The sequence below is a fragment of the Notolabrus celidotus genome, chromosome 20, assembly GCF_009762535.1.
Source record: "Notolabrus celidotus isolate fNotCel1 chromosome 20, fNotCel1.pri, whole genome shotgun sequence".
NCBI lineage: Eukaryota > Metazoa > Chordata > Actinopteri > Labriformes > Labridae > Notolabrus > Notolabrus celidotus.
Window position 1 is genome coordinate 5,451,621 of NC_048291.1, and position 72,089 is coordinate 5,523,709.

The following is a 72,089-nucleotide window of genomic DNA, read 5'->3' on the forward strand; positions in this document are numbered from 1 at the left end:
CGACAAGTGTCCAAAAGGTTGTGGTTCTCAAGGGGGGAAATGCAAAAAAACTCTGAAAAACAAGGAAACAGTGGATAGCAAGCCTTTGTTTATGGTCCGGAGAAGCGGAGTCGGATCATGCCCGTGTGGGGTGACCACTTTGTCCAGGGTGAGTTAAAGTAATGTATGTATTAGGGGTGAGCCTGACTAAGGATTTGCTTAGTCGAATCTAATTCATCAGATTTTGCCCATAGTCGACGAATAGTCGAATGTTTGTTGTTTTTCCTTATTGACCCAAAGTCTGCATGATGGTGACCGAATGACAATATTACATATAACCCTTTACAATTAAGAGACTTGTAGCTTAAAGTAAAAGGGACAACAGAATATCATGAGCAGAAAACTTAGATTTTTTAAATCTATATTGCAAAAACAACAAGGTGATGGAGAGAAAACTCAAATAAGGCCACCATCCGTTAAACATGGAACAACGTACCATTATAGAGTAAGGAATCAGGAGATATTTAAACAGTGTTCACACAGCAGAGAGCAGCACTGCGGAGGGTAGTTTGTCCAACTTAAGGCTACACATTTGTATAATGTTCAAAATCAAACCTGAACCAGCTAAAAGGTTTTTAAATCTCTTAACAGAACCTTTTAAAACAGTCTTTCATCGCGTCTTTGTCCGCTTGAGTCTTTTCAAATTGTACGCGAAGAAAACCATCGTGTTCACGGGCAGAAGTGCGCTCCTTGCTTTGTTGACTGTAAATCCTGTCTTTGAGAATATCCTCTCTGATGGTGTGGAGGTGGATGGGATGCTGTGGATTGTTTTTGAGGCTTCAGACAGCTTTGGGCATCCCTCCTCGTTCTTTTGGCCCCGTACAGTTTTTGTGTGGTCCGGTAATCTTTGATCTCACAGCCCTCTTCATGAAGCTGCTCCTCATCTTCATCACTATTTTTAGGATCATCTGAAGTTTTATTTTCTGACATTTTGAGCTACCATGAATGTAGAAAGATTTAAAGACCAGCTGAGGTACGTCTGCTCCACAGGTCCCGCTAAATGGTGCACCTTTAATTACCAGGGGAGATTTAATTACCACTTAAAGGAGATTTAACACTTCAAGAGCTGTTCTCAGAATTACATTAAATAAGTCTATATTTATATAAAAATAGGCTAAATGAGACACTATTTTTTACGATAAACAGGAAAATAATGTAAAATTAGACTTTGAGCACCCCCATGGTTTGAATGGAATGATCCACATTCCATATGCAAATATTCAACTATGAGATTGGCAGTCGACTAAGGCTCGTTAGAACGAATCGTCGAATATTCGACTATTTGGGGTCCCCCCTTGTATGTATGCTGTATATACGTCTATGTTTAAGTAAACTCCCGTTGACTGGAGTGTTTAGAGCGGTTAACCTGCGGTAAGTAAACTAACGTTAGTGTTGATAGCATCGTGGCGAGGAGGGCAATTCATATGGAAATTAATTTAAAAACACTCACCCTGGAGAAAACCTAACGACAGTTGTTGTTGAGCCCCTTGATACCCAGGTCGTGGACCCAACCACTCAAGAAAACTGTGAGCCTGGAGGCTTTTGTACGCCTTCATCTGCTCGGTGGTGTAAAATGAAGTCTGGAGGACGAGGTAGTTAGGGATGTCAACTGCTAATAAAGCTGGGGTCATTTAAAAAATGAAAAGTCCTCATTAGAGGAGGATCTCTTCCAACATAACCCAGAATTTTTTCAGTATCGCTGTCTTATTACGGTGTCTAGAGCAACACAGGACGGGCTTTCCTCGGTTGCGTACATTCTGAAATGTTCTTCCTGACCCCTGTTTGAATTCCACACGTCACTGGCATGACGTTATTGCAAACAACCTATTCTTCCCTGTAATCATGTCTGTATGATAAACAGCAACATGTATCAGCTGTAGATTAACATAACACGCTCTGAATCGCTGTGGAAAAGTAAACAGAGATCGTAGCTGGGTCAGAAACAGGCGACCGCACTGCCCTCAAGTGTTTCGGCGGAGAATTGCTGCGCGACAAAAACACATCGACGCATAAGTATGTGGTGCTCATGTCCCCGTCAGACCCTGCTGCGTAGGGGCGACGCAGAAGTGTAAATCAGCCTTTAGCCTTAAGAATGTAAAGAGCTGAATGGTAAACTTACTCTTGTTTGTGATAACTAATTTTCTAGATTTAGTACAGAGAATCTTGGACACAGAATTTAAAAAGATATGAAGAGTGAAGCCATTCATTTACGAGAATAAAGTCAGTTTATTCTCATAGGTTCGTTAATTTAATCTAGTTATAATCTAGTATAGCTGTAAATTTACATGTACTTAAATGTACTGTCAACCAGGATGGGATTAAAGGTGACATATCACGCTTTTTCATCAATATATATTGGTCTAAGAGGTCCCCAAAACATGTCTTTAAAGTTTATGCTCAAAAAAACCCAATTTGAAATCAGATTGATTGATTGGCATGCCTGAAAAATCCTCTTCTTCAGCCCTCCTCAGAACAATCTGTTTTCCCTCTGACCACGCCCCCTCAGGAAGTGGATGGCCCTCGGCTCTCCGGCACGTTGATCTAATGTTTACATGTTGGCTGAATATACACGGTTGCTCACAGATCGCTTTACTTCAACCCTCTGAATCTGATCCAGAATCTGATCCTGACAGAGAGGCGCCTGCAGCAGGACCTTTCTGAAGGATTGGTCCCAGATTTAGTGTTTCTTGTTGTTTTATTTATCAGTATGTCGACGTGTGTCTTGGTACACAGCTACGAACATGTAGCTATGTGGCAATGCTAACTAGCGCTAGCACTTATCCATGATAAGTAAAAATCATCCACTAGATCTTCAAATCTGCAGACGTGGGGAGTAAAACCGACCTTTGCCAGAAAGGCAGCAGGACCTTTCTGAACGATTGGTCACAGATTTAGTGTTTCTTGTTGTTTTATTTGTGAGTATGTAGACGTGTCTTGGTACACAGCTACAGCTACAGCTACGACATGTAGCTGTGTAGCTATGCTAACTAGCGCTAGCACTTTTCCATGGAAAATAGATCTTCAAATCTGCAGACGTGGGGAGTAAAACCGACCTTTGTGTTTATTAAGACAGCCTACAACTAGTATGCCTCCCTCCTAAGCTCCTTGTTAGCACACACGTGTGCAGGGAATGAAAAACGGAGGAGGGATTGAGTTGTATTTTATACAGTCTATGGGCTGAACAAGCTCTGAGCTCTGACTCCGTTACAGACCGGATATTGTTGTGACGTAACAAAAACACGGAAGTCTGAAACGGCTCGTTTCACACACATTTACAGAAAGGTGGAAAAATCAAAACAGGGGCAGAATGGATTTTTTTCATTCTCGGGGGGTTTGTAGACATGCCAGGGAGACATATTTCAGGTAGAGAACCATTAAAAAGTCAATTTTGCATGATATGTCACCTTTAAGTCCATTATTAGGCATTGATTTTGTTTTTAAATGCCTTTTTTGTCCCTTTCAGCATACCGTACTTATATCCTGCTAGTGCTGTGATAGAAATTACCACCACTGTATTGACGGCACATTTCCCTTTACAAAAAGTAAGTTTGAGCTACGAGCTAAGCACACAGGTGCAGATGATTAGACTGGTGTGCAGGTAGCCACATCACAAAAACTGGCAGAGCTCGGTTTTGGAGAATGTGAAAAGGTCTCTGAGGGGATCCTTTCTACAGATGACGTTTGTTTGTCCACAGGCAGGTAATCACCCCTTCAATAACAGAGCTCTATAGGCTTTCACTCCCGTCTCTGTTTGCTGTGAAGCGAAAATGAAATGAAAGATTCATCACAAAGCTGAGGATGGCTGAAGAAGTGCGTAATCATTCACACGTTCTGCCACTGGACTCTCACCAACAGGCTCAACACAGCTGATAACTGATCAGACGTGTAGTGTTTATAAGACTCTTAATACTAGTTCACATTCAGCGTCATAAATAGGGCATGGACCGGACTGAACCACCTTAAAAGTGCTATATGTAGTATTTAGTGTTAAAATACTACACATAGCATGGCTTGAAATATGCAGGGAATCATGTCTTTTCCATTAAAGAGTCCACAAGTCATAAATCTGGGTCTTTTTCTCACATTTCTATTGATTTATTCCACGGATGCTTCCATCGTCCCTTCTCCTCAAGTTAAAAATCTTCAAACAAAGTAAGGGCTGCTGTGCTTTCATGCTTTTGGTGCTACAACCAGTTCAGACCTAAAGGAGCAGTTCACCTTATCGCGACTCCTGTGGCCACGCCCCCTCATCCTCATTACACGATCCTCCCCTCCCCCCGTGGAAGCCTCAGCACTGCTCCTCCCCGAGTGAGTCTGTGTTCTCCCCCAGGTCTATGGAGGCGGACGTGGATCTCTTTCCCCGTCCTGGACCCGGACCGGGACCTGTTCCTGGTCCTGGCCCCGGGCCACCGACGACAAGCCCGCCTCTGCTTCCTCCATGGCCGGGGTAGACCTCCACGGTGCTGGAGATGGACTGGAGGGAGCGGTCCCGGAAGTAGTGGAAGGCCTCCTGGTCCAGGTAGTTCTGCTCCTCGCGCAGGCCTTGCTCGAACAGCTTTCGTTTGTGTCTGAACTCGATCACCGTCTTGGTGTAGGAGTTGAGGGTGGTGACGGAGGCAGCCATGCAGCAGGTGAAGGAACCCCAGGCCATACTGGTTGGAGAGAGAGAGGGAGAAACAGAAGAGTTGGTGGAATCAAAATGTTGAATGCTTTGAGTATTTTAGAGCTGCTGTAAGTATTGTGTAATTAGGCGGGGCATGGCTAACTGGACTGACAGGTGGCCGCATTGTAACTTTTTTTTGCTGGGAGGCAAAGCTTGGGCCTCATCTCCACCCCTTTGCCAGTTTCTAGTTCAGCCATAGTGGTTGGAATCAGCATTTCCAATATGGCGACCACCATTTTTGGGCTTCATAACGCTAACTCTTCAGAAAGCAATGAGTCATGTTCCTGCAACTATAGGTGCTTTTCAACAGCAGGAACTTTCCCCAGGAACTAGGGACTTTATGAGCAACTCGTAGCCTAAATTTAGTTGATCTACCCCTTGAAAAGTCCTTGCTTTGGGGTACTTTCCAAAGGTCCAGGAACTTTGGGGGGAAAGGACCTCCTTTGTTGAATTTGACCACAGTCTTTTTATCTCACCCGCCATCCACAATAACATCTCACACATCTGTGATTCACTTGGTTTAATACCTCCTGAACATTCATCACTTTGAGCCTGATCGTGTGAATCCGTCTGTCAGCCCCCGGTGTTACAGTCTGAAGAGTGACCCTGTAAGCTGGAGACCTTCAGCTGAATGTGTCAGTGTTTGTGGCGCTTACAACAGCTGTTGAAACACAGCAGGACTCCTTGGGAGTGCATTTCTATTAAGATGTCCAACATCCTCATCAGATAAGTATTTCATTATCTTCTAAAGATGTTTGTGAGGGATACATCTGGCTGAAAGTCTACAGTTAACAGGGTCACTCTTTAAACTGGAACACCGGTCGATCTCTGCCATGGTTTTCAAAATCTGTCTTCTTGCTTTAAGTAGAGCGTTTCAGGCATTTAAAATCTGCTTTGTCACTAGAGTTAGTCTCCTTCCAAGCAGTGAAATATAGCACCATCAAAACCAGCACAAGATTAATCTCCTTTAGTCTAACTGGCCTGTCTGTTGCCTTCTATGGTTGATTCTCCACATGTCACAGACCTGACTTGTGTAATCTTCACAAGACTTGAGGCCACAGTGGAAACACAGACAACTGACCACAGCAACCATTCAGTTCCTTGAAGAGAGGTTCCCAGAACTAAAAGCTATGTCTTTATGTCCTTGTTTTATTCAGTGCCTGGTACAAATCAGCACTTAGATTTATAACAGAGCCAATCAGGATCAGGATCAGGGGTTAGCTAGTTTGACAGCAACAAGATTTCTACAAGGAAAATGAATAAACAATCAGAAGATCATGAGCATTGTATCAGTTGTTGAGTCTCCAGAAAGACTCAGTAACTCGAGGCTGGATCAGGAAGCTCAAAAAGAGACCTTACACTGGAGCTTCAATAACAGGCAGCACGCCAAAGATACTTCAGACACCAGAAATAGAGCAGTAAAAGCTCTAAGGGGATAAAAAGAGGTCAGTTTGTTGACATGTATGACTAAGAATGAAGGGAAAACAGGCTGAATCATCGTATCTGTGGAAAGAGTTTCGCCGAATACCCAAAATGCAAGTTCTTGGAAAGTGCACTGGAGGATATTTGCTTGAATTCATGGGATCCCAAAATCACAACTTCCAAGTACAGTCTCACAGAGCCACCAGCCTGGCTGCAAGCCTAAGCTGGTCTGCACACTTCTGCATTATCTAACAGGTGCTTGTGTTCTCTATTATCCTGTTTATGGCTGTATATCAAACCAAACTCGTCTTGTAGTTGGTGAGATATCCTCCTCTGGACCAAAGTGTCGGCTGGTTAACAGATACAGTAACCCTCATGGTTGTCCTAACAGGTCAGAAACACAGAGAGCTACTCAGAGACGGAGATGTGATGGGGCAGCGGGGAGAAACGAGACAGTTATTGAACAAAAACCACTCAGAGAAACATCTGTGGTGATTCATTGCATACTCTGAGGTCGACAGCCTCTGGCCTTCTTCCAGCTAATGTTGCGGGCACGTAAGTGATGTGCCGCTAATTGAGAGAGTGTCTCAGCTCTGAAGGGAATAGGTGTGATATTAGGGAGTTAATAGGGGAGCTGACAGTCCCTTTGAGCGGAGTCAGACACCGCTCGCCAAGAATGATGTCAAACGGGGAGAAATAGATGGGCAGGGAAAGTCAAATGAGCAGATATTTTTCATTAAACAACACACTGCTTCAGTCCAACATTTGATGTGTCTTCTTTCAAAGTATTGAACTTATTAGTTGCTTTAGTTTTAACCCTTCGTCTAGACGTTTACCTTTGTCATATGTTTTGACATTTCTGAGACCAAACACCGAACCCTTCATCTAAAATGAACACGCAGTTTAAATGATAATCTAAGACGATTATCTGAGCGTATATTTTCCTTCTGCATGTTCACAAGCTCATTCCTCTGTTACCCCCTGCCTCTCACATGTAAACAAACCACTGCAGATGAAGTGCAGCTGTTTGGTTTGCAGGAGGTTTCCCCCCGAGGTTGATCTCTGTGTAGTTCAAGTTCAAAAGCTTTCCAGAGTTGTAATTTCTGTGTTTACTCAGAGATAAGCATTTGAAATGCTCTATGAAAAATTAAAGTATACTCTGGAAGCTTCAGGGAGACTTGCACAGTTTGCCCTTAAACATGTTTACCCTCACTTCTGAAATCAAAAGGTGGTGAGAGGAAAATTATTCTAACCAGGGATAGCAGGACTCGGCCCTCCTTTCCTCATACAATAAAGATGAAAAACTTTTCATTAAATGATTAAAAACAGATTGTTTACAGTTTGGTAGTAGCTACTAGAAAAACACAACATCTTCCATTCTTTATTCCCTTCCAGAGTGTAAATGAGGGACAGGTGTCATGGCACGCCGCCTCGCTCTGCTGATCATTTGGGCTTAATTAATTCAGCCCAGACGCCGTTGACCTTGGACCAACGACACAACAAAATAATGAAGGCTAAAGCATCGATATGAGACACAGCAAGTTAGTAAAGAAGACTGACATTCACTGCTTAGGATGAGCAAGAAAGACGAGGAAAGGTCTCTGGAGTGTCTGCTGAGACAGTGAGATCTTCTAAATCCCTTCTTAAAACATACTTTTATCACTGAGCCTTCCCGGATTTTATCTGAATTTTATTTGACTTTATTTTAACCATCTTAAGAAATATATTTTAAAAGAATTGTATTCCTTTAGAGTTCTTTTAGGGGGATTTTATGTCTTTTAAAATATGTATTTTATTTATTTTTCTTGACGTGTGTTTTTAAGATCTGCCTGTTTTATTTTGCTGCCCATGTAAAGCACTTTGTACCCTGGTTTTGAAAGGTGCTCTACAAATAGAACTATTATTATTATTATTATTATTATTATTATTATTATTATTAGTGTTGTAGTGTCATTGGGTCTCATTCACTAATAAATGCGTAGAAATGTTCTTACTCTGCGCATAAAATAAGTGCTTACGCAAAATTAACGTCGGATTCATGACACGTGCGTACCAGCCAATTTTGTTCTCACCACCGTGCGTCTATTAGTGAATCAGAATCACTCTAAATTGACAGGCGCGTGCACACAACCTGCAATCAGCATACTACCACGCCCTTATTCATCCATATAAGGACATCTGCTCAGTGCATCAAGACGCTGAATTCCACTTCGGCAGAGAGAGAGGTGATTGTTGTTGAGGTTGAGACTTTTCAGAAGCGTGTCAGCACGAGTCACCATGACAGAAAATGAAGCCTGGGTTTCTTACTGAGGCTGTTAATGCTGTGTCTCCTGAGGTTCGCACCATGGCTCAGGTTAAGAAAAAAAAGGTTTGATATTAAAGTGGACGCAAAAAAAAAAGACTAGCAGAACAGAAAAGAAGGAAGGACACTGGAGGAGGACCAAGCGGCAACCTCCGGTCTCAAACGATGAAGCCAATGCGGAAGTGTTATAAACTGCAATACATCGAAAATCCCCTTGAGGCTGCCTGCAGAAACACCGGACACCACATAGACATGAGTGGGAAAAAGACGACATTTGCAGCATTAATAAACATGTTTACAGCCTGGTTCAAAAAACAGCTTGGCCCTACGAAGCTAATCTCTCTAATGGCACACACTGTACAGGAGGTGATTTTTTTCTAACGTTACGGTTCAGAAGATATTAAGATTATGAGTTTTGCCCAAATAAGGACGTGACTGACGTGACTCCCGGTCGGGAACACACAGCCATTGGCTAAGAGACTCACACTACGTCACACTCTGCCTTGTTGAGTTCCGCATTACCAATATGGCTGCTGCCGTCAATTTGCTTCAAAACAGCTCCCAGGAACAGATGGGTGACGTCACGGATACTACGTCCATATTTTATACAGTCTATGAGGAGGACAAGGACCACCTGATCTGACAGCTCAGGATTAAAGACAACATTTTAGCATAAACAGGATAGAGACTTAAGCTAAATATAATGTAAAATATGCTCACCAACTAGTCATCCGTTTCTTAGGGCAGGGGTTCCCAAAGTGGGGGTCGAGAACCCCTACGGGGTCGCGAGAAACAAATGGGGGGGTCGTGAGATGTCTTCCAGAATGTTTGTTTTTAAAGTTGTCTAAAATAGGACATTTCACCCATTATAATAAAAATATATTTTTCTTTTACTGAAAGTAGTTTAAATATGTCATGAATTTTGTTAAAAGAGTATGTGTTCACATTTTCTGAGACAGTCGGTCCTCATCATTTGTGCGTACGCATGGTCTGAGGAAGTTCTAATTTTGTTTGCAGTGTAAGAACAAATTCAAGTAAGAATATATTGATGAGTCCCAGATTTGTGCTTCAAACGTGCGTACACACAGTTTAAGCATGTATTCGTGCGTACGTACTGTTAGTGAATGAGGCCCAATGTGTTGTGCTGTAACTTGTTGTTTCCCAAGCTGAAACCTCCAGCCGTGAGAATTGAAGCCAATGCGGAAGTGATAAAAACTGCAGTTCATCGAGGATCTGCTTGAGGCTGACTCCGGAAGTACCGGAAACCCCATAAACACAAATTCAAAAGAGCCGATCTTTACAGCAGAAATAAACATGTTTACAGCCTGGTACAAAAGATGAGTGTAGTCTGGCTAGCTCATTTCTTGATCGTTACACACTATACGGGGGTGAATTTTTTCATAACCCGGCAATTACGAAGATATTAAGATTACAAGTTTTCCATTATTAGAGGCACAGCTGACTTGACTGACAGCCGGAAATACTGTAGCTGTTGGCGAGGAGGCTCAAAGCCCGCCTCTTTACGTCACAATCGCTCTACAGCAGTTATGTTGAGTTCAACATTCCCAATATGGCTGCTGCCAATGATTTGCCTCAAAACAGCTCTTCAGAAACAGATGTTGACGTCACGGATACTACGTCTATATTTTATACAGTCTATGGTCATAATCTCACTACACTAAACTATTTAGGGCCTGATTTGCTACCAAGCGGCAACCTCCGGTCTAAAAATATGAGTCAATGCGGAAGTGTTAAAAGCTGCAGTTCATCCAGGATCAGCTTGAAGCTGGCTCCGGAAGTACCGGAAGTCACATACACATGAATGGGAAAAAGACGATCTTTGCAGCATTAATAAACATGTTTTCAGCCTGGTACAAAAGATGAGTGTAGTCTGAATAGCTCATTTCTCCATGTCCTCTCACTGTGAGGGGGGTGAATTTTTATCTAATTCGGCAATTTTGAAGATATTGAGATTACTAGTCTTCCAATGAGAGGCACAGCTGCCTGTGGGAACACTGCAGCTGTTGGCTAGGAGGCTCAAAGCCCGCCTCTTTACGTCACACTGGCTCGACAGCAGCAATATGGCTACCGCAGCCGATTGGCTTCAAAACAGCGTTCAGAAACAGATGGGTGACGTAACAGATACTACGTCCATATTTTTTACAGTCTATGATTGCTACCTGCAATGACTGATGATTCGTCCAAATAATCTTCTAGTATGTGGTGTCAATACGACTATTTTACAGAACTACCATTGTGGAAGTGTTCTCTTACAGTTGTAAATCGGGTTAAGATCAAAAAGTCGTCTAGTGTATGGCCAGTTCAAGACCAAAGTTCAAAATCCAACCCTCTTCTATCCCCTACTCGGTCTCAGCAGATGTGTGTCTAACATGAGTCTGGTCCTGCTGGAGGTTTCTGCCTGTTAAGGGAAGTTTGTCCTTGCCACTGTAACTTGCTAAATGCTGCAAAGATGAGAGTAGACTGAGTCCTGTCTGTAAGATGGGACTGGATCTGATCCTGTCTTGATGTTGTGTCTTTGTTAATAATAGAACATGGAGTACGGTCTAGACCTGCTCTGGTTGGAAGGAGTCTTCGGATAGCAGCTGTTGTGATTTGGTGCTTTATAAATAAAGATTGATTAATTGAATGATTAGAAGCTTTTTAAAACTTTTAAAGTACTCCCTTTCTCTGCTTTAATTTTTCTGGACTCAGTTCCCAGAGAGAGCTTTAAACAGAGCAGGTGAGTGGGTGTAGTGCTCATTCATGGCCCCCTGGAATGGACCACACTCACTCTTGTTATACACCCTGAAGGAGATAGTAGAGGTTAAGTATTCCTGCTGAATTTATACCACTTTAATGATCCTGAATTTCTCCCACATGGTTTTAAACGAGAAGCCTTCGCTTGACTTATTGACTGACGGAATCTCCTTTTAGAAAGAATGAGGAGAGCTTGTGTTACACAAGTTTTGCACAAACTTTCACACAGAGAAGAGATTTAAAGTGTTGATATTTCAGTGTGAATGACTCTCACTCTCACTGTGTTATACAGAGATGTAGTCCCTGAAGACATGCTCCATATTTGTTGTGCATATTACAGATCACAGCAGGATTTGGTCTCTTTGTTAAACTGGTGAACTTTGTTTTGGCGTATCAAATACAGTTGTTGAGATAATGCAGCTTTTTGGATTCCAGACTGTTCCCTTCAGCTTGTGTCTCTCTGGTCTCCCTCCCCCCTCTGCCTGCTGCACACCTGAATCCTGTTTGTGCTCAGAGAGGAGCAGGAGGTTCAGAGGCTGTCTCTGGCACCCACACCTTGAGGAGCATGTGGAGAGGAGGGTTTTGTTTGTTTCCTCCTTACCTTTCTTTACACAACATTATTTAGGTTGTTGGGTTTTGTTATTGGAGTTTGGGCTGGAAACCACCAGAGGTCTTGTTAACGGCCTAGTTATGTTTTCAGCTGGTTTCGGGGATGATGTTTGGAGCGTCGCTCTTCCGTAGTTGGCCCATCGCCTTGCCATTTATTGCTCACTTTAAGCAAGTCTATGATCCATTTTGTTCTTTGATTTTGAACATTTTGGGGTTCTTATATCTTTAAATAAAGGTTTGAAATTCACATCTAGGAAGGACTCCCTCTGTCAAATGTTTCAGTCTACACATTTGAGCCTAAGTTTGTTCCGGAGGCCATTACATAACCATTTTCCACGAGGCAGTGTCAGGGTTGGTTCAGAGCTGGTGCTCAATTGAGAACCAGTTTTTTGTGTTTCGACTGTGAGAGAACTGGCGCCCGGTCAGGAAAGCAGGTTCAGGAGCAGAACCAACTCCTTGCTGGTCTAGAACCGCAAACTACATATGTCAGGGGCGAGGGGTCTTCACCATATACAGTACAAATATTAGAAAAAGGGTAAGACGGAGCGTTGTCGTCAGATTTTTTTAAAGAACTTTCAAAATAAAATGGGAGTTCGGGTTTATCTGTCTCCCTGTGATAAAAATAAAGTTGCAGCTTTGTGAAGAAAATTGAGGATGTGACGCATTTTAAGATGCATGGAAATAAATGCAGAGTTTTGGTCATGACTGAGGAGAAGAGGAGAAGGATTGTTGAATTTTAAATACATCATTTTTTCAACAAATTTCAAAAAATCCAATCTGTGACAAAAAATTTGTGACCAGGTCCAATTCGTGACATCCGTTATCCTGCGTTGTTTCTTTATTCTTTCATGTAATCTTAAAATAACGCTCTCCTTTGAACCCATCACATATCCCTAATGACCAAACAACATTTGGATTTTTCAAAAATCACACAAGACCTCAGAAATGTCAGTCAATTTTTTTTAGCAGCTGATTGTCATTAGCAGACAGGCTGCTGCTGAAACCAGGGATGAACTTCACTTTGTGCCAACCACTCTGTTAAGTGCCCTGAGACTCTGAACGCATACACATCAACAATGTTTGACCACTGGACAAATGCCATCCGCAGGGGGAAAATAATGTGATTAAACCAGAGACCGACACCTACTGGTCTGTCATTACAAAGTTTTCTGGAAAAAGTCCAATACCTTGGACCGATACGTGTGATTTATTAAGTTGTCTAGACACTGTTCATCTCTGAGATTCACTGTCCTTGATCCACAAATGAGCTACATGAACTCAGACAGCAGCTGCAGCAGCAGCGCGGCTTTACCTTCGAGCACAGAGCAGAGGAGGTCAAGGTGCATCTTGTCTGGCTAATTATCTCAGAAACAACAGCCCTGTCGCTCCCTGTGTACCTCAGCATATTCTGTGGAGTGAAAAGACTCTGCCATGAAAAATTCACCCAGAAACATAATTCACTAAGAAAGACAGTGGGCTTATTGTCTGCTGGCTTAACTTTGCTTCTGTCATTTACAAATTAGCTGATCTAAATTATCGTCCTGAGTTTGTGTGTGTGTGTGTGTGTGTGTGTGTGTGTGTGTGTGTGTGTGTAGACTTACCAGAAGGACCAGCCATAGTCCCAGCTGTGGGGTCTCCAGTCTTCAGGCCCCAGACTGACTGTAATCTGGAACACCTGTGTGTACATCATGTGGGCCACCATACCTAAAAGACCTGAAACACACATACATGTTTTTATTAACAAGTGAGGACTATTGTTGTCATTTCATGCAGTTTAACCATAGACTGTATAAATAATGGACGTAGTATCCGTGATGTCACCCATCTGTTTCTGAAGCACTGTTTTGAAGCAAATCATCAGCGGCGGCCATATTGGAAATGTTGAACTCAACATAACTGCTGTAAAGTGAGTGTGATGTAAAGAGGCGGGCTTTGAGCCTCCTAGCCAACAGCTACAGTTTTCCCGCCTGTCAATCAAGTCAGCTGGGCCTCTCATTGGACGACTCGTAATCTCAATATTTTTGAAATTGCAGCGTTATGAAAAAAATTCACCCCCTGTACAGTGTGTGCCGATCGAGAAATGAGGTATCCAGACTACACTTGTTTTTTGTACCAGGCTGTAAACATGTTTATTTCTGCCGTAAAGATCATCTTCTTTGAATTGGTGTGTATGTGGTTTCCGTTACTTCCAGAGCCAGCCTCAAGTGGATCCTTGATGAACTGCAGTTTTTAACACTTCCACATCTGCTTCAATTCTCTCTTACGTCTATTTTTTATTCAGCTGATGACAACCACTCCTGCTGCCACCATGATGGAAAATACACCACTGCACTTTGGAACAGTGCAATTTAACTCAAGAACTCCCAAATGGCTCAGTTGACAAGTCCTAAGTAGAGTGCACTTTATGTCAAGCAGAATTAAAATATCATGAAGCACTTTGAGTTTGAGCTACCACCTACGAGCTAAGCATGCAGGTGCAGCCAATCGGACTGATATCAAAATCCAGCAAAGCACTATTTTGAAGTGTGCAAATCACCACAGACCTTTGGAAGAAACTAGACAGAAGAAGTTAACAACTTGCTCAGTTGGTACGTCATGTGCGCAAGGGATAGAAAGAGAGATTGTCCACTGGTATCATCAGGTATAATCTTCATGTGGGAAACGCTAGCAGTGCATCCATGTCTGCAAAATCAGTATCAGCTGCCGACATGTTTATGAACCCGCAATTTGACCCTAGACCTCAAATATCACCGAGAAGCAGCATTTTGAGAACTGTTGACTCTCTCTGTTTTGATTCTTGCATTTTTACCTTCAACTTGGGAACTTCTTTGACGTTCAATTCAGTTCAGTCAGATGCACTTTTGTAGTAGCAAGTAGTAAGGCACTAAAATAGCATTGTGTCCTCTGCAGTGTGTTGTCTGCTTGTACCTAACAAGCTCAAGATGATCTGCCATGATACTTACCATTAACTAAACAAATGTAAATCAAATCACTTCTACGATGCAGCTCACCATAAAAATGAGCTATAACTCAGAGCTCATGTAACTATTATAATTACTCATTATGCAGAACCAATTGATTTAACTAGCCAGTTAAAAGATACTAGATCAATTGGAGATAGGGATGTAATCACTCATAAAGGTACAGTAAATCAAAAGGCCATATTGTTCCTGAGCCAATGAGAGAGGAATGACATTAATGTAGAGGCTATACATCACAGCACCGCCATCAACAGCTGACAACACTGTTAATGTGTGTGTGTCACGTGGACCGTGTGAAGGGTTATAGCCACGTGTGCACGTTTATAATCAGCCTCACCTCGCTTGCAAATAAAACTCAGCTGCTCCAGATTTACAGTTTACCATAAAGGAGCCACATTTCTCCTCCAGCTCGACAGCCTGACAACAGAGGTTTCTAGGAATTGTGTTTCTGTGTGTGCAAGTTAATGTGGACCTTTTTTTTTACTGACATTGTGAGGACAAAACAATGTGTTTTCACAGGCACAGTGTTTGGACTCACTCTCCTTCTGGGGACGAAATGCCATGAAGTTTATTATTACGTTTTAAGATGGAGACCGAGGTTAGCTTTCAGTTTAGGTCAGGGGTTAGAGCAATCTTGGAACGTATCGTTAGATGATAATAAATGCCAGTAGCAGGCTTCTCTGTTTATCTGATGTACCAAGCCGTAAGTGATCCATGACTTTCTTTCTTGTGAGCTGCATAGTTTACAGTCTAGTTAGAAACTTGAAGAGCAAGGTTTTTCAATTATTCCTTATGTCTAAAAAGAAAACATTATAATTTCTTGGTTGGTTACATCCCCCAAAATAACGCCTGTACTTTTGTGCCTGGTGAGTCTCAGTTTCACTATAAATAGTACGGTACACAGAGGCTTCACTCTTGCTTCCCTAAAACAAACTGATTGTCTTGCTTGTGAAATACATCAACTTGTGATGCACCTGGACACATCATCAGTGATGTAACCTGGGGTCATTGGGTGTTTCGGGTCTTTCAACAATCAGACACCCTCAACCAGGCGACCCAGCCGGGGTTGATCAAGCCCCGGCTTGTGTCCAGGTAGCTCTACCCCACCCACAGGTCTCCTCTCCTGATCCACAGCCACCTTGAGGCAACTTCTGCTGCCTCTGTGGCCGACTGGATGGCCCTTCGCCTACTGCTCCCTGTGATGCCGAGCATATTGTAGGCCCTGCATAGGGACTGGCCCACAAACCCTCTGCATCCCACCTCAATGGGCTCGCACCTTGCTCGCCACCCGTTGCTTCGGCATTGTTCCACCAGCTCGGTGTACTTTGCCCTCTTCCTCTCAATGACCTCCTCAATGCGGTCCTCCCAGGACACGGTGAGTTCCAAGAGAATGACCTGCTTGGAGGTTTCCAAGATCAGCACTATGTCTGGCCTTAGCGATGTTCTGGCTACAGTTTCTGGGAACTTCAATTGCTTCCCCAGGTCAACTTTCAGCTCCCAATCCTGCGCCGTTGCGAGCAGGCCAGAGGAGGTGGTCCTGGCAGCTGATTTAGGCTTCTCCCCAGCAATTTACTCACAATTAACAGGTCTTAATTTTGCTGAAATAACATCACAATGCACATTTGCAATCTTTGAGAAGAAGATAACTTCTACAGTTCTTGTCTGTTGAATTGAGGTTGCATTTTAAAATGTGTGATGCATTCAGGAAGTCTGTAAATGTAACTACTGGGTGGCTTGTGCAACTCAGCATCAAGCTGATTGTTGTTTGGGGTATAACAAACATTGAGCTGCACTTTCATACATATATCTTTTTACAGAGATAGATAAATCGGCTTTAGATTACCACCAATTGGATCCAGGATGTCATTATAAGATTGTGTTCTGATTGCTTTGGTCGTCCATACAAACTGTTTTTCCTGCGTACAGTGAAGCCTGACAAAAACCTGTAAACATACGTGTAAATGGAAAAGCTTTAACCCCTCTTTTACTGTATTTATCTTTAATTTCACCAGCTACCATGGATTGTTAAAATATTTTGAAAGAAGGAACAGACAGGCTGTAAGCTTTAAAATTCTTTATCACAATCCCTGCTAATTTAACATCTCTTACTGTGCCTTTAAGTGCTCTTTTATCTATTCACTTGAATCATTTTATTTTGCTTTTCTTTAAGTATCTGTCTTTATCATTTCACATCTCATCAACTTTTATGGACAGAATATCTAGGCGCAGCCAAGTGGCGGAGGGTTTCCGGTTCGGTGGCCTTGGGATTCCGTCTCTGCTCTTTGCAGATGATGTGGTTCTATTGGCTTCATTGAACGGTGACCTCCAGCTCGCACTGGGACAGTTTGCAGCTGAGTGTGAAGCAGCGGGGATGGGGATCAGCACCTCCAAGTCTGAGGCCATGGTGCTCAGTCGGAAAAGGGTGGCTTGCCCTCTCCGGGTCGGAGGGGAGTCTTTGCCCCAGGCGGAGGAGTTTAAGTATCTTGGGGTCTTGTTCACGAGTGAGGGGAAAAGGGAGCGGGAGATTGACAGACGGATCGGGGCGGCGTCTGCGGTGATGCCGGCGCTGTACCGGTCTGTCGTGGTGAAGAGAGAGCTGAGCCAGAAGGCAAAGCTCTCAATTTACCGGTCAATCTACGTTCTGACCCTCCGCTTTTGGTCACGAGCTGTGGGTAGTGACCGAAAGAACAAGATCGCGAATACAAGCGGCCGAAATGAGCTTTCTCCGCAGGGTGGCTGGGCTCAGCCTTAGAGAGAGGGTCAGGAGCTCAGACATCCGGGAGAGGCTCAAAGTAGAGCCGCTGCTCCTCCGGATCGAGAGGAGCCAGATGAGGTGGTTCGGGCATCTGGTTAGGATGCCTCCCGAACGTCTCCCTGGGGAGGTGTTTCGGGCATGTCCGACTGGGAGGAGGCCACGGGGAAGGCCCAGGACACGCTGGCGAGACTATGTCTTTCAGCTGGCCTGAGAGCGCCTCGGTATCCTCCCAGAAGAGCTGGTGGAAGTGGCCAGGGAGAGGAGTGTCTGGGCTTCCCTGCTGAGGCTGCTGCCCCCGCGACCCGGACAAGCGGAAGAAGATGGATGGATGGATCTCATCAACTGTTAAAATGATACTGCCTTACTCTCGTATCATGCCATTTCTGCAGAAATGTCTCTGTCTTGATCTGTAAATGTCCTCAAGTTCAATCAAAGAAAATGAAAAGAGAAAAAAAGCCTGCTGAAATATGACTTGTCAATATTACCCAGACAAATAATGGAAATTGTAACTCTTAAAAATTCAAGACCCAGAAGTATTGACTCTACATCTTAATGTTAGATCTTTAAAAATAGGGTTAGGATGAAATCCCAGGAAATTATTGCGAAATTATGTAACATCAAAGAGTTTGTGTTACAAAGATTCATATTTTAAGTTTATGCCAACGATAGAAAATACTATAAAACTCTTAAAAGTACAAGTGATCACTTTTGGTCCCATCCTTAAAACTTATTATCAGGTTAACCTTTAAAAATTGTTTTTAATTGCAGTGCATTTGACAGCTAATCTGAGAGAGGGGAATTGAAAAGTTAATTTCGCTACAGAATTTTAGGAAAAACTTAATCTTTCAGTTTATCACAGATTATTTTCACTGGACAGGAAGGTGAGCACAAATTATAAACTCATGTAATGAAAATATGCAGCAAAAATTGAGTAAAAAGTACAATATTTGCATTAGAAATAAGAAGTTTAAAAAAGGGAATATTCGGGTGCATCTACCACATAACTGTTTACGAGTCCAGTGCTCAAATAAATGTTGTTACTTACTTTTTACTCCAGTTAAGAACTCAGATCAGATCAAATCAATCACTTGTGCTGCGATGGGTAAAATGTGCTTTTAACAGAACCACTGGTCTGATGGGAACATCCTTAGAGAGGCTCCAGGGGGATGCTAGCCGGGTGCAGCATATGTGTGTGTGCGGGGTGACGCAGTGCCAACATCTTGTGTAAGAGGTTTAACGTGAGTTAGGATAAAAATCCCTGGCATCCAACCAGGCGAAGGCTTCCAGGGGATAACCTTGGACCCCGGAGAACCTCTCTCAAATCTGCATCAGTCTCTCTCCACCTCATGTTATTCTAAAACCCTTTCAGAATATGTAATTATAAATTTTATCCATTGCACCAGATCTCACGGAGATTACACGATTTCTTCCTCCACAGAAAAAAAATATCTACATGAGCTTCCTGACGCAGCAGGGCACACAGTAAGACTGTCTTTCAAAACTTCACCTACTTCCACAGGGGCGGAAGAAGTATTCAGATCACTAACTGAGTGAATAAATGTATTTCCAGAGAGAGGTAGAAGTCTGAATATGACTGAGAGGAAAGGTTTTGGTTGTCCGCCAACTTACCGGATAGCACAGTAAAGACGGCGGCGAAGGCGTTTAGTTTGAGACCGTCGATGACGTTGCTGGAGTGGAAAAGCTCGAGACACATCAGACTGAAGCCGACCACCAAGAGCAGAATGTAGAGCACTTCAGACACCACGGACAACCACAAGACACCTGTGAACACAACACAATATACACCTTAGACTGTACAAAAAGCTCCACAAAGAGAAGCAAAAACATCTGAATAGCTGCAGAACAGGTAATAAAGTAGGGCTATTCCATATCAGTCCCTCCAGGATTTCGCAGGATTTTTGTGTGATTGTTGCGGCCCAAATAGCCTGAATTTGCGACAGCTTTTTGAAAAAATTGCGGTGAAAGTTGCGATTTTTTTTTTCTTTTTTCCCCCAATAACATCTCAGGGGCAAGTAAATATGCTAAATTACAGATGTTTTTAGAAAACATTCTCGATGTGGCCACTGTGACTGTGTTTTGATTCTCTTTATTCACAGAAAAATGCTATGAAAGGTCTGTATTGCACATTTACGACGGTCCCTGAATGCACCTCGCAGTGACAGAGGCACTTGACAGACAGTTCATGCACTCTGAAATGAATCTGCATCTTTGTTGACCAGGAGTTGATCAAAACTTACTAAGTGTGTCTGATGTTTCACCAAACTGGATTAAATCAAGCTGTAGACGCGGAGCTTTTTACGGTGATGGCGGCAACAACGTCAAACCTCAAATATTAAACAGACGTCCCCCGGTTGTGTCTTTGTCACGCACACCGGGGGGTAAAAATCATCAATGAAGATGAGACAGATGCATGGAGGTGAGGAGAGCTGGTTCATGAAGTACACCTGCTGCAGGTAGAGACCAAGCGAACACTGTGCCCCTCAATCTATAAATAACAACGTTGTCATGGTCACTTGTCCTGCCTGCCGTCCCCTCTTTTCACCCGTTCTCTGTGCGTGTTTTGTTGTTGAAAAGTGCCGATCAAGTGAGGACTTATGTTTATGTTCCTAGGAAGTGAAATTGATGACAAAACTGATGACGTACAGGGGCTGAGATTAAGGTAATTGGTCAAAGTTGCGAGAAAGTTGCGGTGATTGTATAAAATTGCAAGGCCGCGAAAAAATCGCGCTGATTGGTTGAATTTGCGTTGATAGTTGCAATCGCGAAATCGCAACTTCCTGGAGGGACTGCCACATAAACAGATGGAACATGGGTTAAACTTTAAATTTAAAAACACACATCAGATAAAATGTTTTACAACCCAGATTCCAAAAGTTGCTGTGTAAAATATTGATAAAAACCAAATATGATGGCTTGTAAATATATAAACCCTATATTGAATTGAAAACAGTGCCATTCTTTTGTGTTTTGTATCATCTACAGTACATAACATCATGAAAAGAGTCAGACAATCAGGAGAAATCGCTACATTAAAGGAACAAAGCTGAAAACCAGTCCTGGATGGCCACTATATTTGGGAAACATCTGAACAGGATCATGAATTAAATCAACAAAGTAACAGATTTGTTCCCTTTCCTCTCATTCTCACTGAACCACAGTGTTCAGTTTTATGGTTGGGTTTAAAATGAACACGTTACCATCCATCTTTGTGAAGGAGACTTGGTCATTCAAAGACAGACAAAGACTGGGAGTGGTGCCAAAAGAGGATATCTATTGAACTGAATACAGGAGGACTTTGCTCTGTGTTGCTTTCTTTGACTTTCACACGGATACAGAAGTTTGCAAAAAGAAACGTAACAATGTGTTTCAAGAACTTGTGGTCATTGGAGGTCAGGGTTAGCTTGTTGAATATTAAAAGCTTTGGAAATCTGCTGAAGGTGAAATCTGTCTGTGCTGTGTTGAATGTGACCTAAAGGGAGGCACAAAGTTCAAATGGAAAGAGGGTCAATCAAGAAGCAAATACGAGAATTTGACCAGGCACTCAATGGCGCCTATTGAATGAAAGCATAAATATTAAAACACATTGGGTGTCATATTTGAAAAGTTAGATCGTGAAACAAGTGGCTTAATTGGGCCATGGTTCAGGATCAGGGCTCGTATGCACTCCAGCCATTACACAAACGGGCCCATTAGTCTTAACGAACCATTATGAAAAAGCCCATTTGGCCGTAGCGTTAGCCGCATGCACGACTGCAAATAATCGGCCAATTATCTAATTGCGTCATGAAGGCGAGGCTGGTGCAAAACCTCATATGTCCATGGAACCTCCTGGAAAACCCCTATCCAACAAATTTGAATTGCGCATGCCCACTACGCTTAAACAACAACAAACATGGCGAGCGGTGCCGGTGTGACTGAGAGAAGATCAAGAACAAACTAAGTTTCAGCAGAAGAAGAAATGGACATTTTATGGCAAGAATATAGAATGAACAAACAGCTGTTATCAGCAAGTCAATCGTCAAAGATAACAAACAAGGAGAAAGGGAAAGTTTGGCTTCAGATCTTGAACCGGGTAAATGTGTGCAGTGTTTCTGAGCAAACAAGCACCGCCACTATTGTGGTACAGGTGGAGGACCACCTGTCCCCCCCATTGAAGGATGAGGACTTGTGAACGGAGTCGTTTGGTAAAGATTCACCTCACAGTATTACTGGTAGGTTACCTAAAAATGATGTTGCATCCCCTAAATCTAAATTTGCTGTATATTTCAACATCGTCATACTTTATCAAAGGATTTGTTTGATCCCTTAATATCCGATGTCTTCCGATGTTTCGTCTTAAACGGTAACGCATAAGCACGATGTCCGCTGTCCTTTAAACAGCCTAACAGGTGCGGTAATGCTGCCGTTAGCACCTGTAACGGTGGGGTCTACCACCATTAAATGTAATGCAGTCCCTCCAGGAAGTTGCGATATCGCGATCGCAACTATCAACGCAAATTCAACCAATCAGCGCGATTTTTTCGCGGCCCTGCAATTTTTTACAATCAGCGCAACTTTCCCGCAAATTTGAACAATTACCTTAATCTCAGCCCCTGCACGTCATCGGTTTTGTCATCAATTTGACTTCCTTGGAACATAAACACAAGTCCTCCCTTGATCGGCACTTTTCAACAACAAAACACGCACAGAGAACGGGTGAAAAGGGAGGACAGCAGGCAGGACAAGTGACCATGACAACGTTATTATTTATAGATTGAGAGGCTCAGTGTTAGCTTGGTCTCTACCTGCAGCAGGTGTGCTTTATGAACCAGCTCTCCTCACCTCCATGCATCTGTCTCATCTTCATTGATGATTTTTACCCCCGGTGTGCGTGACAAAGACACAACCGGGGGACGTCTGTTTACTATTTGATGTTTGACGTTGTTGCCGTGGTTACCGTAAAAAGCTCTGCATCTACAGCTCGATTTAATCCAGTTTGGTGAAACATCAGACACATTTAGTAAGTTTTGATCAACTCCTAGTCATCAAAGATGCAGATTAATTTCAGAGTGCCGTGAACTGACTGTGCATCAGTCGCTGCGAGGTGCATTCAGGGACCGTCGTAAATGTGCAATACAGTCCTTTCATGGCATTTTTCTGTGAATCAAGAGAATCAAAATACAGTCAGTGGTCACATCAAGAATGTTTTCTAAAAACAACTGTAATTTAGCATATTTACTTGCCCCTGAGATGTTATTGGGGGAAAAAAGCAAAAAAAAATAATCTCAACTTTCACCGCAATATTTTTCAAAAAGCTGTCGCAAATTCAGGCTTTTTGGGCCGCAACAATCACAAAAAAATCCTGCGAAATCCTGGAGGGACTGGTAATGCTTTGTTTGGGCGTTAACCTGGCTCATGCATACTGCTAATCCATTTTTTTTTAGTACAAATGGCCAATTTCATCACCAATGGCTGGACGTGCATACGGGCCCTGGACATTAAACATCTGAGGTATGAGGCTTGTGGAAATTGTACATGGCTTCTATCGTACAGAGATGACCCTCAAACATATCATGCTCTCAATAAGAAACAAAATATCAATAAAATAACACCATAAAGGTTAAAGCACTTTATTGGAAGCGTCTGTGTATCTGTGGCTGATTTGACAGACCGGTGGATCCATTGCTTCCATAGCTTAACCTGAATTTGGTTGGAGTCAGCATTTCCAATATGGAAACTAATGCTTCAAGCTAGAGCTCACCCCTGCTTTGACACATTGCCCACAACCAGCTCGCCCCTCCTCCCTTGGTCACTTGTTGTTTTATATTTAGGAGTCTTTTCCAGTTGGTGTTTGCAAAATCTTCTTGCCTGTGACATATTTGCTTCACAAGGACTTATCTTTAATAGAATATCAGTGTGAACCTCCGCCCCGGGTCCTTTCCTTCACAGAGAAAGATGTGATATTAGATTTTCATCTTTGTTGGATTTTTCTGCCTCCAGGCGACACCAAAGGCGGGGACATTGAATTACTCCTCCATTTGTCAGTCTTCATTCCTTCATCTGGTGTTTGGTAACCTGATAAATCGTTGGAGAATGATGACACATATTTCTCAACAGGCGGGTCAAGACACTTTGAGCTCAAAATAAAGTGAAATATTTGTTTCCAACAGGCCCACAGGAGTAGGGTGGGGTGTGTTTGACATCAGCACCTGCATGTCTGACACACTGGTAGGCTCTTTACTGTGTTGGTGGAGCCCTCTGGTCACACAGGGCTGTACACTGAGAGGGAATAAAATCCCATCATAGCAGAGAGAGACATTATGCAGGAGGATGAACAAGTTTTACAACTCTACTGTGCTTCTTCACGCTCTGGAAATTTGAACATTTTTAAAGCAGACGCGAGTTGTCATCCTGCAACTGAAAACGGCCCTCGGGATCCACTTTCACTTCCAGACTTTTCTCTCCAATGCTTCCTACATTTGTTATATCTGAAAGGCAGAGGCTCCTCTTGAATCATCGAGGCTCACAACACCAGCATTAAACAGGATTATCTCCTCTGCTCCGCTCTGCTGCGGATGTAGATGAGTTGGAAGAACAAACTCCAGGCTGAGTTTTCAATTTAAACATCAGCGTTTGGAGGGGAACAACACGTTCCCAACACAGCCACAACTGGATGTTAATTTAAGGTTAAGCTTTTTGGCGGAATACAGAGTGGTGGAGTACAAAGTGGCGGAACACAAAGTAATGGAACACAATGGAACAGAACACAAAGTGGTTGATCACAGAGTGATGGAGGATTACAGAGTGGGGGAACACAGATGAGTGGAACACAAAGTAGCAGAACGTAATGTAGTGGAAGTGAGTAGTGGAACACAGAGTAGTGGAATACAGAGTGGAGGATTACAGAGTGATGGAACACAGAGTGGAGGAACACAGAGTGGGGGAACACAGATTTGAGGAACACAGACTGGAGGAACGCAGAGTGGAGGATTACAGAGAGTGGCGGAAAACAAAGTGGCCGGACACAAAGTAGTAGAACTGAGTAGTGGAACACAGAGTGGAGGATTACAGAGTGGTGTAACACAGAGTGGCGGAACTCAGATGAGTGGAACACAAAGTAGCTGAACACAACGTAGTGAAAGTGAGTAGTGGAACACAGAGTGGAGGATTACAGAGTGGGGGAACACAGCTGAGTGGAACACAAAGTAGCAGAACACAACGTAGTGGAAGTGAGTAATGGAACACAGAGTAGTGGAACACAGAGTGAAGGATTACAGAGTGATGGAACACAGAGTGGAGGAACACAGAGTGGAGGAACACAACGTAGTAGAACTGAGTAGTGGAACACAGAGTGGAGGATTACAGAGTGGTGGAGCACAGAGTGGCGGAACACAGATGAGTGGAACAGAAAGTAGCTGAACACAACATAGTGAAAGTGAGTAGTGGAACACAGAGTGGAGGATTACAGAGTGGAGGATAACAGAGTGGTGGATTACAGAGTGGTGGAACAAAGAGTGGCGGAACACAGATGAGTGGAACACAAAGTAGCAGATCATAACATGGTTGAAGTTAGTGGTGGAACACAGAGTGGCGGAACTCAGATGAGTGGAACACAAAGTAGCAGAACACAACGTAGTGAAAGTGAGTAGTGGAACACAGAGTGGGGGAACACAGCTGAGTGGAACACAAAGTAGCAGAACACAACGTAGTGGAAGTGAGTAGTGGAACACAGAGTAGTGGAACACAGAGTGAAGGATTACAGAGTGATGGAACACAGAGTGGAGGAACACAGAGTGGAGGAACACAGAGTGGAGGAACACAACGTAGTAGAACTGAGTTGTGGAGCACAGAGTGGCGGAACACAGATGAGTGGAACAGAAAGTAGCTGAACACAACATAGTGAAAGTGAGTAGTGGAACACAGAGTGGAGGATTACAGAGTGGAGGATAACAGAGTGGTGGATTACAGAGTGGTGGAACAAAGAGTGGCGGAACACAGATGAGTGGAACACAAAGTAGCAGAACATAACATGGTTGAAGTGAGTGGTGGAACACAGAGTGGCGGAACTCAGATGAGTGGAACACAAAGTAGCTGAACACAACGTAGTGAAAGTGAGTAGTGGAACACAGAGTGGAGGATTACAGAGTGAAGGATTACAGAGTGGAGGATAACAGAGTGGTGGATTAAAGAGTGGTGGAACACAGATTGGAGGATTACAGAGTGGTGGAACATAGAGTAGCGGAACACAGATGAGTGGAACACAAAGTATCAGAACACAGTTTGAGTAGTGGAACTCAGAGTGGAGAATTTCAGAGTGGCAGAATACAGAGAGATGGAACTTTAAGTGGCGGAACACAAAGTAGTTCCGCCACAGTGGCAGAATATAGAGTTGAGGAACACTAAATACTGTCACACTTCTAAATAAGACAAAGTATCAAATGAACAACCCCAACAAATTAAAGAGACACAAAATTATTTTATCAGAAGTATAGAGTACTTTCATCACATTAAGTTTTCTGACACAATTTGTGTGAATACAAATAGATTGTGGTATTTTTTAAATGATAAACAAAGATGGAGGAATTTTAAGGCCCAGGATAGAAACACACTGAAACATATCAGAGTGCAAGAAGGAATGAGTAAAAAAACTCTAGAGGCATGAGCGATCAAAACAGCCATAACCACTTTACGGTGTTGAGGTGTAAAAATAAATGTGACGGCTGCTCATATCAGGCCACTAGAAGGAGAAACTACAAACCTGCAGAGTTTCAGCAGCTCAGACACTCAGCAGTGTATGTGATGTTGTTTTCTTTTTGCCATGCTTGCCGCATTTAGTTCAACATTTTGGTTCAAACTCAAATATCTCCACAACTTTGCCTTGAGGCTGATTCATGCTTTCTACCCAGGGCAATTTTATTACTTAGTAATCTCCTCACTTTTCAAGGTCATGTCAACACACAATGTAAGCATTCTAAATCACTAAACTCAGATGACATACATGTTTGATAGACATCCTTGTTACCAAATATCACTAAAATGGAAGAGTTACATGAAAGATATTAAGACAAGATATTTTTGGGACACTTCCTGTATTGATAGGACAGTGAACAGAGAGCAAATGGTCAAGGGTCTGAGTTGAACCCATGACAGATGCCTTGAGGAATACAGCCTCAGTGTATCGAGCATACGCTTTAACCGCTGAGCTAAAACGGCGCCCCTTCAGGACTTGTTATGATTTCTAATAAACATGCTAGTCGCTCTGATACACAAACTTCATTCCCTCTCCTCGTCAGCTGCAGATTTAAGGGTTAAAAATGCCTGTAAGGGAAACTCACAATGCAACAATATTGATCAAATTTGTTGTTATTTTGTGTTATGAATATGTATTAGTAGAAGGAGCAGTCTTATACTTCATTAGCATGAGGATGTGTGGGTAAGGATTCAACCTGCAGCACTGATAACAGGAAGGAAGGAGCGCATCGAACCTCATCTCACATAATTACATCTTTAATTACTCTGAGTTGGTGTGGGTCTGTGTGTGTATGTGTTTGGTGTGTGTGTGTGTGTTTTATAAGTGGGTCAGTGGTGCGTGCTGTCAACACTTATACATTAAACATTTTTCATCTTTCAATTTCGTTCAGAACATTTCATGTCAAGAGCGGAGATTTAATAAGATTTGGACCCACAGGGGAAAGCTTGATGACAAGAATATTGATGGATTGATTTAGTGCTGGATTTAAGATGAACGAGGATTACGGCCTGGTAGTCGTACGCCTCCACCACAGTCTTGTTTCAGTTAACAACCATCAGTGCTCCCCACAGAATTAGAAGAAGGGATATATCTGGATATAGAAAGTACACGATTCAAGAGGAGAGCAACACCTACAGCACATTCTGTCCCTCTGTGTTTAACTGCAAGGCATTAGACCGTCAGGGGACGCTCCTAACGACTGCAGAATTAACAAATCCACTAATTGATTGTAGTTGACATCTTTGAACTGATAAGAAAAACCTTGAGATGATCCAAAGTAGTCAAGAAAACAATCTGAATTGAGCACACAGATAAACATGAGATCACACAGTCGTAAACAATGTCAAATTATTAAGATAGCAGAGCTAGCACCACCAACCTTTGGTCCTTCTTGCAGGTTAACATACACGTCTCCATTTTCTAGAACAACATCCTGACAAACCACACCGTGCTACAATTTGCCATCTTTCATCTGTGCTTGTTTACATCAGGGTAGTAGAGCTTTTTAGCAATATGGCAGTTGCCAGTAACCGGAGCTGCAGCCCAGGCTATTGGCAGGTGGCTGCGCTTGACACAACATATGACCGTCATTTTGGGTCTACAATAATACAAATGTTAGTAATTTGTGTTTGTGTGGCAGTCACGTTAATCAGCAGCAGGACTAGGTGCTGCTAATAGAGTCTGTCTTGATCTTTATGTCGGTGTTTCTGTGATGTGTTGTGGCGTGTATGTTTACATTTTACAGCCATGCTCAGTCTCTGGAAATACGTGTGTGGTAGTGTGAGATTCAGAAATGGAGAAAATCGCTGAAACTGTCGCTCATGTTTTCTTCTTCTTCTGTTACTGAAAGCTGGGGTCAGTAGTCTCGGAAAACTAGCATGAATTTGAATGTAGCATGTCTTCAGAACTCCGTCTAACCCCTCCCCCCTTCCCCTCGAACCTCCTCCAAAACGACGCCCCGCTCTAATGCACGAGCGCCACTGATTCATGACCATATGATCGTGACTGATTAAAAACCGGTCCTCACAATAACATTATCATAGTGAAAGTTAAAAACACAAACAAACATGGCTGCTGTTAGCACTTACAACTGTCATGATAGCATTATCCAGTTGTACTGGTGACACGATATCAGGAGAAAAGTTATAACACATATATAATACTGTAACAACTCTACTGTTAAACATGTTCAGTGTAGATGTTCTTAATTCCTACAGTGTTGACAGTCAGTGAAGGCATCAGGAGAGGTGTAGAGTGTGTGAGCGGGAGAGAGGAGAGGACAAGAGGAGAAGTTCTTCATTCATTCAAACATTGATTGTTGCTTTGTTGGTTGGCGTGATCACGGCCGACAGTGACCGGTTATTAAAGATCAACGTGTTCACAAATCGGCTTGTCGTCCCTACAGCGTCCAGACGGACACTACAGTACATCTACATTTCTGTGGGACTTACTAAATGTCATTAATTCTTTTGCTTGTCAGAGCCCCCGTGGTGAGAGCTTTGATCCGGACTACAGTCCTGAGCAAAGCACCTCATCGGGTCAGAGGGGACAGGCCCGAGGTGGAGCGAGAGGGGCAGTAAATAGAGTCAGGGGAAGCAGAGGCAGGGGACGGGGACTTGGAGTGCACGCCGGGGAAATGTACGCGCAGGAGGCGGGCAGAACGGCAGGACGGGATTTGATTGGTTTAAAATTTTGGGACCCAAAAACAGTGATTGGCACATTTGCTCTTCATACAACATGTGAAAATACCAACAATAAAAAAACATTCTCTGTCAGTGGCTCACAGGAATAAAACCAGATCGTAAGAAACATTATAACTTAATAAGATAAGATAAGATAATCCTTTATTCATTCATGGAGTTAGAGCAGCAAATAAAAAGGTGTACAGTACAATAATTTCAACAAGAATATATATAGGAAAGAAATGTTCAACAAAGACGACAGATTGGCCATAATGAGGTGATCTGAAATGTTGCAACTAATCATTTTTGTCAGTACCTGTTGATATTTTGAATAGCTTGAAGATGAAGAAGTTATTTTGTTATGAGAGCGGTCTTTTAAAGATGCTTCTTTAGATGATCTTCTTTGGTTCTCCTGATAAATTCATGACAGTCTAGTTATTTTTCATTTCTAGTTTTCTAAATAAACTGAGTTTAGTTTGAATCTAAACCTTTGGCATTTTCAGATCAGAAAGAAAGCTTTAAACTAACAAAAAGTTCAATCAGTGATGTTTGAAATGCTTTGAAATCGTTCAAAGTTAGTTTGGAGGCTTTTTCTCAAGGTTTTGTGCTTCTGCAGGTGGATTAAGGACAACAGTTGTTGGTTCTTTGTGTGATTTCTTTCAACAAAGTTTTTTTTTGTTTCAGTTTTCATTAAGGACAAACTTGGATCTCACAAAGGAGCAGTTGTGTGTTATAAAAACACAGCAGTGAGCATGTAGGACTCAAAGGAAGGCAGATTTACATATCTTATCCTTGTATGAGAAGCAAGGTCGCTCAGCTCAGTACATCATATCATCCACCACTGCTCCTTGCAGCATCATGCTCTTCTTCCAGATGGCATTAACAGATGAAACCATCTGAGAACTTCCATTATTAACTACCTGCTCTGCATGAAACAGCGAATTAGAGGCTACGCCCGCATGCACCAAAATATTCCCTTTCTTCTGGACGTTAAAATATTCTTTTTATGAGCCCCAGGATATAAACACCATGCACTATTAGAAATAACCTGCTCTCATCTGCAGTACCAAGGAATGTGGAAGAGAGCGCTGAGATATTCGCTCATTAACAAGCACCTGATACGTGTTCTCCACAAGGGATCACATTAAAAACACCCTGAGAGGAAATAAAAGGCAGAAAACACATTTTTTAAAGTTAATTCAGATTCACACCGCTGCTGTTTTCCTCTAACGTCATGCTCATGGTGGGAGCTCAACTGCTGTTACAATGTCATACTGCTTTGTTCGGTATTGGTAATGCTGAACTCAACCAAACTTAGTGTGAGGTAAAGAGGCGGAGTTGAGCCTCCTATCTAACAGCTATGTGTTCCCGCCTGTCAGTGAAGTCAGTCATGTCCTTATTTGGGCAAAAATTAATAATCTTAATATCTTCTGAACTGTCACATTAGAAAAAAATTCACCCCTCGTTCAGTAGGGAAATTAGCGACGTAGACTGAAGCCGTTTTTTTAACCCGGCTGTAAACATGTTTATTTATGCTGTAAAGATCGTCTTCTTTGAATGGGTGTGTATGTGGTTTCCGGTGTTTCTGCAGCTAGCCTCAAGCAGATGCTTGATGAGTTGCAGTTTATAACACTTCCGCATGGGCTTCATATTTTGAGACCGGAGGTTGCCTCTTGGATGAAGCCCAACAATGGTGCCATATTGGAATTTATGGAAACTCCACCTAGCTTTCAGTCAATCCAGAAACAGGCAAAGAGGTGGCGCTGAGGCCGGACTTAACCCTCCTGGCAGAACACTGCAAAGCGCCTACTTATCAGTCAACCTATCAGGACCCCAATTCCACAACTTCATTCATAACTCTCTGCCTTAATATAGCCAAAGTAGATGAATTAAATCTGAAATAATTCACCCCCCGGACAGTTTGTTCAAATTGAGAATTTAGCCATTACAACTTGTTTTCTTTGCACCAGGCTCTATTTCCACTGAAAAATTGACATTTTAATAGGAGCTCTGAGGGAGTTTCTGGGCTTTTGAAACCAGCCTCAAGTGAACACTAGAGGAACTGCAGTTTTTATAGTGTGATAACTACAGCAAACGTGTTGCGAATGCTCAAATGGTGCTACTGCAAATTCAAAAGCACATGTACAAGTCTAAAACAAACCCAACACAAGAAATACACTGCAAGTAAAACATAGAAATAAATGAAGTGCTGCAAAAAGCTGAAACAACTGCAATTAAACAGTGCAATACAGAAATCACACAAAACCATAAAACAACTGCAGAAGATGTTTCTTTAAAGGCAGACAGAGAAGAAAACCAGACATTTAACTTGTTGTTTTGGCGTCAAAGTAGCATATTAATGTTGAAATTGCTGTTTTAGACTTCTGCAAAACTTTTTAATTGCAACCCATATCTCCTAATGAGGATTGTTTGGAACTCGCTTGCCCTAGTAGGCCACCGTACTTTAACATTAGTTTCTTTCATGAACACTGAGAGGAACTACCATCGACTGTACAAAAAGATGGACAATGTAACAGCTTCCCAAAATGAAGCCAAAACATCCTGACCTCCGCCTACTAACTGGCTGCAGTACTGTAGATGTCATAAGGCTGTAACTTCCATGTACACAAATGGGACATAAATACACATCAAATACATTTTTCTTAAACATGTTTTCTGTTATTATAGTTAGCTCTTATCATGCTAATTTATGTCCAAGTGTTAATTTTCCAGAAAAGATTAGCTGTAGAGTATTTCAGTATTAGGTGTTACAAAAAAAGGGACATTATTTTTGTTTCCTTTGTTCATCAATTGAGAAGTTAAGCAAAACATCATAATTTGTTGGATTCACTGTTTCTATGAAACTTGCAACACAGCAGCACTACGTCAACAGCATTGAGCCCCCCACCCTGTGATCGAAAAATGTAAATCCATGCCCTTTATGAATGACACGTATTGACTGTTTCAGTCGACACAATCTCCTGAGAGGAAATCAATTAGTTCATGAAAGAAAAAGCAGCGACAAAGTATGATTTACAGACTACCTGGATCCCTCTGATAAGGTTAATCCCTCTCCTTCTTCAGCAGATTGTTGGTGGAAAAGTTAAATAATTCTCTTAGAACACTTTTAGAAAACTGACTCGAAATCTGTTTAATTCTAGATGTGGAAATAAAGCATTGGCCTTATTTTTCTTTGAGTCCACAGTTTCTATTACTTCCATAAATCACAGCTGACACCCCACCAGACAGGACTGAGCTTGTTTCATATCAATTAATAAATGTCACTTTCCCTCTGCGGCCTCCTCCATCAATATAATCACGACAAAGGCCTCAGGAAGCTTCAGATTAAGTGCTTGCAGAAGCTTTTAAATGCTTCTTAAACCACAGTTTTGGTTGTATATTTCTGAAATGGTTCATCTGGACTCGACGCAGTCCCCAGAGTTAAAAAGGGTACTTCTCTATAAGCTCTCTTTTTTTCTTCTTCTACCTATCATCTGCATCTCTGGGTGTAGATTCATGAATGCACTTATTGAGATAAGGCCAAGAGGCAACCGCCAGGGCCGAGAAATAAAGCGAATGCAGAAGTCCCAAAAACTGCAGTTCAACAAGTGGCCACTTGAGGCTGTCTCCAAAGGAAGTCACTCTCAATAAGCTTGCATTGCACAGATTTACAGCAGAAATAACCGTAGACCTCTCTTGTCTTTTCTTGGGAACTTGACTGGTTTAGATTTTTATAAGTCTCAAACCTTAAAGCTGCATTAAGGTTTAAAGCTAGAATCAGGTGGATAAATGACTTCAGAAACCTGGGGAGAACAGGACGCTCAAATAGTGCAAAGGTTTAAATCACTCTGCTTCAGGCTCCTAAACTTACTCATTACCTAGTTTTCATCCATCCATTATTTATACCTCTCTCTCCCATTCAGGGTCACAGGGGAGCCAGAGCCTAGCCCAGCTATCAGGGCGAGAGGCAGACCCAGGAGAGGCTATCACATGGCTAACAGGTAGAAACAACCATTCATGCACGCACCCACACCTAAGGGCAATCAAGAGAGACCGATTAACCTGATGAGTGTGTATTTTGGACTCTGGGAGGAAGCCAGAGTACCCGGAGAGAACGCAGACGAATAATCTACCCACCACACACTTGTCCTGCTTCTTTTAATGTCCCTGAAACCCTTGGGACAGTGGGGTTAATATCCTCTGCCCAGCTTTGACTACATAGTTACAAGCAGAGACATTTTTTTAAGCTACAGGTTACAAAATGATTTTTGTGTCCTTCTGTGGAGATATTTATAAGGATGCAGCAAGTCTGCCACATTCAACAAGTTCTCTCATCGACTAAAGGGAAACTGGAGGGTGTAAGTTTGATGTTTCTCAGGGTGTGGCTAGGGAAGGAAGAGTACTAACTTCCAAGGTGGGCTGCATGTGTAAATGCAAATAGCCCTGATTTTAATCCCAGCTTTTGCATGACTTTTTCTTGCCAGCATCCTTGTGAAATTTACGCAAGCAGTTAAAATGAGCTAATAGAGTTACAAAACTCACTTGTCAGTGAAAGTATAAGCCACAGGTACGACTTTAAATACTGAGTATTTCCATCTCCACCCTCTTGTCCAAATATGGTCCCATTGGACTCCAAAAAAGACAACCTGGTAGCAGCCAAAATGGCCAAGGCGACAACCTTTATTTATTAATGGCGAAGTGGGTGAGTGAGTGAGTGGTTAGTCTGCCACATTGAACAACTTCTATCACAGCCAAATTCCACCAGATCCGTATCCAGTCCATCTCCGATCCATAGGCATCTATTCTAGTCAATGTGTTAACTTCCACTGGATCCAGATGCCGGAGCACGACGCATCAATCTCAACAGAGCAGATGGAGCAAGACAGGAAGTCAGGCACCAAAACAAAATGAAAACACACAGTTCATTTTCAGAATAAAACACTCTGTGTTATCACCAGATCATTTTTAACTGAACTACAACAACAAACCATCATGATGAGTGGAGCCAGGCCTGGAGTCAACAGGTCAGAGGTTTTCAGAGGACCAGAAAGACAACATGGATGAGGAGAGGAGGAGGAGAATCCTTGATTCAGTAATTACTGCAGGAAAACCTTGATCACACCGAAAATGTAACCTATGGGTATTGACGGACGAGGGACATGGTTTTGACTTCCTTTTTTGGTAACAAATTCTCGCAGTAAGATGTGATACAAGATCGAGATTAGAGCGTTTGATGAATTCGAAAAGAGAGCTGTCAACTCCTCCTAGGAAATCCAGACCGTTTTATCAGATAAATGTGACTGGATAATGTTGAATGTGGACAAAAAGGCGACTGAGAGCCCCTTTCACAGAGAAACAGCCCATGTATGTGTTTTTTTGTTTCCCTCGTGGTCTCTCTGGGCCGGTGGAACAGGTGGGGAGCGGCAGGGAGTGGCGGAGAAGCCTAATGACGGTCATTACTCACCTCTTTCCGACGCTGGGGCGAGATCAATGAAGCTCCGACACTTCTCACCTGAGAGAGGGGGGGCGGGGGGGGAGAAGAGGGGGAAGGATATAAAGGAGAGAGGTAGAGAGAGGGATGTGTAGAGGAAAGTGAGGTGAAGAACACAAGGTGAAATGAGCTGGGAGAGAACCCGAGAAGAGGTGTGAGGAAAGGGAGAGAGGGGAGGGAGAGCAGCAGAGTTTGGTGATTAATGGGAAGGAGAAAAAGATGAGAGGATGAAAGTGAACGCAAAGAGGGCAGAGAAAAGGATAAAACGAGCATTAGTGTCACTGCGTCAACCAACAGTTCAAGCTGTAGATTCATCAGGCAGGAAACAAACGACACAACAAGGTGGAGAGAAGGAGAAATATCACACGTTAAAGCTCCAGTCAGTGTTCTGTTCTTTAACTGAGGTTCTTTACACTGCCATATAAACCCTGCATTGAAATGTTAATTTGGTAAAAGGAAATTAATTTCAAAAAAGGTCATAAGTGGCGTCTCAGAGCAATGTGAAGCTGAGAATTTCACTTTTTAAAAGCCACGTAATGAGTTATTTCTGAGCCGTGAATGAAAAGATGGTTCAACCTTGCAAAGGGGAAAAAAATGTTTGACTCCAGAATCATAAGTTCATCCTTTTTCAAACATGTGTATTAATATTTTACAAACTGAGAGGACTTTCCGTGCCAAAACATACGCCCTGACACTACGATCATTTTACCATAGACTGTATTAAAAATGGACGTAGTATCTGTTTCTGAAGCTCTGTTTCAAAGCTAATCCTCAGCAGGTGCCACATTGGAAATGTTAAACACAACCTAACTTTGTCCAATTAGTCTGAGGTAAAGAGGCGGGCCTTTAGCCTTTTCGCTAACAGCTACAGAGTGCCTGCTTGGCCACCAAGTCAGCCATGCCCTTATTTGGGCAAAAGTTGTGAGTTCAGTATCTTTAATTATACTCATAGACTGTTTAAATAATGGACGTAGTATCCGTGACGTCGCCCTTCTGTTTCTGAAGCGCTGTTTTGAGGCAAATCGGCGGCGGCAGCCATATTGGAAATGCTGAACACAACATAACAGCTGTTGAGAGTGAGTATGACGTAAAGAGGCGGGCTTTGAGCTCGCCAACAGGTACAGTGTTCCCGCCTGTCAATCAAGTCAGCTGTGTCTCTCGTAATGGAAAACTGGTAATCTTAATTCATCAAAATTGCTGCGCGATAAAGAAATTCAACCCCGTACAGTGTGTGCCGATCTAGAAATGAGCTATCCAGACTACAATTGTTTTTTGTTTTTTTTTAAAGTTATATTTTTGGCCTTTTTGCCTTTATTTGATACAACAGCTGAAGAGAGACAGGAAATGTGGGGAGTAGAGAACGGGGGAAGACATGCAGGAAATGGTCGACCGACCGGGAATCGAGCCGGCGACCCCTGCGACGAGGACTGTACCCTCTGTATGTGGGGCGCTTAGACCGCTAGGCCACCAGCGCCCCTACAATTGTTTTTTGTACCAGGCTGTAAACATGTTTATTTCTGCTGTAAAGATCGGCTTTATTGAATTTGTGTGTATGTGGTTTCTGGTACTTTCGGGCTCCAGCCTCAAGTGGACACTTGATGAACTGCAGTTTTTAACACTTCTGTTTTGGGTTCAATTCTCGCAGAGGTTATCACATGATAATACCGAGTTATAAAATAATCAATCCCCGTACAGTGTGTGCTGCAAGAGAAATTAGCTACTCACACCTAAATCGTTTTTTTAACCAGGCTGTAAACATGTTTATTTCTGCTGTAAAGATCGTCTTCTTTGAATGGGTGTCTATGTGGTTTCCGGTGCTTCTGCAGTCAGCCTCTAGTGGACGCTCGATGAACTGCCTGGCCTTCATATTTTAAGACCAGTGGTTGCCGCTTGCATTTTACTTTTTTTTTTTTTCTCATATCTTGGAATAAGATGTTGTAACTGGATTTTTCTGGTGAATGAGGCTTATATAAATAGTAATGTGCACATGTAGACGACTTAATAGTGAAACACTGTCACCCTCCCTAGTCGGCACCAGAGTTCCTTTATTTGATACTGCTAAATGTGTTGGTTCTTTGGACTGCCAAAGTCTTGCTCTGAAACTATGCAGACATTTGTAGTATGATTGGAACCAGTTTTCAGATTCATTTCACAGTTACTTTAACATATTTCACATACATTTTTGTCTCTTTTTTCAACCTAGTGTTGTGAACTGATCCATGTGTGCATTGAGCTATTACTCTAAATGGTATCATTTTCTCACATAGTATCAGTATCATATTCATGAAGGAAGCATTTCTGCACTGTCATCCCTGCTCTCCTGCACACTCGGGCTGCAGAGAGTTGATCAGAGCTCGGTGGGACCCCGCAGGTCACAGATCAGCAGCCACAACATGAGCCATAACTCAGCCTCTGCAGTGTCTCAGGCAGCGAGCAGGCCCATCCATAACCAGCATAACCACCAGCAGCCTCACGCAGGCATATAACCCACATGCACACACACCCCCGCCCACACCTCCACCATCGAATAACAGATGACGCTCCTAGAAAATGAGGATGATTTAACTCTGAAGCTGAGAAACATGTGACTTCAGGTGAAAACTGCAGCGTCACTGTCATGCAACTTATATAACCTACATGATCAGATACACTGAATTAGTTCTGCATGCACAGAATGTGTCTTTGATTCTAGGTTTCAAATGACATGAAAGCTAGGAGCAGACTTTGAGAATATATCATGTAAGCAGAAACACAACAACTCAATTTGTCTTTAAATTGGCATGAGGTGTGCGTGATTACAACGATATGTCATTGGTGATGGAGTTAAGAGGCTCGAACGTTGATATCAACATCTGCCCCAGGCTTCACTGTGTTTTAGTTTTTAGTTTTTAGCCTTATGATTGTGAACATCTTAAAGGTGACATATCATGCAAAATCGACTTTTTAATGGTTCTCTACCTGAAATATGTGTCCCTGGCATGTCTACAAACCCCCCGAAAAAATCCATTCTGCCCTGTTCTGATTTCTCCACCTTTCTGTAAATGTGTGCTGAAACGAGCAGTTTCAGTTTTCAGTGTTTTTGTTACGTAACAACAATATCCGGTCTGTCATGAAGTCAGAGCTCGGAGCTTGTTCAGCCCATAGACTGTATAAAATACAACTCAACCCCTCCTCTGTTTTTCATTCCCTGCACACGTGTGCTAACAAGGAGCTTAGGAGGGAGGCATGCTAGTTGTAGGCTGTCTTAATAAACACAAAGGTCAGTTTTACTCCCCACGTTTGCAGATTTGAAGATCTAGTGGATGATTTTGATTTTTCACGGAAAAGTGCTAGCGCTAGTTAGCATAGCCACATAGCTACATGTTTGTAGCTGTAGCTGTAGCTGTGTACCAAGACACACATCAACATACTGACAAATAAAACAACAAGAAACACTAAATCTGTGACCAATCCTTCAGAAAGGTCCTGCTGCCTTTCTGGCAGAGGTCGGTTTTACTCCCTACGTCGGCAGATTTGAAGATCTAGTGGATGATTTTTATTTTTCATGGAAAAGTGCTAGCGCTAGTTAGCATAGCCACATAGCTACATGTTCGTCGCTGTGTACCAAGACACACGTCGACATACTGATAAACAAAACAACAAGAAACACAAAATCTGGGACCAATGGTTCAGAAAGGTCCTGCTGCAGGCGCCTCTCCGTCAGGATCAGATTCTGGATCAGATACAGAGGGTTGAAGTAACACGGGTCTGTGAGCAGCCGTGTCCATGCAGCTAACATGTAAACATTAGATCAACGTGCTGGAGAGCCGAGCCCACATCAACTTCCTGAGGGGGCGTGGTCAGAGAGAAAACAGACTGTTCTGAGCAGGGCTGAAGAAGAGGGTTTTTCAGGCATGCCAAAATCTGATTTCAAAGTGTTTTTTTGAGCATAAACTTTAAAGACATGTTTTGGGGACCTCTTAGACCAATGTATGTTGATGAAAAGACGTGATATGTCACCTTTAAAACTGTAACATTGTATTGTATTTCTGCACACACCTGTGGGACAGGAAAAGAAGATCTGGTCTAATCAAATGTCAAAATGTTTAAACTCAAGGAGGGACTTCATGCAACAGTCATCAAAAATGATGCATCTGTGCAGCGCTGGTGGGTTAGCGGTCTAAGCGGCCCTCATACAGAGGCTACAGTCCTCGTAACAGGGGTCGCCGGTTCGATTCCCGACCGTTCGACCATTTCCTGCAGGTCTTCCCCGACTCTCTACTCCCCACGTTTCCTTTCTCTCTTCAGCTGTCCTATAAAATAAAGGCAAAAAGGCCCAAAAAATATAACTTTAAAAATGATGCATCTTTGATATGCTTTAAAATGTTCCATATGAGATGGAGCTCGTTTAGAATAATTAGTTTTAGCACAGAGCACTCATTTATAAAATATGAGATACAATAAAGACGAACTTAATACGTCTGTTAACTCATTAATCGTCATTTTCGTGTTACCTGACCTCTCTGCAGGAACACAGCTGTGTGGCAGCGAGCGTTCTCCTGTTAGCCAAACTGGTACAATGAAAAGCTGCTTGGGAGCAGAAAGAGCCGGTTCTTGCTGACCCAAATGATCTGGATCACTAAAAAGAGGCTGAATTCTCAATAGACGTGAAATTTAGTGTGAATTGATCCCACAAAGAGTCTGTTGCCCTGTAAGCGTTACGATGACATTTGAGGGGCTTATTTCTTCGCTGAATAATTAAATAACTTAACCCTTCCTTCCCGGCTCGCTCTCATTTCCTCATGAACTAACCCATCTGAACCGGCTCACAGCAGCAGAGACCGGAGCTGTGAAGGAGGGCCGGGTCATAAAAGGATCCTGACAGAGGGCGGCAATAAAGTCAAAGACTAACAAGATAACTTTGAATTGATTCAAAGAGATTAAACAGCTTACAGCGCAGATAAAATAACCACAAAGCCAATTAGTCTGCTGTTTTCTGATCGCACATGAAGTACACATAAAAGAGCGTGTTAACATCCTAATGCTAGGAGTTATAGGAAGTAAAGGAAGAAAAAGAGAGGGGTAAAAAAACAATGAAAGTAAATAATAGTTCAGACATAAGCAGATTTAGTTGATGTGCTCCATTTGTTCAGATTATGCTTCAGTCATTAAAGCCCTTTACTTATTTAGAGCTCTGAACGCATAAATAAAAGACTCAGGTTAAAAAAAGGAGCAACTTTTCATCCCTCTGCTCTGTCTGAACTTTGTTTTCTCGCCCTCCTTTTTAACTCCTTACCTAAACTAAACCAGAATGATAATTGCTCCAGCTTTAAAAGTTTAGAAATGACTTCCCTGTTAAAAATGCAACACACAATTTAACAAAAGCCTGCAGAGAAACTCTTCTGAGGTAGTTATGATTCATATTTTCCAAGGTTAAAACTTGAGGGAAGAGAAGAAAGCGAGTGTGGCGGCAGATAAATGCGTCGATGACTTGTTGAGTTGCAGGGAAAGTGTGCCACAGCCGAAAGGTGAGCAGCTCAGCGCTTGATTAGGACATGAATCTAAAATGTAATTAAAGAGGGAGCGGGCTCTTCCGTGACCTGCAGACAGGACTAAGTAACAGCACAATCAGTATTCTTACTCCTACCTGCTGCACTTAGGAGACAACAGTCCTCAAAGATGTCAATTAACAGAAAAAATCCCTGTTCTCAGGCTCTCAGCAATGGAAAAGATTCATTTAAAGAGACTTCAGGTGGTTTCACATTTATTTGTGCTCTATTTTTAGTCCTCAGCTCTCACTTTTACACCACTTAGACGTTGTTCCCCGCAGCCAGCCGCTCCTCAGTCTGTTTAATGGCTGTTCTGATGTCATTCGGGGCTAATTGCAGCTGTAATGAGTATGAATGGCTTCGTGAAACAACAGCTAACGTACCATAACTTCAAAAAGTTTGAGCCCCATGTGCATCGTTCAGCCTGATCAGATTAATCTGAATAAGAGGAAAGTCATTTATCCTCAGACTCCCTTTATTGCTTTGATTTATTTACACACAAGTGGAGATGCAGGAAAAGAAGCCTCAAAGGGACGCAGATCAAAGAGGGATGTGATCTTTTTTATTCAATGTAATCGTCTTAAGTGTTAACTTGGTGCCCTGATGCCAATATATGCAGCCTGACCTTCAATACAGGTGCCCCAGCCTGTAGAAAAGATGAGCATCGGGCTTTCTAACTCCACAACAACTTACTTAATGTTTTTAAGAAACGCCACAAAATCAAAAGTGTCAAAAAACTGCATTTCCTGAAATGGCCACTAGGTGCTGGCTCCAAAAGCGAGTAAATCCCTATAGAGTTCAATATCAGAATATGTAGCTCTAAAGAATATTGCATATTTAAAGTCTGCTTCAAACAGCACTTAATGTACCATGGACTGAGTAAAACTGGACGTAGTTTTAGTGATGTCTCCACCCCTCCCTTTCCTTCAGTGCCGCTGAAACTCTCATTCACGCCTTCATCACCTCAAGACTCGATTATTGCAATAGCATCCTCTACGGTTTACCCAACACCCTCCTCAACAAATTACAATACATTCAAAACTCAGCTGCACGCCTCCTCACTCACTCCCGCTCCAGAGACCACATCACCCCAGTCCTCCAGAACCTCCATATAGCCCCTATTACCTCCTGAATACAATACAAGATCCTCCTCATCACCTACAAAGCCCTCCATAATCTAGCTCCCTCCTACCTCACTGACCTTCTGCAACCATATAGTCCCTCCCGCAACCTCCGCTCCACCAATGCCAACCTCCTCACCCGTCTCACCAAACCCAAGCACCGAACCTGGGGGGACAGGGCCTTCTCTGTCGCTGCCCAGCGTGCCGGTTACGGCCCTGGTGGTGAGGCTTTCAGCAGAGTGTCTGCCCCTGGTGGCTGGCTGCAGTATAGGTCAAAAAATCTGTCTCCCCCATTCATTTGAATGGGGGTGCAGTCAAACTTTAAAAAATAAATACACGTCATACGAATGTTTCTCACATCCGTATGCTGTGGTGATATGTAGTTAGTATTTGACTGTTTTGTGTTCAAGTCCTCTTTTTCCTGAAAAGTTTATTTTTCTTTAGTTATTAGAGTTTAAAAAACAGGGTTTTACTTCTGGGTTTCCTTTGATTCACAGCCGCCGTAGAGGGAAACTTCAAAGGACACACAACGTCTTGTGTCGCTATGCTGTAGGGCGGAGCTTATTACAGTGGCTTCACAGGCTCTGGCTGCACAATGGCGGCGCCCAGGAGCGGGATTTTCTGGCTTCAGAACTGTACAACGGGAAGAGGCGGAGCAACGCTGTCCATTTTATTTACAGTCTATGGTCGCTGCCCCCACCCTCTGGAACTCTCTCCCCCAACACCTCAGATTCTCTCCCTCACTCGCCAAATTCAAATCCTGACTCAAAACCAAGCGGCAAACTCTGGTCTCAAATGATGAAGCCAATGCGGAAGTGCTATAAACTGCAATACATCGAAAATCCGCTTGAGGCTGGCTGCAGAAACACCGGAAACCACATAGATATGAATGGGAAAAAGACGATCTTTGCAGCATTAATAAACATGTTTACAGCCTGGTTCAAAATACGTCTTGGCCCTACAAAGCTAATCTCTCTAATGGCACACACTGTACGGGGGGTGAATTTTTTTCTAACGTGACGGTTAAGAAGATATTAAGATTACGAGTTTTGCCCAAATAAGGACATGACTGACGTGACTCCCGGTCGGGAACACACAGCCATTGGCTAAGAGACTCACACTACGTCACACTCTGCCTAGTTGAGTTCCACATTACCAATATGGCTGCTGCCGTCGATTTGCTTCAAAACAGCTCTCAGGAACAGATGGGTGACGTCACAGATACTACGTCCATATTTTATACAGTCTATGCTCAAAACCCACTTATTTACAACAGCTTTTATCCTCTAATTGATTGATTTTTGTTTTGTTTTGTTTGTTTTGCTGCCTTGCTTTCCTTTGCTTTTCTATTATATAATTTAATTTCTTGTAAAGTGTCTTTTAAAGCGCTTTTATAAATAAAATGTATTATTAATTATTATTATTATTATTATTATTATTATTAGTAGTAGTATTAGTAGTAGTAGTAGTAGTAGTAGTAGTAGTAGTGACATCACCCATGGGTTGCTGAAGCCCAAAAATGGTTGGTGCTAGGGATGTAATCGACCTTTGGAAATGTTAACAATCAACTATCGATTAATCAATAAAAAAACATTGAGATTTCTTACATCAAAAACAATGCCAAATACGTTGTTTTGAACCTGATTTATACATTTCCAAAGCAACAAAATGCATATAACTGACGGTATTGAATACAGGTAACATGTTTTACATGCTGAATATCAACGATCAGGCTCATAAAAATATTCTCTGCGTAGGTGGAGTTATAACGTTAAGGCTCAGACTCCTAATTGTGGTTTTGCTGCAACAAGAGAACTAAACAGAAAAGTACACAGTGTCTAGTTTTCTGCCTACTTGTTTTTATTGAGACAAATGAGCAAGTGTACGCAGTCAGGTGTCAGCCGGGACCGCAACTGAGTCACAATCCAGCGGCAGAAAAGCTCAGACGGCTCTGATGTTGCTGATCTGCAAACATAGCGTACAAGCAATCCCCACCAGTCTGTTGGCTTTGTATCCAAAGGTGGGGAAATGTCCTGTTTAAAGTTCTCAACCTTTGTGTCCGTGTCGTTGTTGGCAGCAGTTGCATATTGATCCTCTATTGAGCCAGCTGAGCATCTCCGCTGTGCACAACACCTTTAACCAGCTGAGAAACATCGCAACATCCTTTAAACTTAAAACACCTCCCTGATAGATGAATGTAAATTGAGACCACATGATGTTTGTTCCACGTGAAGGAAAATTGGACACAAAAATGGGTGTTTCAAGTAATTTCTTAACGATCAATTAATCGATACTTGATTAATTGTTTACATCCCCAGTTGGCGCCAGACTTAAAATGCTGACCTAACCTGTGCTTAACTTAGAAACAGACAAATTGGTGTCCAAGTTTTAACATCTCCAAAACAGATGAGTTATATCATCCCTCATAATTAGCTTCAGTTACTTCAGGCATACATGATGAAATGAAATCGTACCACACTGATAACTCCAGATAAACAAAAGCAGCTGTTTTGTGGTCTAGACAGAAACTTTAAAGACAAAAACCGGTGTTTGATTTAAAAAGTGAACTCAGACTAAAGCCTGTTCTTGGAGCACCAGACTCTGTTCTCATTACTGCTGGTTGAACAGTATCTAACTGAGCTGCTTACGCGTCTCTTAAACAGTCGTGCCAGATTGTAGTGATGTAATGAAGTTAGTAAGCCTCGCTGAAGTGACCATGACAGCATGTTTTCATTTCAACCTTTAATGACCCTTGAGGTCTGGCTGCTCCGTTTCTGTACAGACGTGACTTCAGCAGAATGAAAACACAGCGAGGTCCGCTCTGTCACTTTATGTTTCATTACAGCGACCAAAGTTAGAATATTCTCTGCTTTGACATAAAGTAGGATTCAGGAACATGATGTAGTGACTTAAATAAGCTCATATTGTGTTTTTAAACCCTGAGGCGACCCTGGATGTCTCTGTGCCCGAGGCAAAATGTTGTGATTCACATTCAAAGCTCATCCACCTTTCCCCCGACTCCGTTTATTTACAAGCTTTTGATCTAGTCTAGTGTCGTGACGGGACTTATTTACACAGAACTTTTAGACAAGTTGGCACTGGTTCATTTAATTTTACTGCAAATATTATCAGATATAGTTGGGATCATCAGAGTTACAGGAATAAAATAAACATGATAAACAGAGATTTAAATCACAGCTAAAATGGGATTACTGAGTCTGCAGAGTGTGGCTAACATTAGCAGAGCTAGCACCACCAGTCTTCAGTCCTCCTTGGACTAGCGTATTAGCAAACATTAGCAAACAATTATTTGCACTCGCACTAGTGCTCCCTGTAATATATTTTGAGGTTGCATGGATTTAATTGTTGGAGCATATATGACCAAATGTTTGCAATTTTAAGCCTCGAATAACCTTTTTAAAAATTATTATAATTTAAAATTTCCCAGTTAGTTTAATGTTTGACTGCTAAAGAAAGTAGGATGAAATGTTCTGTGAGAGAACACAACTTACACATGTATGGGACAAAATATATTTTATAATAAATATAAAACATTTTCGATAAAAAATTGCTATAAATAAACATGTAATTACACCCCCCGGCCACGTAAAATGGAGGGGGCGCTAATGAGCTTTAAACGCTAGTTGCCGTCCCAACATTTGACAGAAGAAGAAGAAGACGGCAGTGAACAGCCAATCATGTCGCGGGGTGAGAGAGGTGCGGGGCTTAAAGGTGACATATCATGCAAAATGGACTTTTTAATGGTTCTCTACCTGAAATATGTGTCCCTGGCATGTCTACAAACCCCCCGAGAATGAAAAAAATCCATTCTGCCCCTGTTCTGATTTCTCCACCTTTCTGTAAATGTGTGCTGAAACCAGCCGTTTCAGACTTCCGTGTTTTTGTTACGTAACAACAATATCCGGTCTGTCACGGAGTCAGAGCTCGGAGCTTGTTCAGCCCATAGACTGTATAAAATAATACGGAATCCCCCCTCCGTTTTTCATTACCTGCACAAATGTGTGCTAACAAGGAGCTTAGGAGGGAGGCATGCTAGTTGTAGGCTGTCTTAATAAACACAAAGGTCCGTTTTACTCCCCACGTCTGCAGATTTGAAGATCTAGTGGATGATTTTTATTTATCATGGATAAGTGCTAGCGCTAATTAGCATAGCCACATAGCTACATGTTCATAGCTGTAGCTGTGTACCAAGACACACGTCGACATACTGACAAATAAAACAACAAGAAACACTAAACCTGTGACCAATCCTTCAGAAAAGGTCCTGCTGCCTTTCTGGCAGAGGTCGGTTTTACTCCCCACGTCTGCAGATTTGAAGATCTAGTGGATGATTTTTATTTATCATGGATAAGTGCTAGCGCTAGTTAGCTTAGCCACATAGCTACATGTTGGTAGCTGTGTACCAAGACACACGTCGACATACTGATGAATAAAACAACAAGAAACACTAAATCTGTGACCAATCCTTCAGAAAGGTCCTGCTGCAGGCGCCTCTCCGTCAGGATCAGATCCTGGATCAGATTCAGAGGGTTGAAGTAACGCGATCTCTGAGCAGCCGTGTATATTCAGCCAATATGTAAACATTAGATCAACGTGCTGGACAGCCAAGGCACATCCACTTCCTGAGGGGGCGTGGTCAGAGAGAAAACAGAGTGTTCTGAGGAGGACTGAAGAAGAGGGCTTTTCAGGCATTTCAAAATCTGATTTCAAAGTGTTTTTTTGAGCATAAACTTTAAAGACATGTTTTGGGGACCTCTTAGACCTATATATATTGATGAAAAAAGCGTGATATGTCACCTTTAAGCTCTTTTCGGCCTGTTTTGTTATCATTAATCTCAAAAAAAATGTAGCGAAGGTGTATTTTATAAATAAGCATTTGTCAACATTTAGTTTTCAGCTTCTAATCCATAAACTAAAGCTGTTTGAGATGCTGTGAATGAAATCAAACTTTAATCTTTACACTCTGTTATTGTCTTGGATTCAGCCTCTTAAAGTGACCCCTCTGTGTTCACGTGCATGAGCCAAAGTTTGCACACATGCTATTAAGTATTTTGTTCATGTCCAACTTAGTGATTCAAGTGTGCGAATGCTCCACAGGCCTCTTTGTGAGCTAAATCAAAATATAAGTGAACCCACATGAGACCAGGACAATCAAGTCCTGTGCAGGTCTAGTTTTGGCTTGTATCCAACTTGAGTTCACTCTGAGTTCATTCAACTCAATGAATGAAAACTGGAGTGTAGAACGTCCTGCATCGTGTGTGCGCGCCAACAGAGCTGAGAGGACGTCTAATCTGTCAATACACAAGCGGAAACACCTGTGTGGATTTAGTGTCTTAAATCCTTCTTTTTATCATCACTTCATTCTTTTTATTCCTCCTTCACAATCAGGAGTTTACAGGGGAGAGATGAGAGGATGGGGATGGATACACAGCCGGACACGAACGATGCAAAAACAGAATCTAAAAGAAAACTTTCCTCACCTCTTTGCAGAATAAAATGTGCTTTTTCTTAAATTTGGGAAATCATTGCTGACATAAATGAATGAATTAAATCAGACTGAATGTCCCGATGTTCTCTAGCTAAATTTAAAATCTGTTTACAAGTACAAACTGTTGGATTAGCTGTCTTAACATGGAACTTAACACACTTTTACAGAGTGTTTTCTTTACTGCATTTTTATCAGCCAAATTCCATCAGATCTGTGTCTGGTCCATCTCCAATCAGTCACAGCACTGTATGTGACTGGTTTCTATTCTAGTTAATGTGTTAACTTCCACTGGATCCACTTTGTTGTATTTCGGCTGCGTCTCTGATCCAGCAGGTCGAAGCCCTCCGGATCAGATACACAAGACTTCTATTTTTGCTGGATGCCGGAGCACAATGCATCAATCTCAACAGAGCAGATGGAGCAAGACAGGAAGTCAGGCACCAAAACAAGATGAAAACATCCGGTTCATTTTCAAAATAAAACACTCTGTGTTATCACCAGATGGTTTTTCACTTAACTACAACAACAAACCGTCATTTAGAGCAGAGCCAGGCCTGGAGTCAACAGATCAGAGGTTTTCAGAGGACCAGAAAGACAACATGGATGAAGAGAGGAGGAGGAGAATCCTTGATTCAGTGATTACCGCGGGAAAACCTCGGTCACATGACTCCAGCTGTTTGACAGATGAGAGAGCACAGAGACAGACCGGACACGGATCTGGTGGAAGTCCGGTGTAGTCTTTGCTGCATTTGGGTCAACTAACGACCTATACATGAACCATAACAACATTTCTCTGTAACACTTCCATTTATTCTATCTTGATTACATTTATCCTTGTTATCCCCTCTCATTACTCTCCAGTGTCGTCTTAAAGCTATTCATTGCCTCTACAAAGCACCCTGAATTGCCTCTGTATTAGAAATGTGCTCCAATAATAAATCTGCCCGGCCTCTTGTTTCACTCCAAGGACGATCAGTTCAAGGCTCGGCTCGGTACAGTGTGGTACCGCTGCCAGAGGAGCCTTTAGAAACCTCCTGAATGAGTCGAAACTCTTTGTTTACACACTTTGAACCAGAAAAAGAATCTTCAGGTTGAGGTTAGGTCTCTTTTTCTTTCATCTTGCATAACTTCTTAAGGTGCCTTGGAATCTGAGTTCTGCAAAAACACATTTTATAAACACAGCAGAAGTGCTGCCGAATGCTTCAGATGTAGGACTCAAACTGTTTTTGCTTCATAGCTGCTGCACGAAAACAAGCTATCACCCAAAAGCAGTCACCGCAGAAGAAATAAGCCAAACAACGCAGTCCTTCACAGAAAACTCCAGAGACAAAGTAAGGAGCAGTGACGTCACAAATACCATAAAATTTGACGTATAGGAGTCTCATCTCATACCTTTGTGTCACCTAAAGATGAGCAGCGTTCTTTACACTGGTGTGACCCAGTACACCATCATAAAATGCAAAAAGAGGTTTTATTGTGTGACTAAGCGGCAACCTCCTGCCGCGAGAATTGAAGCCAATGTGGAAGTGTTAAAAACTGCAGTTCATCGAGGATCCGCTTGAGGCTGGCTCCGGAAGTAAAGGAAACCACATACACACCAATTTCAAAAAGACGATCTTTACAGCAGAAACAAACATGTTTACAGCCTGGTACAAAAAACGAGTGTAATCTGGATAGCTCATTTCTCTATCAGTACACACTGTACGGGGGTGAATTATTTTTGTAACGCAGCAATTTCCAAGATATTAAGATTAAGATTTTTTCATTACGAGAGGTACAGCTGACTTGATTGACAGGCGGGAACCAGTGGCGGTTCTAGACCAATTTTACTGGGGGGGGGGTCAGGCTGGGGCCAAGGGTGTTGTCAGAGGGACACATTCAACCCTGACAAAAGAGACTGAGAAGGGCGAGGACCAGCTGAGAACAAACTGGCAAAACATCAGTGCATCCCTATATACTAGACATTTGTACTACTGTGTACTAGATCAAAATGCAGACTGACAGCAGCTGTTTTTGTGACAGGTTGAAAAGCATTTTATAAGTTAAAAAGAGTTTAAAAACAGTTTATTAAGTTCATTGTTTATAAAAAAGCTAAAATCTACATTGTGTCCAAAAAACAAAATGATTTCATAAGTTTTAGAGAGTGATTAAAATCATCTAGAAACATTTAAGTCATTTGAAATGCATAAAGTCAGTTAATGGTTAAAAACAAACAGTAATTACGCTAGTGGTGTTTAATTATACTGTTTTACTATGTTTTCTATCGTTTAAAAGTAAGATTTATTCATGTTGATCTGTGATCTACTTAGTAGTCTGTGTCAGATGTTCATCTGTGATCTATTGCTTTGGTCTCCACCTGCAGAGCAGGAAGACCGCGTTTTTTTCTGCATTCTATTAAACGCTCTGGATGAGGAAACACAAAACGATCACGCTCGTGATTCTTTCTTCACTTTTTCAAGAGTGTAACATTTAGCTGTTTACACTCAACATGAGTCCCGTAGCGCTCTAAAGGACTGGAACCAAGTGCCACATGCATGTGTTCCGCCTGTAACATCGGTGCGATACCAAAGCTTTTTTTTATTGTATAATACTTGTTTGGTGTGGAGGGGGGGCCACAGGGGGGTCCAGGTTCAGTTATAAAGGGGCACTGGCCCCTGTTGGCCCCTTCCCAGAACCGCCACTGGCGGGAACACTGTTGCTGTTTGTTCGCACCAGGAGACTCAAAGCCCGCCTCTTTATGTCACACTCGCTCGACAGCAGTTATGTTGAGTTCAGCATTTCCAATATGGCTGCCGCCAACGAATGGCTTCAAAACAGCGCTTCAGAAACAGATGGGTGACGTCATGGATACTACATGCATTATTTATACCGTCTATGTGTGTGACAGTATTTTACCCAGAAGATGGCGAGCAACTTTTAAAAACAGTGGTGTACTATCAAGTAAATAAACGTTATGGAGTGCTGGTTTCATTAAAAAGACTCCTCAATTCAAGACAACTGACCAGCAGAGGGGATGGCGTGAGTCTTGGTGAACTGATCGTGCTACACATCTGCATATAAACTGCACATTGCTGATCGTCTTCATGCAAGGATACAGTTTAAACTTTTCCCCTCTTGGAGCGTGTGATTTATAGTCCAGATTTTATGTTAATCTTTGTCTTGACTCTTTGTCTGATGAATCTAAAGCAGCCTGTCTCATTCATGTATCATACTTCCTACATGTTCTCACATATACTCTCCTGATTTCAGGGGCAAACCTGAAGCTTCTGCGGCTCACTGCTGGATGCAACCCCAGACACACAAACTTCCTCTCAGGTCCAGATTCATCCTAAGTTTGTTACCTGTCCTTATTGTGAACTGAATAGCCAACCCCTTAAATTTCTATAGCTGTACTCACTTATGCACAAAACTCCACAGACATTTTCTGGGTGAGCTGCATGTGTGAACGCAAACAGCCACGTTTTTCACCCCAACTTTACAGCGCTGTAGCAAAAGTTACATAAGAAATCGGGTTGAGCAGAAGGGGATGTTTTTATTGTGTGACCAGTGTGAGCACACACACAGCTTCTATTGTGATGAATAAAAACATTCAAGGTTCAAGAGGGAGACTCATTTTCAAGACGAGAACTACAAACCTGCCTGTTTACAACATGATGATGGATGAAGCAACTCAGAGCGATGCGATGATGACTGCTTTTAGCATTTACTGTACATCGATGCTACATGTAAACATTGATCCTACCACGGTGTTTTTGATGTCATCACCCCCCTCTCACAGGGAAGACTGTGAGGGGCATGTGTGAACTTTAAGAGTCGAGGTCGGGACTCCTGAAGAGGCTTTTGTCTCCTCATGTCCATAACTCTGCTCTTTTAAACACAAGAAGTAGTCTATATAAGTAGTAATCATAAGTAGTGCCATCATTGATAAATACGTGTATTTTTCAATAAGAATGCTCATTATTTCCTTGATTTATGGACAATTCTCTGTCTTTAAAATGTCAGAATAAAGTGAAGTATGCACGTCACTCCTCCAACAGAGGTGGCATCTTTAAATGTGTGGTTTAAATCCAAGAATGGACGCGAATACTTAGATTTGAAAAGCTGCATTGGCTTCAAAAATGTTTTAATTTTTCTGTTAATCAACTTAATGAATATACTTCTCTACTGTGAAGATCAGAAAGCAGATTTAAACTGTGAGAGTGCCTTTAAATTTAATTCCTGTTAAGAGGGTTAGGGTTAGGAAAATTTTAATTCCTCTTCGATTATCCAAAACCTGGAAACTGCTTTACACACTGCATTTAGAGCGATTTTAAAGCACCAGTCTAACCTTTATAAACCTGCTGCACCTGTTGACCAGCTACACTTAATCAAAAGAAGAATCCACGCAGCCATTCTCGCAGTAGAACCTGAAATCATGCCGCTTTTACGCGCAGAGATGTGTCCTTCGTGCGTGCGTAAAAATGACCCGAGTGACCGTCAGCATTCAGGAGGGATTCAAAGAAGAGCTCCGATTTAAAGGATTTAAAACATAAATATCTGGGGACAAGTGACATAAATGCTTACAGAAAGAAGCTGAATTATTCGTAGAAAATCTCTTTTCATGATTAAAGCCCAAAACTGGTCCTAAAAGCACCCAAAGACACATTCTTTTCCTACAGCTGTGTTTTAACAGCGAGGTAACACCTGATCCAGTTTGAGCTTTAAAGTAAGGATCCCTGGACTCTGTGCTCACCTGCTTCGTGGATGTTCTCCTCGCAGGAGTACCAGATCCCGGTGTGGAAGCGGCGGAAGAGGAAGCGGTCGTCCCCGGTCTCCCAGCTGTAGTGCACCTTGCTCGGGTCCGTCTCGTTCACGCCGTAGTCGATGCAGTTGTGTCTCCGCTGCTTGCTGCAGTTGGGCTTGGGGACGCGCTGGGTGCCCTCGCACCAGTACGTGGTGATGAAGGCGGTGGTGGAGAAGAACAGAGCCACCAGGTTCAGACCCACCGACAGCAGCGCGCGACATTTCCGCGTCGTCTTCATGGTCTCAGCCGCGTCCCCGCACACGGCGAGAAAGTTCATCCAAGGTAGAAGAGAAAGGTGGCGGTCAGAGGAAGCGGAGGAGGAGGAGGCAGGGAGGCATGGCGCGGGGAGGACGCACAGAGAAATTACGCGCGTCTCTGCCTCTTTACTCCTCTGTGCTCCTCTTTGAACGAGTCTGTCCTCAGAGCGGGGGAGTGACAGGTGGTCCGGAGTCTCCGAGAGAGCAGAGAAAACCGTCCTCCTCCCACTTCTACTTCAGCATCTCACTCGACATCTTCCAGCCTCACAGACAGAAGAGAACTCACTGACAGAGAGCAGGACGCTCACAGAGGAACCCTGATATCTCTCTCTCTCTCTCTCTCTCTCTCTCTCTCTCTCTCTCTCTCTCTCTCTCTCTCTCACGTCAGCAGCGTGCTCACACTTATCCTTTGATACATAGAGACACGCTGCAAAGAGAAAGATGCTGAGATAAGCTAATTTATTATGGATTGATTCAAAAACACAAACAGATTCACAGAGCCAAAGAAAATAATATTCCATCAGTCAAACCTGCAGATCTTCAGTTTAGTGCCACATGTCATAAAAAAAAGTTTCTTTCACACTGTAAACCCGAACAAGTTGAAATTACTCAAAAAAAATTTCCTAACTGAAGAGTTTTTAAGTAGCAGAAATACAATTTTTGAGTATGACTTAAATTATAAAATACAAATGTAGCTCTAGCGAAAGTTCAGACAGGAAGACTATAAGCAATCACAGCAGTTTAACTCTCTCTCCCTCATTCAATAGCTCACCCATTTCCAGCTGTCATTGGCTAATCAGCAGCGGCGTCATCCAATAGCTCAGTGGCGCGCCCTTATCATCAGCCTATCAACTCTCTGCTGTCTTTTTTAATGTGTCTCTCTCTCCTGCTAGTTCCTTCTTGCATTGATGGTGCGCACCCCTCCACCTCCCCATCTCCACCTGGTCTCTGCAGGTCTTCATTTCCTTGGGTCGTCAACCACCACCACCACCAGTGTCTGGACTCTAGGGGGATTTCTTCAGCTGCCAAATTCACACATCCTACGCTCATAACATTATCCCCATAGAGTCCTTACGCCAAAGATTTCTGTCAAGTTCCATCATTCATTCAGTTGTAATATCCATCCATCCATCCATTATCTTGACCGCTTATCCCTTTAGGGGGGCTGGAGCCTATCCCAGCTGGCTTCGGGCGGAAGGCAGGGTACACCCTGGACAGGTCGCCAACCTATCACAGGGCTAACACAGAGAGACAGACAACCATTCATGCACACACTCACACCTACGGGCAATTTAGAGTGATCAATCAACCTGAGCATGTTTTTGGATTGTGGGAGGAAGCCGGAGTACCCGGAGAGAACCCACGGGGAGAACATGCAAACTCCACACAGAAAGGCAACCAAGGCCGGGGATTCGAACCAGGAACCTTCTAGCTGTGAGGCAACAGCGCTACCCACTGCACCACCAAATTTCAGTTTACTCCAACTCAAATGTAGCAGTAACATTCTTTATATTTCTAATTCATACATACTAGATGAAACTGTGTACATGTCATGGTTTGGTTTGGTTTGATTGGTATAGTTTGTTCCTTGTGTTTCATGCCTTGGTTCCATCCAGCCATCCATTATCTTGATCGCTTATCCCATTTGGGGTCTATCACAGGGCAAACATGGAAAGACAGACAACCATCCACACACACACTCACACCTACAGGCAATTTAGAGTGATCAATTAACCTGGTGAGCGTGTTTTTGGACTATGGAAGGAAGCCGGAGTACCCGGAGAGAACCCATGCATTCACAGAGAGAACATGCAAACTCCACACAGAAAGGCACCTGACCGACCGCAGACTGGAACCAGGAACCTTCTCACTGTGAGGCAACAGCTACCCACCGCAGCACTGTGCAGCCTGCCTTGGTTCTGTATTAGCTATCCTTTGTCTCCCTTGAGTGTTTAGTGGTCCATGTCTCTTGTTGTGTTTTCTTAGTCTAGTCTTGTGTTCTCTGTTTTATTGTGTAGTTCTGAATCCTTGTGTCTCCAGTTTAGTATTGCTGCTTCGCGAAGCACAGCGGCAACAGTTATTTGGACATGGATATTAACTCAATCAAATTGATCCATATATAATTAAAACAACATTAATCGTTTGGATAACTCCATAATTAATTGTTGGTTCAACTAAACAGTTGGTTTTGCTGTACCTGTAATGGCTATGAGTTAGAAGTGCTGTCCGGGTTTACAGTGCAGGAGCTAAAAGCAAATTTGCTGTTAATAGCTGCAGGACTTCCTGTTTGTGTTGATTTTGATCCTGCAAAGCTTTGTTGATCTTGCTCAATCCATGCTTTGGTTGTGTTTCCTGACAAACCATCTCATTATTGTGATTCTTTCAACATAAAACAGAATGCTTGCACAGTCTGCACACCTGCCATACATCTCTGTTATAAAGAGCACACCTCTCTGTTGTGTGTTTTTCTCAGGTGTGTCTCTCTTGATGAATATGTAGAAACTGACCGTCCCTCTTTATCGATCAGACGCAGAGAGCTCACATCTCCAGGCATGAAAATCAGCAGCGACAAGGCCGAGCCGCCCACCGCACCGATCCATCACTTCCTATTTTATGGCCTCCACCCTCCGATCAATGCAGCCCACCCATGCCTGTGCGTGTGTGTGCCTCTGTATGTGTGTGCATGCGTTCTGTGTGTGTGTATCGTATATCGTATGTCAGCTCGGGCTGATTCAGAGTGACAAAGTGGTCCGAGAGGGTCAATAAACAGAGCAGAAAACGGTGCGTTGATAAATGTGAGATAAAGATGTTAGATTTATCTGCAGACAAACTCTGAGCGGTGACGGTTTGAACCCTCGGGACGGATGTTTCCTCCAGTTCTCTTCAACTCAGAGTGACTCCAGTTTAAACTCTTAGAGGCTGGGAGAGGATGAAATGGATACGCTTTGGTTCCAGGGAACATTTCATCCTCTGGATCAGCCTTTTTAGGACAGCAGCGGGGTAGACTGTAGATCAGGTAACTTCCATTTGTTAAGAGGTCACTTTAATGTTCTTTATTTGTTTACAGACTCGGTCAGCAGACCCACATCAGGATATCCAGGAGACACTCATCCCTTTTAAAGTGCTTAATTTGTTGTTGTAAAGCATGAGGCTCAATTTTCATTTCTACCTGTCGGGTCAGGATGCAAAGATCCAGCAAGGAAACCCCCCAAAAGCCAGTTATCAGTCCCACGATTAAAAACTATATGCTGACCTTATCAGACTCAGACTTCTCATACCAAACTTCACTGAAGTTTTATTTTAACATAACATAAAGTTTGTCAGTAAGCCAAATCCCCTCTTACTTTCTATCTCCTCTAAAGGCCGATTGAAGCTCAGATGTTCTCTTCCTGTCAGTCAAGCTCTATAGAGGCGAGAACAAGATGTTTCATTGCAGCAGGAATCCTTGTTTAACAAGCACCCGCTTCTTTTCAGACTCATGTTGAGGTAGGTAATTGCTGCCTGGATTGAGCTGACAGAAAACACCTTTTTGGTGTCTGGATTTTTACATGTTGGTGCTTCAGGTTCAACAGGTTCTCACCGGGGATGTGAGAGTTGAGTCATCTACAAGATCAAACATCCCCACCAGGTTTACTAGTCGAGTGAACTAACTAATATTTGTATCATTGTAAGTGCTGTTACTATAATGTATTCTATATTTGTAAGTTATAAATAATTAATTTTTTTGAACAAATAAATACATAAGAATGAATGTGTGAAGAGTTAAAAGGTTAAAATCCCTAAACATTTAAAGTGGAACTAAGGATTCACATTTTTTGGGTCCGCTACGACTGAAGGCTGATTTATACTTCTGCGTCGAATCGACGGCGTAACCTACGCCGTAGGTCCGTGTAGCTCCCGTACCTACGCAGAGGCCTACGCACGTAGCTGACGTGCACCTCCTCCAAAATGTAACTACGCGTAGAGCCGACGCGGACCGCAAGCTCTGTGATTGGTCCGCTCGACGGCTTTGTCTTTCCCGCATTCACAGCACTTCCGGGGTCCCGGACATCGGCCACACATCGGCCGTGTATTTCATCTCCTCCTCTCTATTCTTCATGTAATCATGTCTGTATGATAAACAGCAACATGTATCAGCTGTAGATTAACATAACACGCTCTGAATCGATGTGGAAAAGTAAACAGAGATCGTAGCGGGACCGGAAGCAGGCGACCGGCTATCAGAGAGACCGCACTGCCCTCAGGCGTTTCGGCGGAGAATTGCTGCGCGACACAGACACACCGACGCAGAAGTATGAGGGGCTCATGTCCGCGTCAGCCCCTGCTGCGTAGGGCGACACAGAAGTATAAATCAGCCTTGAGTTTAGGGACGGACCGCATTTAAAGCCAGATGCATGGTAACTCCAATGCTTAGCAAGACAGTCATGCAGATCGCTACAGCTCACTGCTAAAGCTAAGAAGACTGTAAAAGACATTTCACAAGATTGCTCTAGAATAAGAGTCACATCGGCAGTGTATTTCATCTCCTCCTCTCTATTTACATGTCTTAGCAATGCATCCTTGAACCGCCTACAAGTGGTCCAAAATGCTGGCGCTAAACTGTTGACCAAATCATCTAGAAGATCTCATGTTACACCGATCCTTATTTCTTTGCACTGGCTTCCAGTTAAATGTACGATCCAGTTTAAAATTCTTGTTGTTGTGTACAGAGCGCTCAATGGTCAGGCTCCAGTCTACATTAGGGAGCTGCTGAAACCATACAACTCCAGCAGGACTCTGAGGTCCTCTGATCAGGGTTTATTGGTTGTGCCTCGTACCAGGTTAAAAACTAAAGGGGGTCGTTTTGGAGGAGCTCTGAGGGAGGAGGGGTTAGACGGAGTCATGAGGAAATGCTAAATTCAAATTCATGCTAGTTTTCCGAGACTACCAACCCCAGCTTTAAGCCAGCAGAGCACAGGAGAGTACAATAAATAAATAGATGTTAAGATAAGTTTGGGCTCTCTAGTAGGCTATGTCACTGGCTCACAGACCTATAAAAGGTCTTGGTCAACAGCATTCTGGGAGTCAGCAGATTTGCAGAGCTGTTCTCCCAAGCATTCCGGGTGCTTGTTCGATACTGGTATTGGTTTTTTTGTAATAAACGTATTACTATGCAAGCAAGCCAGTGTCACGAAGATTCCTTCTGCATCTACCATAGACAGTATAAAATATGGACGTAGTATCCGTGACGTCACCCATCTGTTCCTGAGAGCTGTTTTGAAGCCAATTGACAGCGGCAGCCATATTGGAAATGCGGAACTCAACCAGGCAGAGTGTGACGTAGTGTGAGCCTCCTAGCCAACAGCTATGTGTTACCGACCGGGAGTCACGTCAGTCATGTCCTTATTTGGGCAAAACTGGTAATCTTAATATCCCCCCGTACAGTGTGTGCCATTAGAGAGATTAGCTTCATAGAGCCAAGCCTTTTTTGAACCAGGCCGTAAACATGTTTATTAATGCTGCAGAGATCGTCTTTTTCCCATTCATGTCTATGTGGTTTCTGGTGTTTCTGCAGTCAGCCTCAAGCGGATTCTCGATGTATTGGAGTTTATAGCACTTCCTCATGGGCTTCATAATTTGAGACCGGAGGTTGCCGCTTGGCATCTACACATCACGGGCGGACAAGATACGACACTATTGTTGTTGTTTCAAAGCACCTTGTGACCTCTGTTCTTGAGAGGTCCTTTATAAATAAATCTTACTTACTTACCTAATTCCCTGTAATCGTGTCTGTATGATAAACATCAACATGTATCAGCTGTAGATTAATACAACACGCTCTGAATCTCTGTGGAAAAGTAAACAGAGATCGTAGCGGGGCCGGAAACAGGCGACCGGACTATCAGAGAGACCACACTGCCCTCAAGCGATTCGGCAGAGAATTGCTGCGCGTCACGGACACATCGACGCACAAGTATGTAGTGCTCATGTCTGCGTTAACCCTTGCTGCATAGGGGCGACGCAGAAGTATAAACCAGCCTTAAGTCTGGAGTGTCAATCAAATGTTGTGTCTACATTGTCGCGCAGGCATCCCCCACTAGCTGGGGCTGTTGCTCTGGTTAATTGCTACTGCTATAATGCGAAAAAGCTCTACTACCTGGATGTAAACAAACATCGGCAAACCAATTTGATGTGTTTACTCAGATCCAATTACAATGACATGATTTTTTTGTTCTTTTTTATCATTACATCATATTTGTCCAGTCGATTAAAGCTGGGGTTGGTAGTCTCGGAAAACTAGCATGAATTTGAATGTAGCATTTCCTCATGACTCCGTCTAACCCCTCCCTTCCCCTCGGAGCTCCTCCAAAACAACGCCTCCCCCGCTCACATGCACGAGTGCCGCTGATAGCGACCATATGATGGTGACTGATTGAAAATCGGTCCTCACAATAACATTATCATAGTGAAAGTTAAAAACACAAAAAAACATGGCTGCTGTTAGTACTCACAACTGTCATGCTAGCATTATCCAGTTGTACTGGTGACACAATATCAGGAGAAAAGTTATAACACATATATAATACTGTAACAGCTCTACTGTTTGTTAAACATGTTCAGAGTAGATGTTCTTAATTCCTACAGTGTTGACAGTCAGTGAAGGCATCAGGAGAGGTGTAGAGAGTGTGAGCGGGAGTGAGGAGAGACAAGAGGAGAAGTTCTTCATTCATTCAAACATTGATTGTTGCTTTGTTGGTTGGCGTGATCACGGCCGACAGTGACCGGTTATTAAAGATCAACGTGTTCATGAATCGGCTCGTCATCCTTACAGCGTCCGGACGGACGCTACAGCACATCTACATGTTCTGTAGGACTTACTAAATGTCATTAATTCTTTTGCTTGTCAGAACCCCCGTGGTGAGAGCTTTTTAGACTCTGATCCCGACTACAGTCCTGAGCAAAGCACCTCATCGGGTCAGAGGGGACAGGCCCAAGGTCGAGTGAGAGGGGCAGTAAATAGAGTCAGGGGAAGCAGAGGCAGGAGACGGGGAGTGAACGCCGGGGAAATGTACGTGCAAGAGGCGGGCAGAACGGCAAGACGGGATTTGATTGGTTTAAAATTTTGGCACCCAAAAACGGTGATTGGTTGGTGTTTTCCCAGGTTTACTTTGGCTGTAGATAGCAGCTTTTCTTCGCTCTATGTTAAGAACACATTATGTATTGATTGCCATCAGGACATAAAGATCATTTTAACCAGTATGACAAAGAGTGTATCTAAATCTGATACCAACCCCAGCTTTAAATGACTTCTGTGCTTACAGGATGATTTAGATTCTGGTTTAGGGGGGCAGGATTTGAGCTTTTGTAATAACTGGTATCAAACTCTGGCTTTGAGGTTTCAACAGGTCTTGCTGCATGTTTTAAATTTGTTTTAAGCCTGTCTTAAATCACATGAAGCCTCAGAAGACCAAGAGAGGTTCCCTTGGGTCCTCATCATGTTCATTTAAGGACACGATATCCAAAAGACACACTCAATAAATATTTTGATGTAGACGACTTCCTCACCTTGAGGAAAGACATCAGAGTGACCACTGTAGTGAGAAAACTTGTTGCATAAAGTTGTAAATCTTCACAGTTATGTAACTTTAATTAAATCATCAAATTAGCAACCCAACAAATATGTATCCCTCCAAACAAACAGAGTAAACTTTTACGTCAGTCTGTAATTTGTTTGCTTTTAAGCTCCTGAAATAGAGCTATGAATCACTTTGCCTGTGTGACGATTAAATCCCCTTTCTGGTTAGAAAACACAAATACACACACCTGCACACACACTTTTTTTTTTTTTTTGCAGTGCTGTTGGATGGATGCCCCTGACAAGATTTCCCATTGGATATATGGGACCATCTGGGGGCTCGCCCCGGCTTTGTTTGCCGTCAGAATTAAATCTCAGCACCAGCCAGTAGATCACGACGTCTGAGTTAACACAGCTCACTGCAGCAGCCTGTAACAAGATACACAACAACAACAACAAGGACGTCACACTGCTGCTGCACAACATCCTCAAGTGCACACTCAGGATTTTAATGTCAGGAGTAACAAACCTCAAGATTCTTCTGCTGTTTATGATTGTTTCAGTTTCTGCACAATCTTTGTCTGGAGGCAGTTTGTGTCTTTTACTGAGTGTAGCTCAAGAAAAACAAGTTTTCTAAACTTGGAAAACAAGACACTAAAATACTGTCACATGCTAATTTTTCTGCAGTATCTGTAAACAGGAGCTACAGTATCATCGATTTATTACCGGTTCCCTTACTGATCCTCCAGTTTTGTAAGATGCTTGAACTCTGTGTAAAAGCTCAGACCCTCTAATAATTTGTTTTAAATTGAAGCTGTAGTTCAGTTTTTCAAAATAAAAGCATCCCTTAGTTCATCATTTCCTTCTGTTTTTGAGCGTTGAGGCTGTGTAAGATGCTTAAACTCTGTGCAAAATCTCAGACCATCTAATAATTTGTTTTAAATTGAAGATGTTGTTCGGTTTTTCAAAATAAAAGCATCCCTTAGTTCATCATTTCCTCCTGTTTTTAGAGCGTTGAGGCTGTGTGAGATACTTGAACTCTGTGTAAAAGCTCAGACCATCTAATAATTTGTTTTAAATTGAAGCTGTAGTTCAGTTTTTCAAAATAAAAGCATCCCTTAGTTCATCATTTCCTTCTGTTTTTGAGCGTTGAGGCTGTGTAAGATGCTTAAACTCTGTGCAAAATCTCAGACCATCTAATAATTTGTTTTAAATTGAAGATGTTGTTCAGGTTTTCAAAATAAAAGCATCCCGTAGTTCATCATTTCCTTCTGTTTTTGAGCCGTTTGATTCGACTGAAGAGAGAAAGGCAGCAGACTCACAAGTTACAGCACTCACATTTTTTCTGCAGCTTCTTCTTCTTGTTTGGACTTTTGTCAAAAGTTCCCTCCTCTTCCTCGATGGGCCTCTTCATCGGTGGGCATACACCGTACTTTGCAGGATTTAAACTGCGTCACAGAAACACACAATGTCCATTTATTTATACTTTAATTCAAACAAATGTCTTTAAAAGCAGCTGCTTTAAGTTCCTGCCAGGTGAGCGTGTCTGGTCTACCTTTGTAATCGATCAGAGTTTCACTGCAAGGTTCTTTGGGACTCTTGGAGGGGAGGGGATCCATCCTGAGACACTTTGTGAAGCTGTCCGAAAACTGACAGCCTTAAGGCATGCTGAAAACACAACACACACACAGTCATGACATGTTGAGTTTTTTAAAAACTGTAAACATAAATCATTTAAATACTTTTTGCCAGCATATCCAGTTTGCATCAGGGTCTTGTCTCACCCTGTCTGGATTCTATTCCTTATAACTACCTACTAACCATACATCATCCCTTACATAGTTTATAGTAACGTTAAGATGAGAAAGTCCCACAGGGTGTAGTTTAGTTAGAGCACCTTTTGACACTAGCTGAAAGTTACTCACAGGAGCTTTAAAGTAGGTTACAGCAATAACTTCATGTTTTCAAAAATGTTCAATCAATCAATCAAGCTTTATTTATATAGACTAATATTGACTAGACTAATGGGACGCTGGTGGCCAAGCGGTCTAAGCACCCCACATATAGAGGCTATTAGTCCTCAACACAGAGGTCGCCCATTGGACTCCCAACTGGACGACTCCCAGCTGGTTGCCCATCCACTGCATGTCTTCCCACACTCTGTACTCCCCACATTTCCTGCATCAATTCAGCTATCCTATCATTAAAGGCAAAAATGGCCAAAAACATAACTTAAAAAAAAAAATAATAGCAAAAAAATAAAAAAATAAATAAAATAAAATAAAATAAAACAAAACAAAACAAAACAAAACAACAAAAAATAAAAATAAAATAAAATAAAATAAATTAATAGAATTAAATAGCGACTAATGCACGCCGTCAACATAAGATAAGTGTAATTAAAATAAGTAAGCATGAAATTAATATTAAGAATATAGATAGCTAAAGTAAATAAATTAAAAAGGGTAAAAATAAGAGTTAAAAATAAAATGAAACAAATATTAATAAAACTAAGTAGATCAATAAAAAAGAAATAGATGCAATAAAATAAACAGTTAAAATTACCAAAATAGTAAAACAATATTTAAATCAATATAATAGTAAAAGGTAAGTAATAAAATTGTTAAACCCTTCATAAAAGTCAGACTGAATAAATATGTTTTTCGTTTACGTTTAAAAGTCTCAATAATGTTGTTTATCATCCCCCTCCCCTACCCTGAGTCCACTTCTCAGATTTTCACCCATGTGATGAGCAGCTGCTCTTATTAGCATCTTATACTGATGCAGAAGAGTTACATTGCATTTAGTTAAAGGCCTGTTGCATCACATGAAGTAAGTGAGGGCTAGTTAGTGCGTCTATGAGGCGCAGAGGGCCACGACTGAGAGTCAGTATCAGACAACGTGACTGCGTTTTTTTCCCCTGCTTGCTCACCTTTACACATATCAATGTCACACCAGAATAAGTGCCCTCTTGACACTATTTTGCTCGAGCATGGCCTCCTGGGAATTTTCTGTGTGTCTTATTGTGTCGGGGTTCAGACAGGCTTTACTCCAGGGGTTGTGCAGCAAAGTGTGGAGACAGATCTGGGTGTGTGAGTCGATCAAAGTGCTCAAGATGCTCATGTTTCGTCTATGTGTTGAACACAAGCAGATCTCAGAATATATATCCAGGGAAACTCTCATGCAATCATAGAAATATTGTGTCCTCCCTGACCTGACATTATAAATAGCACTGAAGTTGTATTACAGAAGTATTTTAGGATGCAAGAAATGATACTCAAGCTGTAATCTTTGCAGAATTATCAGATTTTAAAGTTAAAATGGTTGAAATTTCAGCAATTGATGCAGCACACTGAACCCTGTGATGGTTCCAATAGTCCTTCTCATGGTGTGGTTGGTGTGTGTGAGCGAGAGAAACGGAGCATGAGCATAAAGAGAGCGAGTGAATTCCCTCCAGCTGTTCCTCAGTGTGAACTGTGGGCTGTTATAGGACTCCACTGATCCTATTAGGACCCAGTTTATACACACACACTCATTAGAGGGGAAAATGACTCCACTCTAAGGATTAAACACACACTCACACACACACATGCACATGCATAACACAGACTCACACGTTGGGATGAAGATGCATGATCATCAGCACCACGTTTAGGAGGCCGAAACAAAGCATGAGATCAAACTTCCCAGAAAATGAATAAAGAATGAAACCAGAATTACATTTCCTGACGTATCCTGGGGTTTGATCTGAGGTCACTAGAGGTCACAGCAATCAGCCTCATTCAAGGTGTGCATCTCAGTTTTATCTTAAAGGAACCTCTCATAATCAGACATATTGATTTCTACATTTTGTGATATTGTAATAAATAGATTCACTCGTAGTTCACCGGAGCTGTGGCTGCTCCATTCCTCTCCTCTAAACTTCCCCTGCAGAACGTCGTCTGTCTAGCCTTTTTCAGTGTCAGTGAAGAGGACAATGATGAAGAAGTTACTCTCAGTGTCGATCAAAATGAGCACAATCAGAACAGGTGAGGAGGAGAGAGTGGAGGTTAAACGAGGAAATCTTTACCACTCAGATGCCAGCTCAGAGAACGAGGGATGAGGCGTTTGGAGGGTTAAATGCCTCGTATAAAAGGTGTGATTTAGCGGATCCAGCCTGAAGTGAACTGATCTAAGCTAGGGATGGGCATTTCAAGCCAAAATACTATTGGGTAATCATTGGCATCTATTCGCAGTTATTCAAATAATCAGTCCCTGGTAATCCGTGTGTAGTAGTGTGAGATTCAGAAACGGAGAAAATTGCAGTGACTACCTCTAATGTTTTCCTCTTCTTTTGCTATTTAACTCAGTTAGCATTCTTCTTCTTCTGTTACTTAATGCGGATAGCAAAGAGCTTTAAGATGCTCTATTGTCACCGTCTGGCGGGAATACCATATTACAACCAGGCACTGGTAAAAATGCTGAAAAATTGTCCTTTGAGAAAATGAGAAAACATTCAAAGCAACTCTTCGATTTTTACAAAGTGAACGAATATTCGAATATTCGAACATCATTGCCCATCTGTGATGAAATACATCGTGGAGGACAGAGAGAAAAATCCACACATGCTGGACTTTCTGTCAGGAGGTCTTAAGATTTCCCAGATGTGGCCTTTATTGTCCCTCATGATGACAAGCAGAACTGGATCAAACAAGTCGATCTTTTAGGGAAACCCTACATCTGTGAAATTGGGCAATACCCAGTGTCCCCAACTCCTCAGTAAAGAAAGTAGCTATGAGCTGTCCTAAAAGTTGCTTAAGGACGTCATTACTTAATTTGCATAATTGACCATGTGCTTGAAATTGTAATGGACGCTGTAGGAGAGACATAGACTGTATAAAATATGGACGTAGTATCTGTGACGTCACCCATCTGTTCCTGAGCGCTGATTTGAAGCCAATCAACTGAGGCAGCCATATTGGAAATGAGGAACTCAACCAGGCAGAGTGTGATGTAAAGGGGCAGAGTTTGAGCCTCCTAGCCAACAGCTATGTGTTCCTGACCGGGAGTCAAGTCAGTCATGTCCTTTTTTGGGCAAAAACTCATAATCTTAATATCTTCTGAACCGTCACGTTAGAAAAAAATTCTCCCCCCCCCCCCCATTAAATTTTGTGTGTGCCGATAGAGAGATTAGCTATGTAGAGACAAGCCGTTTTTTGAACCAGGCTGTAAACATGTTTATTAATGCTGCAAAGATTGTCTTTTCCCATTCATGTCTATGTGGTTTCTGGTGTTTCTGCAGCCAGCCTCAAGCGGATTCTCGATGAATTGCAGTTTATAACACTTCAGCATGGCCTTCATCGTTTGAGACCGGAGGTTGCCGCTTGAAGAGAGACATGTAATGTTGTGGGAAAGACAAAAAGTGAGTAAAACACACCCTAAATATTTTTTATAACTGCAAATATTCTGTCGATTCTTGTTTCTTTACACTCACATCCCGCCCTGACTTTAAGACAGAGGATCAGCCAGTATCGGCTTTGTGCATGAGCATTCCATCCGAAGCCGGGACTTGGAGGGTCGAACTGCTACTGGAGGGGTCTGAAAACTTGCTAGATATAGCGACAAAGTCTGTAAGTGCTGTTACTTTAATTTGTCCCATATTTGTATAGTCATAAATAATTTCATGTTCGTAATAAATATATATAAATAAATAGATAAATATAAGTTAATATAAGAAGAGTTAAAAGGTTAAAATGCAATAAACAATCACGTTTTTCAGTGGAACTAAAGTTCCAGGTTTTTGGTTCCGCTACGACAGAGTTTAGAGACGGACTGCATGCAAGGCAGATGCTCGTTTACTCCCATGCTTTGCAGTCATGCACATGAAGAGCCAAAGGAACTGCAAAAGACACACATATGACCCAAGAACCTCTTCTTGCGACAAGCGGCCAACGAGGTATTTTATTTTAGTTATTTAAATGTACTTTTACTAATGATTGTACCAAGAATGTTTTGTATTTACTTTATCATGATGCATAATGTACAATGTGGTGATAATATGTACTCTGTTCATACTGATTGCAGTTCTCACGGCGTCTTGGTGCTCCACAAGACTGCTCCAACATTAAACGCCCGTTTTAAAGAACTTACCTGTGTCTGTGTTGTCGTGACGAGAGCTACAAAGTCACTTAGTTGGCAACACAGGCTATACACATGCTTTTAACGTATAGTCTGTATGTAAATAAAGTTAAGTTAGAAGTCATTTTCTGCCAGCCATAATTTGCATTACATTTATAATTTGCATGTATGGATGCACCTTAGCTGATAACTTTACTCTGATTGTTTAAGCTCCACCTTCTCATACAAATATGGTCACCCCTGGTCACCAGCTAGCTGGTTACTGAGTCTTCTTCTGCTGCATCCTCATCTCAGCTCTGTTTAACGTGTATTGTGTGGTGTGTTATATGATGTGTTCTTTTCTCCGACTGCAAAGCTTTTATTGTGAAAAGCTTCTTTCGTTGTGTCAGGCGGACAGATGAGCAGGCAGCAGGTGACTGTTTGGATGAGGCTCGAGGGAAACATGCAGCTCATCCCGCAGACGTCCTCATCACAGATTAACACCTCCAGCATAAAGTGATCAACATCTGGACTCTGCTGCAGACGAGAGAGGGGAAGTAAACACTCCTTTTGACTCAGGTGTCATATTTCTCCCTGGCTCACACACACACACGCTCACACAGGCATCTGCAGGTAAACTCTCTGCACTGTGCTGATATTTGAGAGCTGTCAGCCGCTCAGAGTGACCTTGGCTAAAATTGACTGCAGTCTGTGAACTAAAGAGGTTGTTGTATTTCATCAACGTCAGCAGTTCGGCTCTTTGACACCACGTTTCATGACACAGTGAGGTATAGGTGCTCGTATTCTGTATTTGCAGCCTGGGCAAAGTCCACACAAATTTTCATTTTTAAAAATGTGTTTCATAACATGAGGAGTCTCTTTCCAGAGGAAGGTTTTAGAGCTGTGCATGCTAACCTGGAAAACCTGAAAACACATACATGATCATCAGTCTCTGTACTCATCGGCTACCCTTCGTCATCAGACCAGTCCACCTCTGTTAACGGATCTGGATCTGTTCAATCCATTCCCTTTTTTTTTTCAGGGGGCATTAGCAACAGCCGCTTGTGGCTCTGAAAGCTACCGGACAGACCTACAACTGGTCAGAGCGACCCAGCGTGTGACATAGCGCAGACCAGCAGAGCTAGTTGTTAATTCAACTTTTACCAAACCCTGATGGCGGAACAGCAAACGCATCTCTCTTACGGCCAAATTCCACAAGATCTGGTCTGGTCCGTCACGGCAAGGGATCAGATCGCATTTCACGCCAGGCCTGGAGTCAACAGGTCAGGGGTTTTCATAAGGACCAGAAAGAAAACATGGATGTGGAGAGGAGGAGGAGAATCCTTGATTCAGTGATTACCGTGGGAAAACCTCGGTCACATGACTCCAGCTGTCCGCCAGTCCTGGACCGTAGTGGATCGGAGACAGAACGGACACAGATCTGGTGGAGGTCCTGTGTTACCCATGAACACTGCACTGCATGTTTGTCCCACAATAACGGACTCAACAGACCTCCTTGCGCCGGAAGCTGCCATCTTTGTCGTTTACGAAAAGGCTGAAGCAGCACCCTTTCTCGTTATTTTACAGGACCAACTCTATTTCTAAATAAAGGACTTTGATTGGTCAGTATATCTGAGATTGGCGGGAAATGATTTAGATTGACAGCGGCTCCAGAACCAATATGTGCTAGCTAAAGGGTCTGGTGATGTTAGGCGAAATTCAGGGTGTTTCTTTGAAGCCAGCAGTTAGCCCAAGGCTTCTTCGGTGCTGTGACAGATCTGAGACAGACCGGACACAGATCTGGTGGAATTTGGCCGTCATCATGCTCTCGTTTCAGTCGAATGTATCGCTCACTGTTTGCTGAGGATCATGTAAAAAAAAGGCTGTATCAGCTGCATGCAGTTAATCTCTGACCACCTACAAGTGGTGTCAGACATAAAATTTAACAACATACTTGTTGCTTTATTCATTGCTAATACCTCCCACATTCAGTCTGAGTGCATAATGAATGCAGCTGTCTCACCTCTGTGCTGTTAAGAGTCAATGATCTGAATCCCTCTGTAGTGCTGTTGGTCACCTCGTTGGCCCTGGTACCCCCTCTCACTCTCAGCAGCCCTTACAAAAAATAAATAAATAAATAAAATAGGAAATGAACAGCGGATTGCAGTGAGAATAACCTGCGAATCAATTCCACGCTCAGCAGATTCCTCCTGGTTGTGTTTTTCCAATTAAGTGTCTGGATGGCTGCGTGAAAAGAGGGGTTTAGGGGGTCTGGGGAGAGGTAAGTTGTTTATTTTGCCCGGTAAATAACATTTATGCAAATTCCCCTCAGGATGGATTGCTGACGGAGGTGTAAGGCATGTTAAATACAGACATTATTATAGCCAGTTTGCTCCTCTGGATCTCAATTTAAAGGCTGGATTAAGTCAGGAAGCATCAGGTGCTGAGTCTACAGCTGCATGAATCCAGGAGCTGAGCAGACCTGGTGGTGACTTGAGACTTTAGAGGAAAAAAACCAGTCAATCAGGAAATACACAAGTTTTAAAAACTATAAGGAAGCATGAACAGAAGATAGGCTTCAATATAACATGTTAGTTAGGTGACTGCTGTTTCAAAGCCCCAGTGAGGAACTATTGTTAGAGTCAGTTTGGCGCCCCCTGTGGACAAAACCATTACTCTCATCTCGCTGTACAAAGTGTCTTTTTTAAAAAAACACAAAAAATCTCATCCTGCTGTCAGAGAATTGTCCAACTGTCGATTGCAGTATTTAACCATGACCACATCCAAATTTTAAAAAGCGGCTAATTTTTCGTATCTGTCTTGTAAGGATATATATATATATACAGTATATATATATATTACTAGAAATAGAAAATGAAAATCAAATTAATTTTCACATTTTTCGGATTCATCTGGAACATAAAGAAAAATACCTTATATTTTAATTTTGATTTAACTCTTTTAATATTTAAATTTTGATCATTTCTGAAAGGACCACCCAGTGACAGCAAGACACAAGGATGGAAATTGCACACATGGTTTCAGCATGACTTTTGTAATTGTTAATGTTTATTTATTTATGACAGAGTTTTTGGTTAATGCATAATATTGAACCTAAAAAAATATGCTTTATATATTTTTTGGCTTTTTTTTTCAAGAGTATTCTTGCTAACTGGTCCTACTGTTTGCCTCTTATTCATAAAGTGAGATTTTGTCTAGCGTATAGCTTGGGTTGAATTTGAAGGTAGCAGTTGGGCATTAAATTTGCATTTCCAGGATGACTTGAACACAATAAATTAAGAGTAAAATTCTGGACCTCACCAATTTCTAAACAGCCCTGCAGAGGAACAAACCATTTTTATAAATTGATAAAATAATGTTATGTTTTTAATTGTTGAAAAAAATAACTGACTTTTGCAATGTTCCAGAAACCCAATAAAATTCAGGACAAGTTATGCTGTTAGTCAGATTTTGCATGACTGATTCTGCAAAAGGCATCAACAACACAAACACCTTATAGTTAAAGTTATCATACTTTTAATTGTGCAAAATTCAAGCTCTAATAAAAGTTTAATTTGCAAGTTTTTAAAAAAAAATCCCACCCTGTCAGTTGCTCCAAACAGGAAACAGATCTGTTTCTGTATCAGGCTGTAAACACGTCTTTTTGCCTCTGTAGAGTTTGGCATTTAACAATGTAGCCCAATGGGGATTGACTCACTTTTGATGTTAGCCCCAAGTGGCCAGTTGAGGTACTGCAGTTTTTGGCACATTGGCTCCATTTCCATTTCTCACCCTAGAAGGTTGCTGGTTTATTGCGTTTTATTATGTTTAACCATGCTGTCAGAATATATTAAAGTAGGTACGAGCTCTCTTTGTGTTCTTTGCATTGGCAGACATGTTGATTTAAAGTGATGTTAATTAGAGAATCAACCTGAATCCTTAAAAAAAGGGGGACCAAAGAGTTTTTAAAGTAAGATCTCTCAGGTGACCGTAAGCTTTCTGTCAGCTGGAGCTGGAGTTCTCCTGCCGTCTAGTGACCACAGAGACTGTCGTTGCAGTTTCACATTTCAGAGAGGTTTTAAAGAGTGTTCAGTCTCAGAAACAGACTGCCAACCTGAATGTTTTTAAAGAGAATGGGATTTAAAAAAAAAGAGACACAGAGTGAATGGCAGTCAGTCGGCTTGTTAATCCTCTCTGTGACCAGCCACTGACTTCAATAAGCTGCAGAGACGCTGTTTGCATGCATGAATATCAGTCCATCTGTGTGTCTGCTAGCCCGTCGACACACTATAACCACTCCATGTGTGTGCAGTGTGTGTGTGTTTGTGCAGCCAACACCCCGGCTCATCCCCTCTTTTTCCTGATTTCCCCTCGGTAAAGAACTGTGGCTGTATGCTGACCTGCAGCTCATTATACCCTCTGCTGAACCTCCTCTTCATGCTCCTCTCTCCTAATCTAATGGGACTTTCTCTCTGTGTATCTGTCTCCAGCAGCCAGCTGTATCAGGGTTCCACCAAAATGACTTCCTCAAGGCCAACGCCAGTATTTTCATTATCTACCGCCGTTATCTTCCACTGGTTTTATGCCACATGTTCCCTCAAATTACAAATATTTTTCTCTGGGAATGTTTATTTTTATCCAGGTGGAGAAGGCCTTTGAATCTGGGTTTGAATCAAAATATACTTTTATATTTATCTTCATAACTTTGAGGATTGTGCAAGGATATTTGGGTTTGAGACAGACACAAATATAAAGAAATAAAGCTGTCTGTGAAATTTAAGTGACTGTAGGGATAGTTTCACTGGTTCTAAAATACTTGGTGCAGAGACTTCATAGGAATCAAAGAGTTTGAGTGTAACTAAGGGTCATTAGTGTTAAATGAGCTCCAGCCTGTGGAGGTTTGTCAAAAGTCTGTCAAATGTTGAACTCATCCAAAAAAGTCTAGCATAAAGAGGCAGAGTTTGAGCCTCCGAGCCAACAGCTATGTGTTCTTGCCCGTCAGTCAAATCAGTCATGTCCTTATATGGGCAAAAACTCGTAATCTTAATATCTTATGAATCGTTGCGTAGGAAAAATTTCAACCCCCCTGTGTGCCGATCTTACGGCTACGTAGACCGAAGCCGTTTTTTGAACCAGGCTGTAAACATGTTTATTTCTGCTGCAAAGATTGTCTTTTTTCAATTGGTGTGTATGTGGTTTCCAGTACTTCCGGACCCAACCTCAAGTGGATTCTTGAAGAATTGCAGTTTATAACACTTCAGCATGGGCTTCATATTTTGAGACCGGAGGCTGCCGCTTGCTTTGAACTAGGCCTGCACAGTCTGAGAGAATATGTGATGTGCGTTAAGTAAGAGATGATGTATTGTGAGCGAGTGGTTATGCCCTAGAACCTTGTAGAATCCAAGTGGCAACCTCCAGTTTTAAAATATGAAGCCAATGCGGAAGTGTTAAAAACTGCAGTTCACCAAGTGTCCACTGGAGGCTGGCTTCAGAAACACCAGAAACCAATACACACCCATTCAAAGTAGACCATCTTTACAGCAGAAATAAACATGTTTACAGCCTGGTTGAAAAAACGGCTTAGATAGATATTAATCATAAGAGTTTTGCCCAAATAAGGACATGGCTGACTTGATTGAAAGGTGGGCACCCTGTAGCTGTTAACCAAAAGGCTAAAGGCCCACCTCGTCACCTCACACTAGCTCTGACGAAGTTGGGTTGAGGTCAGTATTTCCAATATGGCACTCGCTGACGATTGGCTTCAGAAACAGATGGGTGACGTCACGGATACTACGTCCACTTTTTCTGTCTATGACAGAATCCCCAAAGGTGAGACAAGAACCTGAGGCAAAGGACCTGGAGAGCCTGAAAGATGTTGAACCAACAGGCTAAAAATAAATCAAGCAAGTCAAAAAAAAGTCCTGAAGTGCCTTGCTGTGGCCAGCAGAGGGCAACATACCAACCTTAACTTATTTTTATCTCCGTTCTTTGTTTTGGTTGTGAAGTTGTTAGCACTGAAGCTTCAAGCCAACAGCTTTTGTGCAAAGAAACAGATCCTATCACTCTTCAGAAGATGTTATCTCCTTTATGAAACAGCACTTATTTATGTGTTTCTGCCTCTGGGCGAGTGGAGTCTCCCAGTTTAACGTGCTTCATAATAAGATGATTGTGTAGTGATGCAAGCGCTGCGCTGTCCATGCAACTCCAGCAATCAATCCAGCCACGTAGACTCCCCTCGGAGAGCCGAGCGGCACAACAGGCTCACACTTGTACTTCAAATCACCAAAGTCATAATTTAATTTCACACCTGCTCCTGCTTTCATGGGATACAGATGAGCTTTCTCCCAGGTGGAACGGGGACTTAAACGGCTCCAGCACCTGCTGCCCCGACTGGTCTCGACTCGCTCAGACGCGACTCATCTATTCAGCTCCACAATGAGATCCCTGAAGGACCGGTTCAGCTGAGGATGGACAGAATACAGTGAGCTCAAAAATGCTTCAATGCAGGTCTTTTTAAAGAACGGCAACAGGTATTCAGAGTCTCTGTGTGCAGAAGTCTGAACTTTTACAAACCTCAAAGCAGCAAATGGGCAAAAGCTCAATTTCAAAATGTTCGTCCTTTGCATTAGCCCAGACTTGTAAAACTTGCATCAATGAAAAAAATATTCAAACGTGTCTGATACAGTCTGAATCTCAGACATCAAGGCTAAAGTTGTAAATCTCCAGCTTCCACTTGATAGTCGGCCATTACAGTAGAGTCAGATGTGATTGATGGCTGCAGCTGTGAG

At 42.4% G+C, this 72,089-nt stretch overlaps 1 protein-coding gene and 1 long non-coding RNA gene across 2 annotated transcripts; one reads left to right on the forward strand and one right to left on the reverse strand.

Moving 5' to 3' along the window:
- Window positions 1-4,104: 4,104 nt before the first annotated feature.
- On the reverse strand, window positions 4,105-51,921 carry gsg1l (gsg1-like). The gene is made up of 5 exons (XM_034711900.1): window positions 51,343-51,921; window positions 34,426-34,473; window positions 19,158-19,310; window positions 13,394-13,505; window positions 4,105-4,691 (listed from the first exon to the last, which is right to left on the reverse strand). The coding sequence occupies exons 1-5, from the start codon at window positions 51,668-51,670 to the stop codon at window positions 4,328-4,330; spliced, it is 1,005 nt and encodes a 334-aa protein (XP_034567791.1). The 5' UTR covers window positions 51,671-51,921; the 3' UTR covers window positions 4,105-4,327.
- A 13,153-nt stretch (window positions 51,922-65,074) lies between these two features.
- Window positions 65,075-65,322, forward strand: LOC117831975. The gene is made up of 2 exons (XR_004635118.1): window positions 65,075-65,140; window positions 65,269-65,322. It is a non-coding gene; the product is annotated as an uncharacterized LOC117831975 (long non-coding RNA).
- The last annotated feature ends 6,767 nt before the right edge of the window (window positions 65,323-72,089 follow it).

Excerpts from the sequence above, each read along its gene's own strand:
- gsg1l (XM_034711900.1), bottom strand. The coding sequence starts at position 51,670 with ATGAACTTTCTCGCCGTGTGCGGGGACGCGGCTGAGACCATGAAGACG. Across the intron at positions 19,311-34,425 it reads CGCCCCAGCGTCGGAAAGAG|GTGTCTTGTGGTTGTCCGTG; the intron begins GTGAGTAATGAC and ends TTGTGTTCACAG. Across the intron at positions 4,692-13,393 it reads GACTATGGCTGGTCCTTCTG|TATGGCCTGGGGTTCCTTCA; the intron begins GTAAGTCTACAC and ends CTCTCCAACCAG.